This window comes from Pangasianodon hypophthalmus, chromosome 11 (assembly GCF_027358585.1).
Source record: "Pangasianodon hypophthalmus isolate fPanHyp1 chromosome 11, fPanHyp1.pri, whole genome shotgun sequence".
Taxonomy (NCBI): domain Eukaryota; kingdom Metazoa; phylum Chordata; class Actinopteri; order Siluriformes; family Pangasiidae; genus Pangasianodon; species Pangasianodon hypophthalmus.
The window spans coordinates 25,789,419-25,860,895 of record NC_069720.1 but is presented as its reverse complement, the minus strand read 5'-3'; the positions used below and the strand labels follow the sequence as shown (position 1 = coordinate 25,860,895).

General features: G+C 39.9%; 4 protein-coding genes across 11 annotated transcripts in view; 3 read left to right on the top strand and 1 right to left on the bottom strand.

The window, feature by feature from the left end:
- Window positions 1-8,536, top strand: part of katnb1 (katanin p80 (WD repeat containing) subunit B 1) — a 20,154-nt gene extending 11,618 nt beyond the window's left edge. For 4 of the 7 annotated variants that reach the window (XM_026947245.3, XM_026947243.3, XM_026947246.3 and 1 more), the window contains exons 9-20: window positions 451-519; window positions 643-793; window positions 2,030-2,211; window positions 2,425-2,570; window positions 2,710-2,760; window positions 2,866-2,924; window positions 3,015-3,194; window positions 3,292-3,441; window positions 3,537-3,613; window positions 6,282-6,356; window positions 7,638-7,754; window positions 7,883-8,536. In XM_026947245.3, the coding sequence (XP_026803046.1) occupies window positions 451-519; window positions 643-793; window positions 2,030-2,211; window positions 2,425-2,570; window positions 2,710-2,760; window positions 2,866-2,924; window positions 3,015-3,194; window positions 3,292-3,441; window positions 3,537-3,613; window positions 6,282-6,356; window positions 7,638-7,754; window positions 7,883-8,018 (1,393 nt within the window). In that variant the 3' untranslated portion in view covers window positions 8,019-8,536. Of the gene's footprint in view, window positions 1-450; window positions 520-642; window positions 794-2,029; window positions 2,212-2,424; window positions 2,571-2,709; window positions 2,761-2,865; window positions 2,925-3,014; window positions 3,195-3,291; window positions 3,442-3,536; window positions 3,614-4,560; window positions 4,632-4,803; window positions 5,907-6,171; window positions 6,210-6,281; window positions 6,357-7,637; window positions 7,755-7,882 lie in introns of those variants that run through there. The other 3 variants (XR_008302584.1, XM_053237864.1, XM_053237863.1) reach the window with 3 other exon arrangements.
- A 1,537-nt stretch (window positions 8,537-10,073) lies between these two features.
- On the bottom strand, window positions 10,074-34,476 carry LOC113547059 (egl nine homolog 1). 2 transcript variants are annotated; one of them, XM_026947251.3, is made up of 5 exons: window positions 33,070-34,140; window positions 21,535-21,654; window positions 15,682-15,818; window positions 15,093-15,160; window positions 10,074-14,905 (listed from the first exon to the last, which is right to left on the bottom strand). In XM_026947251.3, exons 1-5 carry the CDS (start codon window positions 33,832-33,834, stop codon window positions 14,850-14,852), a joined length of 1,146 nt encoding a protein of 381 aa, XP_026803052.1. In that variant the 5' UTR covers window positions 33,835-34,140; the 3' UTR covers window positions 10,074-14,849. The 2 variants fall into 2 exon arrangements, with proteins under 2 accessions (XP_026803052.1, XP_026803053.1); XM_026947252.3 differs by lacking the exon at window positions 21,535-21,654 and having other exon boundaries at window positions 33,070-34,476.
- Window positions 34,477-37,829: 3,353 nt separating this feature from the next.
- Window positions 37,830-46,021, top strand: rex1bd (required for excision 1-B domain containing). The gene is made up of 5 exons (XM_026947287.3): window positions 37,830-37,979; window positions 38,109-38,191; window positions 40,417-40,621; window positions 44,199-44,287; window positions 45,422-46,021. The coding sequence occupies exons 1-5, from the start codon at window positions 37,956-37,958 to the stop codon at window positions 45,492-45,494; spliced, it is 474 nt and encodes a 157-aa protein (XP_026803088.1). The 5' UTR covers window positions 37,830-37,955; the 3' UTR covers window positions 45,495-46,021.
- A 2,701-nt stretch (window positions 46,022-48,722) lies between these two features.
- shc2 (SHC (Src homology 2 domain containing) transforming protein 2) lies at window positions 48,723-70,483 on the top strand. Its single transcript, XM_026947288.3, has 12 exons — window positions 48,723-54,568; window positions 56,199-56,269; window positions 56,801-56,861; window positions 56,974-57,093; window positions 57,320-57,373; window positions 58,072-58,123; window positions 58,429-58,555; window positions 61,328-61,505; window positions 62,864-62,957; window positions 68,232-68,399; window positions 68,683-68,972; window positions 69,273-70,483. The coding sequence occupies exons 1-12, from the start codon at window positions 53,861-53,863 to the stop codon at window positions 69,399-69,401; spliced, it is 2,052 nt and encodes a 683-aa protein (XP_026803089.3). The 5' UTR covers window positions 48,723-53,860; the 3' UTR covers window positions 69,402-70,483.
- The last annotated feature ends 994 nt before the right edge of the window (window positions 70,484-71,477 follow it).

Genomic DNA, 71,477 nt, shown 5'->3' with positions numbered 1-71,477 from the left:
CAGTGTGAAAAGATACATATAGCCGCTGTTGGAAAGGGGTCAAATATGTAGTAGATGCTGGAAAAGCAAATAATGTGCAGAACCTGGAGGATTTTTCTGAAGAACAGCAGGCAGTTTAACTGCTCAGGACAAACAAGGGACTCATGAACGACTATCACAAAACATAAAAGCAGTCGTAGATCATCCAGGTAACACACACAGTATTACGTTTACCCAAAAATAATAAGTCTACAAACAGTATTAAGAATCAAGTATGTAAAATATGAACTGGTTCATCTGTGTAAATTCAGTTATTATTGTGTCTTGTGGACTAGATGCAAACATCTGCTGTGTGAAATAGCTTATTCAGGGCAGAACTACATAAAAAAACAAAATGCAATTTTTATGATCCCTCAACTTACAGGGCCTCTTTACATTTTAGGTTTATAACTGAAAGTTTGTTTTTGACAGGACCATAAAGTTATGGGATCTGGAGAAATTCAAGATGATTGGCTCATCAGAGGGTGAAACATCTGGAAGGTTATTATCTAGATCTCTAGTTGTCATGATTTTTATATTGCATTTGAAGTTTAAAAAAAAAATTTATATGCTATAACCTCCCCCCCTCACATTTCTCTCTCTCTCTCTCTCTCTCTCTGTAAGGTGTGTGTTGTTCAGTCCTGATGGCAGCTGTTTATACAGTGGCTCGGACGACACACTGCGTGTGTATGGCTGGGAGCCAGACTGCTGCTTTGATGTAGTACACGTAGGCTGGGGCAAAGTGGTTGACTTTGCAATCTGTAGCAGTCAAATGGTCAGTAACTCACTCCGATTTATTATTTTTCTGTATCTGTAAATATGTTTAAGAGAAAATTTATACACATGTATTTAGAAGTCCGTGGGATGATGGAGTCGGCATATTTGTGTGTTCAAAATATTTCATAAATATAAAAAAGTGGACAATTGGTATCTGCTTTAAGCTTATTGAAGATTGAAATTTTAAGGACTGATCTTTTAAAACTGTACAGTTGTCACTAGATCAGTATGTTTATGCCACACAAAGATGCACTTTGGCAGTTTTAATCGAATAAGCTTTTGCCTTTGTTGTTTTCAGTGAAATTTGGTGGACTTTTATCCCTAAAAGAATGAATGAAATTATAGATGTGTTTATAGGTGTTATAGGTAGACAAATTTATTAACATGGTATAAAAGTCACACTTTTTTCATTCAAGACCATAAAAACTTATTGCGGGGCATGACGTTTAACTCACAAAATAAGCTTCACGGTTTTAGACCAGTCACGTTTGAGATTAGAGGATGACTGGGAACCTGGAAACCTTTTGCTTTGGTAGGCAGGAACCTTTGTGCTTTGGTGGCCATAGCTGGCTTGCTAACTACCTTGGCTAATGTTAGTGATGACCAAAATCTTTATTATTATAATAACACATTTGGACAGATTTGGCTACTGTTAAAATCCCTAAAAATACAATCCAGACTCTTGTCTACCTGTGACAAAAACGAGTTTGCTAGATTGCTAGTAACCAGTTAACCAGTGAGCTTAGCTATGTTACTTAATGTTATTGATGAGCAAACTCTTTGGTATTATAGTATACTCTAACAGGTTGGCTACTGTTAAATATAGAATACAGAATATTACACTGTAAATTATGAGTCATATACTGAAACAGTTGGCGGGCAGTTATCTAGCAGGCTAGCTTAGCTAGTTAATGTTACTTATAAACATTTTGATTGTTACATTTGCCTAGATTTGGCTCTGCTAAATGGTCTGCTAAGTTGGTTAACGTTAATATTGGTTGTTATGGTAAATTTGACCAGCTACTCAGCTAGTGCTGAGTAAACAATATAAAAATGACAAGACTCGGATACTAAAATGCAACTTCTATCAACCTGTGACAAATGCAAATGGTTAGCTTGAAAGGGAAGTTCAGTATATTTTGAACTATAATGACTAGTTAATCATTAAAAGAGAGTGTTTAAATGTGCTAAAAAATGTATCCTTTCTAGCTCAATCAATCTTTGCCATTGTTAGATTGGAGTGTCGTGCAGCCAGACGAATGTGAGCTTGTATGTTGTGGATCTGGACCGAGTGAAGAAATCGGGAGCTGTCCAAGAACAAATTCAGGGTGGAAAGCCACTTGCCGCACCCATTCCTATAGGAGTAACACTAAGGCGGAACTATGAGCGTCCCACCACGTCGTGCAGCAGACAGAAGTTCGTCTCAATACTCTTTTGTGCCCAGACAAACATTGTCACATTAGAGTTAAGACATACACTCATTGTGGTTGTGTTAATGGATTTATATAAGTGATTCATGGCCTTATGTGAGGTGATTTAGCTCGTATATATACACACTTAGAAGACTTATTATTTTTGGGTAAACTAAACTTAAAATTGCGTTGACTGAAGCTAAGATTCTGTATGCAGAATGAAACAGAATGCAGATGGAGACAGATGTGTTGAGGGGGAGAGGCGTAGCCCTAGCAGCGAGGATGAGCGTGATGAGGAGAGCAAAGCAGAAATCACAAATCCAGATGACTATAAAGAGATCTTTCAGCCCCGCAATGCTATCTGTGAGACAACATGTGCATGCATTTTATTTACGCTGTTCTTCTGTGTTGTTTACCAATTTAGCTTACTCTATATCTCAGCCAGTCTCTCTATGACTGTCTCTCTGCCTCTCTTTCGCACTGTCTGGTATTTTCTGCCTAGCGCGAACACCTCCCAAAAGGAATGAACCCTTCCCTGCACCACTTGTGGATGGTGAGTCACTTTATACTTTATATTGAGGGCTGTTTGTGTGTTTGTGTGTTTATGATAGAGCTCCTGTTTTTCCTAACAGTTAAAAATGTTCTGTATCTATTTTAGAAAGTTTCCAGGTGAAGCCCCACTTAGCAGAAGAAATCATTACTGCACTGCCTGATCATGTATGTGCCTGAAGCATATCAAACTTGCATGTAAACATATTTTAATGGTCTGTGATGATGTTATGATTTCTTTTGTATTTGTCTGTACAGCTGAAGGCCCCCAATGCTTCCTCCACAGTAGTGACCACAGCTCCATCCCAGCCTGTTCCCGTGGTAACTACGTCAGTCTCAAGGCATGTTGTCACGACGTCCAAACCCAAACCCAGTTTAGGTGTTAGCCCCTCCACACTTATTGAGCCACTCAGCCTCATTTTTGGGGACATTTTACAAGTGAGTGCCACTTTCTGCTTTGTGTAACATTTCAAATTCTTACACATTTAACTTCTGCATTTTGTAAGTTAGTTGTATATGTCTTTGTGTATATGAGCCTGGACTAAGTGGAAAGACCAGCGTCACAGCAGATGAAGAGGCATTGGTTCAGATCAGAAAAGGGCATGGCACTATGTGTGTGATGTTGACTAGCAGACACAAAAACCTTGACACAGTACGGGCTCTCTGGGCTGGTGGCGACATCAAGGTAAGTGTTTAAACAAGTCTGATATACAGTATATACAAGAACAGAGAATTTGCACTGGTCTGGGATTTGCTCTCAAGCACTGCTTCACATTTCAGATATCACTTGATTCTGCTATGTCCATGAATGATCTGTCCATTGTGGTGGACATCCTCAATATAATCAACCTTAAACCGTAAGCATACACCTACAACCTCACACATGATTTCAAACCTGAACTTAATTTCGGAACATTAACATTCATTTTCATAGAGTCGATGTTACAATTAGCTTCAGAATTATTGGCACCCCTTAGTAAAGAATAAAAGGTTATAAAAATATAATGAATCATATATTCATTCATCTTTAGCAACCACTTTATCCTGGTGAGGGCGATGGTGAATCTGGAGGCCATCCAGGGCAATTCACCCCAAAATTCGCCCCAGGTGGGACACAAGTCCATCACAGGGCACCACTCACGCATGCATTCACACACTCACTCACACCTGTGGGCAGTTTAGTGTAGCTAATCCACCTACCTGCATGTTTTTGGGAGGTGGGAGAAAACCAGAGAACCCAGAGGAAATGAACGCAAACACGGGGTTCAAAGGATCAAAAAGTGAGGCTGCAATGCTACGCACCTTGCTACCATGCCACCCGTAGTTATCTTAATCTCACACTGAAAATATGTGAGTAATCTCACCTTTAACTGAAGTAAAAAAAATTACAGTAAGATAACAAAAACCAGGTTAGAGAAAATAATGGTACATAATAAGTTTGTTATGTAGAAAGGTGGATACAACATGCATCTATTGCACTTTAAGTTAAAAAATAATATTGCACAGAGAAAGATGGTGTGTGGAAAGCAGCTTTTCCTGTGTCTGGTGATTTTGACATTGATCTAAAGCATCTGCTTGCGTCCTGGCATTGGAGTAGAAGAGGCCCTTCAGAGAGGGCAGGTTTCTTCCTATGCCAAATCAAACTGTTATTGAGGTGGTGAGGACAGACCTAATGGTGGCTCTGTAGGCAAACCACTCCTATTGTAGTTTGAACTTTTTGAACTCTCACAGAGAGTTAAAAAACTTCAAAGAGACTTTGCTGGGCTATTTTGGCAATACAATCAATGCTGGCGTTCCACTTTAGGTCCCTAGAGGTTCCTAGAGGGTCCACAACCATCACAGTCTTATCCAGTATGGTAAAGGGAGGCAGTGCTGGTAAGCATGTTCTCCTCCAATGTTTTGAACTAGACACCTCTGCATTTACTAATTTGTGCAACCTCACTTTTCCAACATAACAGCACTGAGGCTTCTCCTATTTTGTATGATGAGATTGGAGAATGCAGAGCAAGGATTAATAGTAAATCTTTTTAATAATTAATCTTTTCAGATTCTCCTGGGCACTTCTTCTCTTGTGGACTTTCCATTTCAGTTCACCCCACAGATTTTCAATTTTCATGTCAACTGCTTGAGTCTCTGATTATAGAACCATTTTTGTGTACATTTATACATTTGGACCTGCTGGAAGGTCCAAACATGACCCAGGTGTAGCTTCTTGGCTGTCACACAGATTTTAATTTTAAATCTGCTCGTACTTCATGGAGTCCATTGTGCCATGATGTTTTTAAGAAAAAACAGCCCCACATGACAGCTTGTTCTGCATACTACTTTAGTGTATAACTGTTCTTCTTTTTATGCCAAACCGACCTTAAGTGTTTCTTTCCAAAAAGCTCATCTGACCACAGAATGCTTTTTCTAGTCAAAGTTACAGTAGCATCTAGCATTTTTCCAAACCGGTCTAGGGTCAGGCCATAACATAAAAAGAAGGAGAAAGATCAGAGCCCCTCTGGTTCCCAAAATTTCACTGAGAACCACAGAACAAAGCTGTTCCAGCATGACATTGTCCCTGAGCACAAAGTGAGGTCCATATGCCCACTGCTTGTGCAGTGGCTCTGGTTTTCCCTCTTTTCTCAGCTTCACAATGGCTTTTCTCCCATAGACAGCTCTCTGGGCTTCATGTTAATTTATCCTTTTTAACAACAAATGCAGTCATCACAGGTGAAACCCAGGGCTCAAACCAAGAGTAGACATTTGGAGCTATTAATTGTTTAAACAATCAAGCTAACAGGGCAGATTGATTGAGCTACAAGAAACACCTGTCAGTCACATGTTCCAATATTTTTGATCACTTGAAAAATAGGTGGGTTCAAACAAAAAGTGACATGTTAAGTTGTTTAACACATCTATACATATAAATATCAGGAAATTAAGGCTGAAATTCTGATCTATCTCATATTCAACTTTTGATCTCAAGCCCAAATGTATTCAGTGCACAGCAAAAATAAAATAAATATTTATATACACACACACATACATACACACAAACACACACACACACACACACTGTGTATAGTCCCCTCTGAAAGTGCTGGAGCGGCAAGACCAATTATTTTGTTTTTGCTGTGCACTGAATACGTTTGGGTTTGAGATCAAAAGATGAATATGAGAGATCAGAATTTCATATATTTTATATATATATATATATATATATATATAATGTATATATATATAATATGTATATATATATAATATGTATATAATTAGTTAAACGCAATAACTTTGACACATGAGAATTTGGTTTTTTTTTTTTATTTGCTTAGAATAAATTTACTTCAACTAAAGGTTAGATTTCTGCCATATTTCCTTTACCCTAATTAACCACACACTCTTTATTTTAAATGAAACTTTTACCCATCAGTGCCAATAATTCTGGACTATTAGTATTACTATATCTACTACTACTGCTACTAATAGTAATGAGAAGAAGCAGAAGAGTAAATTGGACACATGGAATCTGAATACCTTTAGGTCACTTTGGAAACTAGACACCTGCATGTGCATCTTGCCCCAGCTTGAGGAGCTGCTACAGAGTAAATATGAAAGGTGAGTGTCAGCTTGTACACACTAAAATATGCAAATATAGGGCTTGTGATGTGTGCACAAGTATTTACATGTAACTCTTGCTGGCTTTTTTGTAAACTGCTACTTTACTGGATAATCTCTGTCTATTTTTTCTCTTGTTCTCTTTTGCTTTTAACAAAAAACTGCCAGTTGAGCTTCCACTGGTGAAGGCTCATTTTGTTACACTAATGTTAAACTTATCTCTACAAAACAGAAGTGTTTCTTTCTTTAACCAGAGCCAAAGAGAAATCAAGCCACTTTCTTCTAATTTTAGCTGTATTAGGCTATTGTCTTTGCATCAAGGAGGCTGTTAGATGGGAATGATTATTAAACATCTCTCACAGTCCCATCCACTACTATCTCCACAATCTCGTCTGTAAAGTCTTTAGCTTAATGTGAATTAACAGGGATTTTTTTTCTTATCTTATTTGTCTTAAGGAGCTGTATTACTTGAGGAATGACAGAAAATAAGGGTGCTGTCTTTTTTAATTTCTATTACAGTGGAAGTTTTTTTTTTTTTTTTTTAACATTTGCAAATATACTCACGGTCCACTTTATTAGGAACACCTGTACACTTACTTGTTCATGCAGTTATCTAATCAGCCAATCATGTGGCAGCACAACTCAAAAAATCGTGCAGATACAGGTCAAGAGTTTCAGTTAATGTTCACGTCAGACAGAATGAAGAAAAAATGTGATCTATGTGACTTTGATTGTGACATGGATGTTGGTGCCAGATGGGCTGGTTTGAGTATTTCAGAAACTGCTGATCTCCTGGGATCACAACAGTCCCTAGAGTTTAAACAGAATGGTGTGAAAAAACAAAAAACATTGAGTGAGTGACAGTTCTGTGGGTGGAAACTATTCTGTGTAAACTCTAAATTCTGAAATGCTCAAACTAGCCCATCTGGCACCAACAAGTATGCCATGGTTAAAGTCACAGAGATCACTTTTTCCCCCATTCTGATGTTTGATCTGAGCATTAACTGAAGCTGGTGGCCTGTATTGTGCTGCTGCCACATGATTGGATGACTGCATAAATGAGCAGGTGTACAAGTGTTCCTAACAACACACTTAGGAAGGGATTTTTCTACTGCTGCAAGCAATTACAGCTTGGTACAAAAACAGGACTGGAGTTTTTGCATAACAGATTGGTGATTTGTAATGCAATAACTTTTGCACATTTTCTTGAAGGGAATTAATAATAATTCTGTAGTTCGCTATTTCATGATCTCTCTCCTTCCCCTTCTCTCTGCTCCCTAGTTATGTGCAAACAGGATGCATGTCTTTGAAGTTAATTTTGAAGCGCTTTTGGCCATTAATCTCAGACACACTGACTGCTCCCCCATCTGTTGGAGTGGATATTACCCGAGAGGAGAGGTTTGTGTAACATTCCTAACATTTGAACAGTCCAGTGGTACAATTTGTCACTTATGTAAATGTTCATGGTCTAGTGTACAATGTACAATAGTCATGTGAACGTGTGTATACTTGTTCCCTGACTTCAGGCATCAGAAATGTAAGATGTGCTATAAGCAGCTGAAGAACCTCAGTAATGTAGTGAAGAACCGTGCGGAGCAAGTTGGTCGACATGGCAGTACTTTCAAAGAACTGCAGCTACTTATGGCCCCACTGGACTACTAAAACACAATCACTCTCCTTACTGCTTAATATCACACACAAAGATTGGTCTCAGTAAGCTCTTACTTGGCAAAGCACTCACCATGACATGATTGATGAGGAAGTCCCATGTATGGTCTGGTAAGCTGTATGAATAGACTATTAATAAATAGTCTATATAATGAATTATGTCATTAGGAAATATTAATTTACTGTGTATATTTACAAAACTGCTTTTGTTTGGTAGATGAATCTTTCTGTAATTCCTTTTATATAAAGAACAAGTATGTATTTTTTTTTTCAAATAAAATACATCAATCCTTATTTTCTAATCTGTAAATAAATGTTTCAGGTGTTTAAAATTCTTTAGTTTTTCATTTATATTTTTTTGTTTTCAGGACCTGTTAGTGTGGTATTACAAACTTTACGTATAAAAAAGTAAGAGTCACTTTTTTATTAAGAACATTTTCTGGAACATACTGTATATATACAAAACATACTGTATGTATACAAAATGGTATCAGAATCTTTTACACATATGAGCATAAGAAATATAATTACAAACATATAAACATTTTAGGATGCAAGGATTCCAAGGTTTAATTTGTCACATATGCTGTTGTACAGCGCCTAGTGAAATTCTGAGCAGTTGACATCGAGACTGTGCAAGTAAGCAAATATTAAAAAAGAATAATAGTGCTAAATAAATAAATAACACAAGAACAGTAAAGAAGGAAAATGCATTACGAATGTAATAAAATAAACATTGTCTCAAATTGTCATCGTCACACGGTTTCATCACAATGAATTCACTCAATGTTTTTTGCACAATTCTGTGTAAACTCCCAGGAGATCAGCAGTTTCTGAAATACTCAAACCATCCCTTCTGGTACCATACCATGATCAAAGTCACATGATGATGATGATAATAATAATAATAATAATAATAAATTTTATACAGTGCCTTTAAAAAGGCCTCTCAAGGTGCTTTACACAGGAAAAGATAACATTTTTCTTCATTCTGCTGTTTGATGTGAACATTTACTGAAACCTGAATCTGCATGATTTTTGCACTGCGCTGCTGCTGTATGTTTGGCTGATTAGATAAGATGTACCAATCATGTACTAAAGATCTGCAGATGTACTGGTGTTCCTAAAAAAGTGGACTGTGAGTCTTTGACACTGAACCTTTGTCTCATGTCTCATTAATATGTCATGTCCAATATATCAACTATTCTATACCGTACCCTGACCCTAGAGCTGGCATTAACACTGCAATCACACAACGTATGACTTACTGTATTGTACAATTGGTATGAATGTGGAGGTTTAAAAATTAACTTCCCTTTGTAGTAGATTTTCTTGAAATCTACAAAGAAATGATTAGAATCTGCTCACCTCTCCAAGATCTTCATAGCTTTGTAGAATGTCAGTAGTAGGGTTGCACGATGCAAAACTTTGGTAATTTTTCAATTCTTAAACATAAAAAATGGTTTGATTCCAGAAGTGTCAATACTTTCAATTCTATATTTCAGTACAGTGATGCCATTTTCCCTTGGCAAATCACATTCCACATTACAAACCATACACACAGTAAAAGGTAATGAAAGCATGGCTGAGATGAATCCATTCTGGTATCACCACAACCCTAGTCGGTACTAATAGATTAATGCTTAATTTTTACCTCAGCACATCCTGCCTGTGACAGTGACCTCTGTTTGGCAAGGTGAGGCCCCTTTTCAGCAATTGCTAGCCCCAAATTTGCCATACATATTTGAGTCTAGTGAAGAGAGAGGCCACAGTATCCTCAATGCCTGTGTAAAGTTCTAGAGTTAAAGCACATCCTGCACACGTCCGTAAAAAGCTGTTTGTCATATGTATTTTCTATATTTCACAGTGAAATATTTTGTGTTCAGTATTTACCATTTTTTATGCTGAAATATAAAACATGCTAACTTCTTTTCATTATTATTATTATTATTATTTGCTTTAACATCACTTTTGAGTTAATATTATTGCGTGAGTACTGGCAAAAGCAAAGGTGGTACTTAAAGTCACTGAAATCTGATTTCCATTGAGTCAATAGAAAAGTCAGATGAATTTTTAATGACTTAGGAAATTTCACAATTTATTGCATATATTTCAATATTCAGTCATATGAATGCATGTTTAAATTAAATACAGGTCATTATGAATCACAAATCAAATTTCATCTGATAACCATCCAAATACATTTCAAACATGATTAAGACCTGCCTGGAGTGAAAGCACTTACAGAATTAAGTTGGCCAGCTCAGACCTACAACCTCACCGTTCACTTTAGGCTTAAACAAAACAAAACAAAACAAAACAAAACAAAACAAACAAACAAACAAAAAAACTTTTGCACAGTATTGTATATATAATGAATTACTGTAACTCAGTTTTGAAAAGCAACATCAAAGATTACCGTAAGGCTCTACAAACTGTATATGTGACATATGAAAATATTTTTTATCTTTTTTTTTCAGCAGTGTAAATAATTATCACTGGACACTGTAGATGTAAAGAAATAAAACAAAGTCTTTACAGACTAAGGTATTTTTTTTCTAGCAATTAAAGGACATCTAAGTACATCACATGAATGTTTTGGCAAAAATCTCAGAGAAAGAATTATATTAAAAATACCATTTTGTTGAATACGCAGTTCTCTAATCAAATCAAAACACTATATGGTAAAAATTAATATATTTTATTATAGAAAATTTAAATACATGGGTGAGTCAAATTAAAACCCTAAAAGTGCAACATAAATTAGAGAAAGAGACTGTACACAGCTGTAATTTATGTGAGTCTTCAATAATCATTCACAGGCGGCAGCACAGATAGAGAAATATGATGTACATTTTGTGACACCTATGTGCAATAAACAATGCAAAATAAAAAAAAGGTTTCATTTGACTCACCTTCATTTAAAAAAATAAAAACAGACAGGTACTGTATTGGTAGGAGAGGGCTATGACAATGGCCAGTCATTATAAATATACACTAACCGTCCACTTTATTAGGAACACCTGTACACTTGCACATTCATGTAATTATCCAATCAGCCAATCATGTGGCAGCAGCACAATGCATAAAATCTTGCAGATACAGGTCAAGAGCTTCAGTTAATGTTCACATCAAACATCAGAATGGGGAAGAAGTGTGATCTCTGACTTTGATTGTGGCATAGTTGTTGGTACCAGATGGGCTGGTTTGAGTATTTCAGAAACTGCTGATCTCCTGGGAATTTCACACACAACAGTCTCTAGAGTTTACACAGAATGGTGTGAGAAACAAAAAACATCCTGTGAGCAGAGGATCTGCAGGCAGAAACACCTACTTGATGAGAGAGATCAGAGGAGAATGACCAGACTGGTCTGAGCTGACAGGAAGCCTGTAGTAACTCAAATACTCACTCTTTACAACTGTACTGAGCAGAAAAGCATCTCAGAATACACAACACATCAAACACTGAGGTGGATGAGCTACAACAGCAGAAGACCACATCAGGTTCCACTCCTGTAAGCCAAGAACAGGAATCTGAGGCTCTCATGAGCACAGACTCACCCACACTGCTGAGATACTCATCTGCTCACCAAGATTGTAAAGAGTGTTTATTAGAGTTATTATATCCTTCCTGGCCAGTTTCCTCTGATCTCTCTTACTAACAAGGCTTTTCCACCCACAGAACTGTCGTTCACTCAGTGTTTTTTGTATTTTGCACCATTCTGTGTAAACTGTGGAGACTGCTGTGCATGAAAATCCCAGATCAGCAGTTTATGAAATGCTCAAACCAGCCCATCTGGCACCAGCAAGCCATGGTTAAAGTCACAGAGATGTGAACATTAACTGAAGCTCTTGTCCTGTATATGCATGACTTTATGCATTGTGCTGCTGCCACATTAGTGAATGATTGGATAACTGCATAAATGAGCAGGTGTACAGGTGTTCCTATTAAAGTGGATATACATTCATTTGGCATGGGTGATGCTAATACATGCTTTTCTTACAAACATAAAGGCAGCCACTGTATCTTTTCAAACTGCTGCTCATGCAGTGTCAGGGCATCTGAAAGCACTTGGAAGAGAGCAATACCCTTTACATACTTTTCTGTAACTTATACACGAGCTCACCAATACCTGTGATTGGTTAGTTTTCTGATTTGTCGGGAGAGCAGAATGCCACCCTCCTCCTTCCACCCTCTTTCATACACACATACACATTTCAAGATTTATTTCTGTTTGTGATTCATTTGGGACAGAGATTAGCCAGACTAAACAGTAGTAATTTTTGAATGGGTTATTTTTCAGAGATTGCTCTAACTGCTTATACGGTCAGGGGTGCCGTGGATCCGGAGCCAGAAACACTGGGCGTGAGGCAGGGATACACCCTGTCGATCACAGTCCATCACAGGGTACCATGCACACACACACACTCACACAACCATTCACACCTAGGGGCAATTTATCTTAGCCAATCCACCCACCTGCATGTTTTTGGGAGGTGGAAGGAAACCCGGAGGAAACCCGTGTAGACAGAGGGGGAACATGCACTGAAATTCCGCACAGACAGTAACCCAAGCTCAGGATCGAACCGGGGACCCCTGGAGCTGTGAGGCAGCAAAAATCAATTTCTGGACGTGTACCAACGGGGCATTACAGCAGCACTTGCAAAACAGGGACTACTACTTTCATATTGTACCCTAATGGTTTTAGTTGCCAGCATGTACTTCAGAATTAGGTCAAACATTAAAAGTTAGTAATGAGAACATATCAATGTTATCATTAATATCTCCTTTTCATGATTCTTTATAACTACATCATTATATGCATGTGAAATTTCAGACTGCCATGTACAGTGGCTTTTTCTGATGAAATCTCAAAAACGACCTGACTCTCCCTTTGTGCAACACGATGCGTTCTGAAATACTGAACCTCTTGTTCCAGAGGTTTTTGCTCAGTGCTCACCTTTTACCCCATAATCTTTTTTATTTTCTATAGCCTTAACAGCTCGTCCTGATTGGTGGTTTTTCATACCCTATGAGGCTGCTGTATAAGGTCACATTCCCTTCGGTGCTCGTTTGAAGAGCCCTCCCTTCTCTTTACACGCTCATGAAGACAATGAAGAGTGTAAGCTTAGATCATCCCAGGATGTACTTTTTCATGATATAAATCTAAAACAGACAGCTAATGGTGGTAATTTATAAACTGCATTATGATTTATAATTTGTAAAGGACCTTTAGGTTTTACAAATGAAGTAATAAACCTAAAAATTCTATTAATGTAATTAATATAATTTAAATCATTTTGTTCACATTTGTTAAAAGCAGCTACATTATTTCTTTTACACTGCTCCAATCTAGTCGACAGATTTTATTACAAGCAAAAATCACCAATTAACAGCATTAGAATTAATAAAGAAAAATTGGTGATTATTATAATAATGTAATAAAAAAAACTAGATATGTTTGGTAGGTTTTGGGTTAAAAAAAAAACCTGTAGAAATTGCTGCAGACACCCTTAATGCTGTTAGATAACTGCCTCAATTTGTTTCATGTATTAATCAAGTCTATTAAGTTGTCCCGCTACAGAAAACATTCCTTCAGGACAATTTACACTGTAATAATAAACACAAACAAAAACGGCTTTTTTGAAAATGTCTGGTTTTACAGTTCTCAGAATTAATATGAATTAGACAAATTTAGTCATTTATCTCAATGTATTTGAAGGCCCAAGTGACTTCTTTCATTTAAGCTATGAATGACCAGTGTGCACTGTGTAGATCTTCTGCAGATATTAAGACCTGAATAAGTAAAAGATGTGAAATGATCTAAAGCTGACTGCTGTACTAACCCCAGCTTTCTTCTATTCTTGTTTTTTTACTAGGGGCCCCTTTTTACGCAATACAGTTTTAGTGAAGGGCAATCTCTGCGTATTAAATTATGCTATATTGCTATATATGCCACACTACTAAATGATGCTAAATGCAATATGTGAATATGTGTTGTATTGCAAGGACATGCCTGATCTGAGCTGCAGGGAGATCTCTGTTTTCCCTCTGCATTATTATTAAATTATTGAGCTGAATGTTTTAGCTTGTATTAACCTATTGTCTATAAACCATGAGATATTCACATTTTCAGTATGTCTGAGGAGGTCCTGTACAAATGAAAGAATTTTGGTATGTCAGTATTTCACGCTGCTAATGTCTGATAATTGTGGCATCACCGTCAACAAAAAAGGGTGTTTTTTAAATTTAAATTCAGAGCTGTAAACTAAGATGGAGGAATCGATCACAAACAGAAGACATCATGTCTGTGATAACAGACATTCATATTGTTCAACATTGGCAAAGACATTACAAATATGCTATCACCAGACAATGGGTGCAAAAAGAATTCCATATAACCTGGATTGGACAAGCGTAGGTTGTATCCATCAAAAAAACAGACCGGAATAAATAATGCAATTGTAATTGTTGTATACTCATGTATACTTTGGATGTTAAGTACACTGTATCATGTTTCTTCTGGGCTGTCTGAGAATTTATTATATTTACAAATGACTTCTTGTTTCCTGATTGCAGCACAGACACACTTACTTAATTTAAACACTTTGTATATGTTCCTACACATGCAGTGGTGGGTTATTGCATGCCTGCTCATTTAGCACAGCACTAGCACAATTAAGATGGAGCACAGTCATTTTTGTCCTTCCTTTGTACGGTATTCATGTCTTCAAGCAGCAGGTAAAAAACATTCTGAAGGTTAACACCTATTCCATTTCATTCTTTTCCTCATCCTTTCAGCAGGTTTGTTCAACTCTTGTTCATTAGCATGGCTCAGTCGACCGGTTCAGCTCCACTTTTCCCCCTTTTTCTACTGCACCTTAAAGAGTCAGATTCATTGTAATTAACCTTTTTTCTCTGTCTAAATAAAAGCTATTTTAATGGGAGAAAAGTGAAGTGTCAGACCAGGAGAAAGAACACTGTTTTAGAAATATATATCATGAACAGATCAACCATTAGTCCTGAGTCATATTTTTAATGTCTGTGTGAGAGTGCATGAGTCTCACCAGTTAGGTATTTCTCTTTAGCCCGAGCTCGCTCATCAGCATCAAAATACCACACAGTAATAGCATACCTGCACAGAATTTTAACCACATCAGCATATTCATGTAGCACAAAATTGCAAAATTGAATTGTTTGCTACAGTGTTTCTCAACCAGAGGTCCATAGATCCCTTGTGGTCTGTTGCGTAATTACAGGGGGTCTGTGGGATTGTTTCTGAAAATATTTAAAATATGTATAAGTGGTATTTTTCTTAAATATTTCAAAAATATATTTTGAATAAATTTTTTTAGGCCCATTAAATTTCAGAAAATCCATTCAGAGTGATCATCATATTAAGTATAATATTAGCAATAAAATATGGGAACATTTTACTGCTTACCCCAGATTTAAAAATGTCTATAAATATTATATATATATATTTGAAATATATAACACTGATGTTTAACATTGATGGGATCAGTCAGAATATGTTAGGGGTCCACGGGTGAAAAAAGGTTGAGAACCACTGGTTTACTACATATAATTTTAAGATATTAAGATTAAGATGTTTAATGTACAGTAAGTGCCATAGCAGTTGCCATGGTAACTGACCGAGTGGCGTATGCAGGCTGGACCTCATGTGGGTTCCGTCTGTCTGACCAAAAAAACAGCAGTCTGTCAAATAGGGGCTCAATGTCAGCAAACTGGGCTTTGCCATCTGGAAAGATCCGTAAGATACCACCATGTTCCTGGGAGGAAAGATGATTTAAAGGGAATTATGAGCAAATGGCATTTGAAATGCAAGAAAATGCATTATGCTGAAATCCAAACTTAGCAAGTGAATAACACTAGTGGTCAGCAGATAAATAATTTTTAACACAAAGCTAAAAAATTCAACTGATAATAAATACTGCACTGCATGTGGTTAAAAAGATCACTGTTACTTGAAATCAATATAAACATGCATTTGTCTCTCTCACACACTCAAACATTATACATACATATATATATATATATATAAGGAGAACACAAGGAGGGTGGTTGGTGGAGGGAGACCCAAAATCAATGCTTTCTAACAGTCAGTCAGATCTGTGAAATGTCCTGATACACATGGAACCTAGCCTGGAGCTTCCTGAAGCTGCCAATAAAGCACTCAAAGTCAGTTCCCCAGCCAATTAAAAACAGGAGGATCAAACAGCTTCATCAACTTGACCGTAAAAAATAAAAGCAGAAATCAACATAAATTTACTTTGTCAAGTTTCAGTAAATATGTAAAGGACAAGATATGCAAGTACCCAACCCTAGAATATGGCCTTCAGCAGCTCTGACTGATCAAGTACACTGGTTACAAGGTTAAAAACAACCTCCCAGAACAATCCTTGTATTGAATTAAAACATTAATTGGCAGTTTATTTTAATGATGTGCAAAAAACAGTCTATAATGTCAGCACTGACTAAAGATTTACAGTTTTTAAATATTGTCAAATAAAAAGAAAATGCTTGACTGGATTAATAGTCATCCTCTTTGCTGTGAAACCCCCAAGTAAGCTCTGTGCAAAGAATTTCCTTAAGCGGTCACACAATTTGTTAATAGAAGGCCACTTACATGCAATTAAAGTGTCATGTGATCTCAAAATAATTAGACTTGTTTCTGCAAGGCCCAGAGAGTGCTAGAGAACATCTTAACAAACAGTATCATGAAGATGGAGAGGCACCATTTAGGGTTGGGTTCTTAAAAAAAAATAAATAAATAAATCTAAAATTTTTGAGAATCCCCATTAGATCTATTATTTAACAATGGAAATAATATGGTACAACCGTGATGCTACCTAGAAGAGGCCAACCACCGAAACCATGTAATGAGGGCATTAGTCAGAGAAGTAACCAAAAGGCCAATGGGAACAGATTCACAGCAAGGATGGGAGAAAATGTCCATGAGACAGCTATATCCTGGACACTCAGCAAAGCTTTATGAAAGAGTTGTAAAAAGAAAGCTATTATATTATAAGAAATATATTATATTATAATAAAGCTTTTATACCAGTGAGTGCCTACCAAGAGTGGTCCAAGGAAGGACAACCAGTGAACCGGCGACAGGGTCATGGGCACCCAAAGCTCACTGGTGCGCGTGGGGAGCGAAGACTAGCCTGTCTGGTCTGATCCCACAGAAGAGCTACTGTAGCATGAAAAAGTTAATGCTGGCTGTGACAGAAAGGTGTCAGAAAACACAGTGCATCGCAGCTTGCTGCATATGGGGCTGTGTAGCCGCAGACCAGTCAGAGAGTCCATGCTGACTGCTGTCCACTCCCGAAAGCACCTACAATAGGCACGTGAGCATCAGAACTGGACCATGGAGCAATGGAAGAAGATGGTCTGGTCTGATAAATCATGTTTTATTTTACATAATGTGGATGGCCGGGTGCGTGTGCGTCGAGGCAGTGTGATGCTCTGGGCAATATTCTGCTGGGAAACCTCGGGTCCTGGCATTCATGTGGATGCTTCTTTGACACGTACCACCTACCTAAACATAGTTGCAGACCAGGTACACCCCTTCATGGCAACGGTGTTCCCTAATGGCAGTGGCCTCTTTCAGCAGGATAATGCTGCCAGCCACACTGCAAAAATTGTTCAGGAATGGTTTGAGGAACATGACAAAGAGTTCAAGGTCTCCAAATTGCCCAGACCTGAATCCAATCAAGCATCTGTGGGATGTGCTGGACAAACTAGTCTGATCCATGGAGGCCCCAACTCGCAACATACAGGACTTACCTGTCAGTGGTTTTAATGTTATGGCTGATCAGTATGTGTGTGTATAAATATAAAAACACAAATATACAGTGGCTTGCAAAATAATTTTTTCTTCTGAATAATAAATGATCAATACACAGCTGTTGAGGAAAGCCACAGTTTTTTCAACTCAAGAATAAAACCTTATATGTACAGTCAGGTCCATAAGTATTTGGACAGTGACAATTTTGGTAATTTTGCCTCTGTACACCACAATGGATTTGAAATGAAGCAATCAAGATGTGACTGAAGTGAAGACTTTCAGCTTTAATTCAAGGGGTTTAACAAAAATATTGCATTAACTGTTTAGGAATTACAGCCATTTTTTTAATTACAGCCACAGAGTCCCTCCAATTTCACAGGCTCAAAAGTATTTGGACAAATTAACAATTATAAATATTAGGATTATTTTATTACTTAGATGCAAATCCTTTGCAGTCAACGACTGCCTGAAGTCTGGAACCTATGGACATCACCAAATGCTGAGTTTCCTCACCTGAGATGTTTTGCCAGACCTTTACTGCAGCCGCCTTCAGTTTCTGCTTGTTTGTGGGTCTTTCTGCCTTCAGTTTTGTCTTCAGTAAGTGAAAAGCAGCTCAATTGGGTTGAGGTCAGGGGACTGACTTTAAGGACCATTTATGGCCATTTAAGAACATTTAATTTCTTTGCCTTAAGAAGCTCTTTGGTTATAATCAACAGTGAAACAGTTCCAGTGGCAGCCATACATGCCCATGCCATAACACTGCCACCACATGTTTAACGGATGATGTGGTATGCTTTGGACTGTGAGCCCTTCCTTTCTTTCTCCATACTCTTTTCTTCCCATCATTCTGGTACAAGTTAATCTTGCATCAGAACTGGTCAGGCTTTTTTAGAGGTTCTTTAGCAAAGTCTAATCTAGCCTTTCTGTTCTTGAGTGTTACCGGTGGTTTGCATCTTAAGGTAAACTCTCTGTATTTACATTCATGAAGGCGTCTCTTGATTGTAAACATTGATGCCTACCTCCTCGAGAATGTTCTTGACTTGGCTAGATGTTGTGAAGGGGTTTTTCTTCACCAAGGAAAGAATTCTGTAATCATCCACTTTAGTTGTCTTCTGTGGTCTTCCAGGCTTTTTGGTGTTGCTGAGCTCACCTGTGCATTCCTTCTTTTTAAGAATGTACTAAATTGTTGATTTGGCCACTCCTAAAGTTTCTGCTATCTCTCTGACAGGTCTGTTTTGTTTTTTCATCCTAATGATGGCCTCCTTCACCTGCATGGACACTTCTTTGGATCGCATATTAAGTTTCCCATGAGGAATAAGGAAACAGGCCACAAAATTACAAAAATTACATGGTGTCACTGTCCAAATTCTTATGGACCTGAGTGTGTATACACACACACACTCAATTCTTGCAAAAGAATTTTTTCTTCTAAATAATAGATAATCAATACACATCTGGTGAGGAAAGCCACAGTGAGGCCAACAGTCACTCTGAAGGAGTTACAGTGCACAGTGGCTGAGAGTGGAGTGAAAGCGCACCAGACAGCCATTTCAAGAGTTCTGCATAATTCAGGACTGTATGGGAGGGTGGCTAGAAATAAACCATTAATCAAGAAGAGCCATATGAAAGCACGAGAGTGACCCAGTAAAGATGTTTATTTTTTGTTGTTGTTATAAGACCAAGATTGAGATACTGCATCATGTTCTGGGGAAGATTTTCATCCTCAAAACCTGGACTTCTTATCAAAATTGAAGGGAGAATGAATGGGACAAAATACAGTTCTTACAAGAGAACCTTCTTCAGTCTACTTAAAAAAAAAAACTAAAGCTTGGAAGAAACTTCACCTTTTCAGTATGGTCAAAAACAAGGCTAAAGCAATGCAGGAGTGGTTAAAAACAAAAAGTTAAATGTTCTACAGGGACCAAGTGTCAATGTCCAGATCTGAATCCCATTGAGAGTCTGTGGCATTGTTTGAAATTGCAGTCAACAAAGAACATTCAACCAACCTGAAGAACCTGCAGCAAGTATGCCTGGAAGAATGGGTGAAAATCTCTCCTAAACAGTGTGCAAAGCTGGTAGGAACTTACCCCAACAAATTTAAAACTGTTATTGCAGCAAAACGTGGTTCTACCAAGTACTGAAGGGGTTGAATGCAAGCAACATTTTTCAGTTTTTAATTTTTTTAAGATACGTTGACAAATAATAAAATTTGACTTATTTGACTAATTTAAACTTTACTTTAAGAGCACAGAGGGGATTGAATACTTTTGCAAGGCACTGTACATATATGTATGTGTGTACTCTTTTAGGTGTAATCTTTAAGTGGATTTGTGGAGAGTGCTATTCATGTCTTCTTACATAAAAAAGCACATCTATTGTAAAATAAGGTTTACAGTTAAAAAAAAATTCTCCTGATTCTTTAACTTAGGCCATGAACATTTGCTTTTTGCAGCCTTTAAAATCTATGATAATTTGCACGGTTTACTTAAAGTGCTGTAACTCAGAACTGTTGTAATGTATTTGCACAAAAATTAAAAATGTTCTCAATTCAGAAAAAATTTAGGCATGGTGGCCCAGGATCTCAGGAATGCTGGATTAAATTTTTCCCTCTTATTATTATTATTATTATTATTATTAGGGATTTAAGAATAAAGTGACAGTACCCTACTGGTTATGTTCTGGTTCTTCTTCTTCTTTTTCTTCTTCTTATTATGTGTCCAAACACAAAGTGCTTCTAACCTCTATTGTAATTGTTAGGATTTATAGGGGCCAAGCATCAGGTGGAGCCCTATTGTTTTCGTTAAGAATTTTCTTCTTATTTTTCTCCACTAAAACACACATAGAACACACATACTAGAGGGATACACAAGAAATTGAAAGGCTTGAGTCACTTCAGAGCCCATGTGGGATTCTAAGCAGAAATCAGTTTCTCAAAAGACTGTATTTTTACGAGTTCACTTCAGCAAAAAAGAAAAGGAGAACTGCATGCCTTGGTGATAAGCTTGTTGTGCATGCACTGTCATATCACCCAATTTTGGTAAACTAAAACCAACTGACATCACCTTTCCATGAATGTGAATCTGAAGAGCATTCTTTGTCATGCTCAGTATGCTCTGTACAGTAAACCCGACAGTGACTTGTGCCACTCACAGCATCTACGTTGCTCCTAAAAATATCGAGGTGATATTCACTGTACCTGAGGGATTAGGAGGGGTGAAATAGTGATGTAACTGCAGTTCTATGAACACTGTGTAACCTCCAGGTCATTCAGAACCAGCACTGATCAGGCAGGAAGGTTACAGGTAACAACAGAACAACATGTATGACAACAGAATTTATAGCAAATATGTCGTATGTCATATGATCATTTCATGGCTTTGTTGCACGGTCTTGCCTTGCATGTGTACATGCGCAAGTATGTAGTTATTCAGGTGATATTCACCATTCCTGGCACTTATGTGGTGTTCATAGAATATCATGTATATTAAGAGCGTTCTGTATATGCTAAATAATATTTAATTACCACAATCTTCTTGTGCAATTTCAAAACAGAGAAATGCAGAAAAATGTTACCTCCAATCTATCATATTATGCCCAACGTACATTTGACACCATGTAGACCTAAACTATGTGAAACACTATATCTTAATGCCATTATTAATTTGGGATTTGCCTTGTCTAGTGATTTTACATACCTTGGCATTCCAGTCTTTATTTAAGTAATAAATGCATGTAACACATCTCCCGTCACCATTAGGGTTGTCCACATGCCGCACATATCCAGTGCCCTTGCCAGGGTAACAAGCTACCATTGCCTGAAAGGAAAGACAAAGAGCTGCCTTAGAAAAGTCAGCATGCATATCATCTACAGTATTACAAAAGGTATTTTTTTCTTCAAATTATCTGCAAGCTAAATTTAAATAATAAGAAAGTAAGCTATTAAAATATATATAATTCTGGGACTCTAGCAAACTCCAAATGGAAAAAACTTGGTGAATCTTCCCAGAAGTGATCAACCTACCAAAACTCCTCCAAGAGTTCATCAACAACTTATCCAGGAAGTCATAAAAAGAACATCAAGACTCACAGAAGCCTCCCTGCCCTTTATTTATGGGGACACTGTTTAGAGCCCACCCAACACGTCAAATGGGGGCACAGTGCCTGCGAGGAGCCTGTGGGTGTGTCTCATACTGCCTCAGGCTTGCACGAGTTTGACTGAGCCCTTGTGAGTGTTGGAATGCAGGTCACAGTGCTGCATCTGAGAACTGCACTCTCCTCTCTCAGCTGCCCCACAGAGTCGTCATTGTTTCCAGACCTTAGTGACTGTTTAAATGCTAACAACAAAATGGCTGGCAATTTCTCACTGGAACATCATTGGTGTGTCTGCATTCAGTGCTTGGGCAGCACAGGTGAGACCACCAGCAACGCTACACAGGCATTAAGAATAGGCATGTGAATGCTGTTGCTACAGGCACTGTACAGTGCATTAGGTGCTATGTTTTGCACATTACTATTCACTATCTCTGTGACCGCACCTGTGCGAGTTTGTAAACCTTGCAATGCCAAAATCTAAACCAATAAAAACAAGCCAAATATGACCAATATACAACTAAACAAATCAAAGCACCTTCTTCAACAGAGTATCTGAACTTGGACAAGCCAGCAGCAATATTTCTTTGAAAATACTCTGATTGCTGGAGTGAAATCCCAAATATTTATTTTTAGTTTTTGATTAAATTGGTGGCCCCATGTGGAAGCGGGGGTGTTGTTGAGCGCCAGTTTGTGAATGGAGGGCACAGCTGGAGAAAGTGAGTGGTAAGGATCACACACCTATGCAGAATTTGGTTAACAAGTGTTCTGTGTTTCAGTGAGTGGCAGCAAGGATAAAGAGGGGAGAGATGAGAGCCATGAGGGAGAGCTGAGCAGCACAGAGCCATTTGTGCGTGCAGGTGTGCTATAAAACCGCTGAAAAGCAGAAATAAAGCAAAGAGCGAAATAAAGATGCTATTTGAGTTTTCCCAAGCATGCCTCCCGTGTCCTCATTCCCGTCCCAACCCAGAAAAGTGTTGCACTGGTGCTGAAACCTGGGATTTTGAGGAATATTTGCCGTCATGGAGTCCTCGCCACTCACTGAGATTGTCAAGACCCTCGCCGGCATCTTCCAGATGCAACTCCAGGCCCTCCTCGAGCTGGAGCAGCGCTTTCAGGCCCTGCTCCAAGTTCAGGCAGAGGACTGGCAGGTGCTATGGAGCCTGGTCCAACCTGCGGGTACTCCAGGAGCAGCCCCGGGGCCGCCGTGGCCATGCCCCATGTCACGCTCTCGAAATTGGGACTGCAGGATGATCTGGAGGCATTCATTGAGCTCTTCAAGTGTGTCACAGAAGACCAGCTTGCAGCCCAACAGCTTCTGGTCACAAATTTGCTGGAGTACCTGGACCTAAAGCAGGCCATTTTGGAAGGGGTCAGCCGCACACCCGAACAGCACCATCAGCGCTTCCACTCGCTGCCCAGTGTGCTTGGCCACCCATTCGCATTTGCCGAACAGCTCCAAGACACCTGTCAAAGGTGGCTGCTGGACGGGGGCAGGCAAGCCCCTCTCTTCTCCCTCCTGCGCTCTCTCTCACTTGTGTTCTTCCCCCTTTTCTCACCACCCTGCCCCTGCACCACGGAAACAAGGGCAGATTCCCCCAAAACCAGTTCCCCGGTCCCGGAGCTTCCCTATCCCGCTCTTCCGTCTCTCTCTTCCACCCCCTCCAGGTAGGTTGGTGACTCTGGGCCCAAAGGTGTGGGAGTAAGGCCTGGGCCGGTGTGCTGGTGGTGCAGGGAGCCCGGGAATTTCCAGGACCAATCCCAGGTGATGGAGTTAGTCTGGGTCCCCAACATACCATATACCTGGGAGTATACAAGGGGGTACATACCACAGCATTGGTGTGCAATCCAATTCTTGGGACAAAAACATACTATAGAGGCGGTGGTTAGTTCCCACCTCACCCGTCCACTGAATTTGGAAACAAATGGACCAGCTTTTCAGACACTGTTGAGGGGAATGTGTGTGGATGGGTTCTGCAGCAGTGTAGCATGGTGTGGGAGGCTTGAGCCCCTGTTATTTGCAGTTCGAGAGGTCCCGCAAGCCTCCATGGAGTTTTCCCCATTTGAATTATTGTACAGGCACAAGCCTCATGGTGTCTTAGACGTCATTAGGAAAAAATTGGAGAAGGGAACTTCTAATAGCAAAAGTGAAATTCAATACATTCTGGACCTGAGGGAAAAACTCCACACCTTGAGTCACCTAACACAGGAGAATTTGCGTTAGGCCCAAGAACGACAGTCCTGACTGTATGACAGGGGTAAATCAACTACAGCAATTTTCACAGGGAGATAGAGTGCACAGGTACATTGACTGTGAGGTAAGGCGAATAGATAGAGGCATGGTGTGGCAAATTTAACACCTCAATATCCATAAACCATGGAGAGAGGTGGTCCCTGTGGCTTTGGCAACGGTCGTTACAGAGAGGGAGGAGCTAGGACCGGATGTAATTCTAAAGATGGCTGCTCAATCCACCCTGGTCCCTTGTGGAGACCACCTCTCACTGTCCCAAATTATGAAGGTTGCCAAGTTGCAGGCGGAATTTTCCAGTGTTCTCGCCCCTACCTGGTTGCACTAATCTCACAGAGTACCACACTGAGACGTCCCCGGGTGGTGGTATGCAGCTGTCCCTATCGTTTGCCTGAGCACAAAAAAACAGGTGGTTCGGGAGGAGCTCACAGCTATGTTTGATATGGGGGTAACTGAGGAGTCCCACAGTGACTGGTCCAGTCTGGTGGTCTTGGCTCATAAGGCTGATGGTTTGATCCAGTTTTGTGTGGACTTTTCTAAACTCAACGCGGTGTCTAAATTTGATGCATACCCAATGCCACGCATTTGCAAACTGCTCAATTGGTAAGGTGCGGCTCGCTTTTATTCGACAGTGGATTTGACAAAGGGATACTGGCAGATCCCCTTGACTCCAATATCTCATGAGAAAATGGCCTTTTCCACTCCATTAGCATTACACCAGTTCATGACTCTTCCTTTTGGGCTGTTCGGAGCCCCAGTGATATTCCAGCGACTCATGGACAGAATCCATGATGGCACATGCAGCATCTGAGGGCTGTCTTGACATTGTTGAGACAGACAGGACTCAAAGCAAACCCAAAGAAGTGTGTGACTGGATGGGTGGAAGTATAGTATCTGGGCTTCCCCTTGGGCCATGGGCAGGTGTGTCCCCAAACTGATAAGACAGCAGCAATTGTGACCAAAAAGGAGGTGAGACAGTTTCTGGGGCTGGCTATTATTGTAGGTTTGTGCCTAATTATTCAGATGTCACCGGCCCACTGACTGATCTTACTAAAAAGGTGAGCTGGAGATGTGCCAACAGGCTTTTATTCAGTTAAAAGCTGCACTCTGTGGCCGACCACTCTGACATTCTCCTGACTTCTCTCTCCCTTTTTGTTTTGCAGATGGACACGACGGACAGAGGGTTGGGGGCCGTGTTGTCCTAGGTGGTGGAGAGAGAGGAGCACCCCGTGCTGTACATCAGCAGCTCAGTGCAAGAGAGTAAGTATAGCATGATTGAGAAGGAGTGTCTAGCCATCAAATGGGTGGTCCTCACCCTCCGAAATTATCTGCTGGGATGAGCCTTCACCCTCTGTTTGGACCACGCCCCGCTCCAGTAGCTCCACCGCATGAAGGATGCCAACGCACAGATAACTCGTAGGTATCTGGCACTTCAGCCGTTTAAATTCAAGGTGGTCCACAGGCCGGGGGCACAGATGGCTGTGGTGGATTACTTCTCTCAGCAGGGGGAGTCGGGCGATGGAGGTATGTGAAAGCGGGGGCATGGTTGAGTGCCAGTTTGTGAATGGAGGGCGAGCCAGAGGAAATGCAGAATGTGCGGAATTTGGCTAACGAGTGTTCTGTTTCAGTGAGCAGCAGCAAGGATAAAGAGAGGAGAGATGAGAGCCACGAGGGAGAGCTGAGTAGCACAGAGCTGTGTGTACGCATGTGTGCTATAAAACTGCTGAAAAGCAAAAGTAATGCAAAGATGCTATTTGAGTTCTTTCAAGCCTGCCTCCCATCTTCTCATTCCCGTCTCAACCCAGGAAAATATTACAATCTCTTTCTGCCAGGGCCCGGGCTACAGCCCAGGTTAGTCTGTGTATAAATTGGACCCTATGCAAATGCATTATAATGTTAAATAATGTGCATTTTATGTTATTTTCAACAACCAGAAAATCCTTTTTTTAAAAAATCCCAGGCAAATGCTGAGTAACTTTACTGCGATCGTAAACTCTGATTCTTGATGTCTGTTCAATAATCACATTTAGATGATTTTTTGCTGAGGCATAAATAATTTAATAGTAGTTAAAAAAAAACAAACAAACAAGAAGCATGATTTAAAAGCTGCACTGACTAGACTCACGTGGTCCATGCTGTAATGGTAAAGTACACACTTTTACCAGATTGTTTACAGAGTGACAGCTGTTCTGAGATTGCTCCAGCTCTATTAAACACTTATTAAAATAAGTATAGTATTAAAAATAACCAAATAACAGAATAGCTTTGAAAATACTTTTACAATAACATTCATAATTTGATCAAGTAACAATGTTAACTACAGCTAAGGAGACAGACATAGCCTCAAACTAACCAAGTTCTATCATTATAAAAATATTACTGTTCACAGTCACAAATCCAACTGTTAAATCAACAATACACAAGTCACACATACTACCAAATAGTAGTGGGTGGTATGGATAAAATTTTATATCAAGAAAAGCTTGAAATGATCATGGTATTAATGCAATTCATGGTAAGATATGAGGTCCATTTAACTTCAAAAAGACCATATTTATTGACAGAATAATAAAAATATAATATTTGATATTGAATATATATAATAAAATAAAATATTTGTATTGTACGGAAAAATATATACACAATGCACACTAAAAAAATTTGACTGACTAAACTTATACAAGCATTTTTCTCAATTCTTATTCAAGAAAATCTGGAAAGAAAAAATAAGTAAGCGCTTTATTCAGGTCAGGGTCACAGAAGATCCAGAGACTACTAAAGGAACACTAGGTGTGAGGTAGGAACCCTGGAAGGGAAACTATTCAATTGCAGAACACCATGAACACACACATTCGCACCCACGGGTAATGTTTCACGGGAGGTGGAAAGAAACTGGAGGAAACCCACAGTAACCCAAAAAATAAAACACAACAGGTTTAGCATTGTTTCTGAAATGCACTCGCTGCTTATTTATGAAATTATTAAATGGTGCTGAGCATCTTTAAAAGTGATTATAGCTATGAACAAATCATTAGCTATCGAAATGCTTACTCTTTAAAAATGATGATTGAAAATGATGGCTGAAGCCCATCCACCTCAAGGTTCAATGTTTTATGCATACTGAGACGCTTTTCCGCTCATCACGTTTGTAAAGAGTGATTATTGGAGTTACTATAGCCTTCCTTGCAAACAATCTGGCCAGTTTCCTCTGACCTCTTTTATCAACAAGGGTTTCTACCCACAGAACTTTCACTCACTCAGTGTTTTTTGTTTTTCGCTCCATTCTGTGTAAACTCTAGAGACTGTTGTGTGTGAAAATCCCAGGAGACAAGCAGTGTCTGAAATACTCAAACCTGCCCATCAGAGATCACACTTTTTCTTCATTCTGTTTGACGTGAACATTAACTGAAGCTTTTGACCTGTATCTGTATAATTTTATGCACTCTGCTGCTTCCACATGATTGGCTGATTGGATAACTGCATAAATGAGCAGATGTACACGTGTTCCTATTAAAGTGCCTCTGTGTAAACTGTAGAGACTGATGTGTGTGAAAATCCCAGGAGATCAGCAGTTTCTGAAATACCAACCCAGCCCTTCTAGTAATATCCATGCCACGGTTAAAGTCAGAGAGATCACACTTTTTCCCCATTCTGATGTTTGATGTGAATATTAACTGAAGCTCTTGACCTGTATAGCTGCATGATTTTTGCATTGTGCTGCTGCCACGTGATTGGCTGATTGGATAACTGTATAAATGAGCAGGTGTACAGATATTCCTATTAAAGTGGATGGTGAGTGTATCTCCCACAAAGTAAATGCTGATTAGCAATGCGTTACACTTTTATACAGTTTACCTCGTTTTATTAAATCTGTTACTAAGGTAAATTCTGTTACCAGAATCAGCAATTCTGTTTTAAAGTTTTTACATCAAACTGATAACAATGATTAATAATTTTATGATATAATTTCTTTTTCTTCTTCTATATCTGCATGATAGTAAGCATTTTGCTGCTGCCACATGATGGACAGATTGGCAAATTGCATGAGTTTATAAACAGGTGTTCCTAAGGTGTTGTGTGCCATATACACATTATACGTACACACGTACAACCATATGAAGTCAATATGAAGAGCTGTCACTCCAAGAGAAGCAAGCCATTATTAGTCTGAAAAAAATTAAAAGAAACCCATCAGAGCAATAGCAAAAACAATAGGTGTGGCCAAGTAGTCACATCACGTGACAAAAGCAGCAGGATGAATTCTGAAGTGTTTAGCACTATATTATCTGCTCACATTCAGCCAAATGCTTCACAACCCATTAGACAGTGCTTCACAGTACAGATGAATAATGGCCCAAAGCAAACTTCAAAAGTAACCCAAGGCATTTTTAAGGCAAAAAAGTGGAATGTTCTGCAATGGCCAAGTCATTCACCTGATTTTAATTCAATTGAGCATGCATTTAAGCCTTTTAAGCAATTTAAGCATATTAAGCCTATTGTGTCTACTGTACAGTGTTAGATATTCTCTCTCATTATTAATATTTGTAAATTATATTATTATATGTCTTGCCATCTTATTGGTATGTGTGTTCTGGAAGCTTCATATCAAGTCAAATTCCTTGTTTGTGTGTGAGTACACCTGGCAATAAAAGCTTAGTCTGATTCTGATTTCACTTGCTGAAGGCAAAACTAAAAGCAAAACGCCCCAAGACCAAGCAGGAACTGCAGACAGCTGCAGTAAAGGCTTGGAAGAGCATCGCCAGGGAAGAAACCCAGAGTCTAATGAGGTCTGTGAGTTCCAGACTTTGGGGAGTCACTGACTGCATAGGACCAAACAAGTAAAATGAAAATTTAAAAATGAAAATTTAATTCATGATTATGTTAGTTTGTCCAATTACTTTTGGTCCCTTGAAAAGGGGAAGCACATATAAAAAGTTCTGGAATTCTACACTGTTCACATCTACACTGTTCCGATTTGGACGTAAATACCCACAAAGTAAATATGAAATCTGATATTAATGATTTAATTTCATCTCCAATGTACTGTGGTAGAGAGCTAAAATAACAGTACCTTTGTCAATGTCCAAATATTTATGGACCTCACTGTTTATAAATACACAGTCCCCACCAAAAGTACTGGAACGGCAAGGCCAATAATCTTGTTTTTGTTATACACTGAATACATTTGGTTTTGAGATCAAAAAATGAATATGAGATAGATCAGAATTTCAACTTTCATTTCCTGACATCTAGATGTGTTAAACAACTTAGGACCTGGCACCTTTCTCCCTTCAGTCTCCTCTTCAGGAGGTGAACTACATGCTCAGTTGGGTTAAGGTCTGGTGATTGACTTGGCCAGACTAAAACCTTCCACTTTTTTCCCCTGATGAAGTCCTTTGTTACGTTGGCAGTGTGTTTTGGCTTGTTGTCTTGCTGCATGATGTCGTTCCACCCAATTATATTGGATGCAAACAAAGTTTCTGTAGACTTCTGAATTCATTCTGCTGCTACTATCTTGAGTTACATCAACAATAAAGATTAGTGAGCCAGTTCCAGCAGCAGCCATGCAAGCTCAAGCCATAACACTACCTCCACTGTGCTTGACCGAAGAGTTTGTATATTTTGGATCATAAGCAGATCCTTTCTCCACATTTTGGCCTTTCCATCACTTTGGAGGAGGTTAATTCTGGTTCCTGGAGCCACTCTTGTGGTTCATCTCTGTATTACTTTTTGTGAATTCCAATCTGGCCTTCTGATTCTTACTGCTGATGAGTAGTTTGCATTTTGTGGTATAAACACTATATTTCTGCTGGCAAAGTCTTCTTCAAATGGCGGATTGTGATACCTTCAACCATGCCCTGTGGAGGTTGTTGGTCATGTCTGACTGTTGTTTTTAGGGGTTTTTCTTCACAGCTCTCACAATGTTTCTGTGATCAACTGCTGTTGTTTTCCTTGGCCGACCTGTTCCATGTCTGGTTGTTAGAAACCACTGATGTACTTTCTTTTTCAGGGCATTACAAAATGTTCTATTGGCTATGTGCAATGGCTTTGATCAATTCTTCAAATTGGCTAGCTTTTCTCCCATAGACAGCTCTCTGGTGTTCATGTTGGTTTATCCTTTTGAACAACAGTTGCAGTCTTCACAGGTGAAACCCAGTGCTAAAATCAAAAGTAGACATCCAGAGCTATTAATTGTTTAAACAATCAATCTAATCGGGGTCACCTGAGCAACAAGAAACACCTGTCAATCACATGTTCCAATATTTTCATTACTTGAAAAATGGGCAGGTTTAAACAAAAGATGTCATGTTCTAAGTTGTTTAACACATCTAGATGTAAATATCCAGCAATGAAAGCTGTATTTCTGATCCATCATCTCATATTCATGTTCTGATCTCAAACCCAAATGTCTTCAATGTATAGCAAAAAGAATTGGCTTTGCCATTCCAATACTTTCGAAGGGGCCCGTATACACACACACACACACACACACACTATATGGCCAAAAGTATGTGGACACTCCTCCTAATTACTGAGATCAGGTCTTTTAGCCACATACATTGCTAACAGCTGCAAAAAAGAATCAAGCAATCCATACAATCTCCATAGACAAACAGTAGCAGAAGAATGGGTCATTTTGAAGAGCTCTGTGACTTTAAATGTGGCACTCTCCTAAAATGCCACCTAGACCCAATGCCAAGCATCGACTGGAGTGATGTAAAACATTAAAAAATTCCACTGGACAGTGGAAATGTGTTCTCTGGAATAATGAATCATGCTTCACTATCTGGCAGTCTGATGGATGAATCTGGGTTTGGTGAATGCCATAAGAATACTACCTACTGGAACACACAGTGCCAGCAGTACAGTTTGGTGGAGGAGGGATAATGGTCTGGGGCTGTTTTGCAGGGTTTGGACTTAGACCCAGTGTAGGGTAATGTTAAAGACATTTAAGACAACTGCATGCTCCCAACTATGTGCCAGCAGTCTTTACAAGGCCCTTTCCTGTTCCAGCACGACTGTACCCCGTGCACAAAGCGAGGTCCGTAAGACATGGTATGCACAGAGCCCTGACCTCAAACCCACAGAACACCTTTGGGATGTAACGTTGATTGCAAGTCAGGCCTTCTTATCCAACATCAGTGCCAATTCTCTTTTGACTGAACGGGCACAAATTCCCACGGACACATGCAAAAACCTAGTAGAAAGCCTTCCCAAAATGGCTGCTATTTGCTTTTGTATCAATTATTTTCAGTAATGCCATAGCAGCCCTACTGTTGTAGTGGACTATTTTATCATTGTTACGTAGTGACAACTGTGTAAAGGCAGATAGGTCAATCAAGGCAATCAAGCGATAGGCTACTGTGTAGAAAGGAAGGTCTTCAGTATGATTTTCTGGTTGCTGACTTTTTTCAGTTAGAAGAGAACGCTGCTATGTAGGCTCAACAGTCCGTACATGATGCTATCACCAATGTTCCTTTATATAGATAGTTTCAGTTCTAAAATATAACTGGCTAAACTGTGTTCAAAGCCATTGTATAATCCTCAATATACACACATTAGTGATCGTATCACATTAATTGAATTCTTTATTAAAGTGGCAGGATTTAATCCAATAAAACTGTTGCACTTAAGCTAGTCATAGAATACCCTAGTGTTAGCCTGTTATGTTGCTTAGGAACCAAAGCTCAATGTTAGTCATCTACATTACACGGCTTAAGAATTGTTTAGTATATTACACTGTACACTGTAACTGTTTAGTATATAGTACACTGGATTTTATAATATCTGTTGTCATTTTATAAAGCAAATAAGCCGCTCGAGGCTTACAGGATTTGATCTTGGGCATGGGTGAAACGAACGAGGGCCCCACATTCACTAAATCTGCCTCTGTGTGTAAAGCATCAGTCAGTTTTTAAGTGCAGCCATTACTTCATTCATTCATTTCATAGATTTTGCTGTTGTCTGTTTAGTAATTGGAATTAAATATTTAGTACACAATATTCAATATCTGTATAAGTAAATTTGTTCCTTCTCACTACAACACACATTATAGCACACATTTCGGTCACTATATCATTTACTCACAGCTTAGCTTTTCGAAAATGTTTTTTTATTCCCTTATTCTTCCGTAGACTCACCATGCTCTGTGTGTGTGCATGAGGTCATGTGTAATATCATCCAAAGACATTGCTCACAGTAAATAGGGGGGAGTAGGTGTGCACAGTTTTCTGCAATGGTTTCCCATGTGCAAATGCTGCAGAATCGATGCTGTTTGAGGGTGTTTTCACACTTAGTCTGTTTCAGTGCTCCATGTGGTACCAGATCCATGACTCAGCATTTTTGTGCATATACGACCACAACGAATGAACTCATAACCCTCTAAAGTGACTCACAAGCAAACCGTACTCAGCCCACCTTCAGAGGTGATCTGACTACGATTCATTTATGGTTCATTTTGTGGTCCACCTGATTTGTGCATTGTGAAAACAAAGTGATTTCAGAAAAACAACTCTATGTGACATGATTTTAATACGATTTTTGTGTGCAGCCCTATTAGAGACTGAGTTTTGTTAAAGTTGGCCAACTATTTTGCAAAATTAATTTCAGTAGTTAAAAGATATTGAACAGTAGGAAACTATCTCGAACTATTTTGGCAGAGTTTGTGCAATAGCTGTCTGCAAGTTCCAGTGTTCTTTGGCGTTAATATAAAGTTTAAAGATAAGCTTCTTGATCCCAGACTGCTGTGTCATACTGTCTTAGAGGAATTTAGCAGACCTAAAACCTTATATTTTGTAGTAAACATTCATCGACATGCCTTAAAACTGTAAAAACATCGCTCTAAGTGGTATAATATTAATGTAATGCAGAGAAACTTATGTCTGTTACTCACTTTTGTCCTTCCATTTATCCTGTAGTTTCCCAGTTTTCCATTGCAGTGTCGGACAACATCGTCCATGCGGCTCATTAGGACAGCTATCTTCTCACATCCAGGTTCCTTTCCCTCGATCCAAGTGATCTTATCTCCCCTTATGTCCTTAGTTGAGTCACTTCTCTGACTGACCAATTGTCCATCTGTAAATTCTCCAGAGATGTAGAGAGCACGAACCTCTTCTAACACACTGAGTCCAAGTTCTTCACCAAGGAAGTTGTTCACAACACAGATGCCATGCTTGTTCATACATGGGCCTATATATTCTGTGGCCAGTTTTTGCTGAGGAGACATAGTCTGCCCGTTGGAAGTATCATCACCAGTCTGTTGAGGGTCACATGCGCTCACGGTTCCTGACACAGGCTTGAGCAGTGGGGCACTTCTTCCAGTGTCCACATGTGGTTTGGAAGACCCAGTTGACTTTTCTGAGACCGTACAGCTCTTCTGCTGTTTCTGCAGCGGTTCCGGCTCCTTATTGACGTTATCTCGGCAAAGTTGAGCTGAGTGTGTGTGTGGTGTGTGTGGTGTGTGGCCGGGGTTGGTTTCGGCCTGCTTGCAGACCTGCTTGTGCTTCTTCCAGTCCTGTTTCTGGTGATCCTTGCTGCAGTAGAAAGAGCTGCGACAGCGACCACACTTCATAAGGTTCTCCATTTTACCACAGAGCTCACAATACTGCCGATCTTGGTCTGTATCTGGCCCTGCACCTTCCCGTGTGCGTCCTTCCATGACTCCACACCAGCTGTTGTTTTACTTCTGGATCGGTGGCTGTTTCCTCTTCGCTCCAACTGTAGCGGCCAACTTACAAACTCAAACCCGCTACATCGCGTCGCTCCGCCGGACTCGCGCTGCTGAGCTCCCGGTAAATAAAACAGCAGAAAATCAGGCGCTTCTCTTCAGCTTTTTAACCTTTCCCCGAGTCCCGCGGTACACACACACATGGCGCCGGTGGCTGTTCCTCTATTTTCATAGCTACACGTCCGCCTAAAGCCTGCCTCGTGACGTAGCGCACTGAGGGCAGGACGGCGAGTCAGGCAGCCGAGCGGCTTTAATAAAGGCTGTAATAAAGGCTGTAACACAGTGATTATGGGCCTAACTGGCGACCCTGCGCTGGTCCTGCAGCTTGGGGTACTTTCAGGCCAGGCTCTGTATCGATACTTGTGTTGTTTTCCTGTAATGAAACCCTGAAATGGTGCAGACAGATGTTTGTAAGCCGGTAAAGAAAGTAGCATATTATATCACAGACTATTCTTCAGATAAGAAAATGAATGCTTATATATAGTATGTGGACAGACCTCCTAATTATTAACTTCAGGTGTTTTAGCCACACACAATACAACAGGTTCATAAATCACATGTCCATGCAATCTCCAGAGACAAACTCAGACTGGGTCGTACTGAAGAGCTCGGTGACGTTACTGAAGAGTTCGGTGATGTTACTGAAGAGCTCGGTGACTTTACTGAAGAGTTCGGTGATGTTACTGAAGAGCTCGGTGACTTTACTGAAGAGTTCGGTGATGTTACTGAAGAGTTCGGTGATGTTACTGAAGAGTTCGGTGATGTTACTGAAGAGCTCGGTGACGTTACTGAAGAGCTCGGTGACTTTACTGAAGAGTTCGGTGATGTTACTGAAGAGCTCGGTGACTTTACTGAAGAGTTCGGTGATGTTACTGAAGAGTTCGGTGATGTTACTGAAGAGCTCGGTGACTTTACTGAAGAGCTCGGTGACTTTACTGAAGAGCTCGGTGACTTTACTGAAGAGTTCGGTGACGTCACTGAAGAGCTCGGTGACTTTACTGAAGAGTTCGGTGACGTCACTGAAGAGCTCGGTGACGTCACTGAAGAGCTCGGTGACGTCACTGAAGAGCTCGGTGACGTTACCGAAGAGCTCGGTGACTTTACCGAAGAGTTCGGTGACGTCACCGAGGAGCTCGGTGACTTTACTGAAGAGTTCGGTGACTTTACTGAAGAGTTCGGTGACGTTACTGAAGAGCTCGGTGACGTTACTGAGGAGCTCGGTGACGTTACTGAGGAGCTCGGTGACTTTACTGAGGAGTTCGGTGACGTTACTGAGGAGCTCGGTGACGTTACTGAGGAGCTCTGTGACTTTACTGAGGAGTTCGGTGACGTTACTGAGGAGCTCGGTGACGTTACTGAGGAGCTCGGTGACGTTACTGAGGAGCTCGGTGACTTTACTGAGGAGTTCGGTGACGTTACTGAGGAGCTCTGTGACGTTACTGAGGAGCTCGGTGACGTTACTGAGGAGCTCGGTGACGTTACTGAGGAGCTCGGTGACTTTACTGAGGAGCTCGGTGACGTCACTGAAGAATTCATGGCGTTACTGAAGAGCTCGGTGACTTTACTGAGGAGCTCGGTGGCGTTACTGAAGAGCTCGTGACGTTACTGAAGAGCTCGTGACTTTACTGAAGAGCTCTGTGATGTTACTGAAGAGCTCGGTGACTTTACTGAGGAGCTCGGTGATGTTACTGAAGAGCTCGTGACGTTACTGAAGAGCTCGTGACTTTACTGAGGAGCTCGGTGGCGTTACTGAAGAGCTCGTGACGTTACTGAAGAGCTCGTGACTTTACTGAAGAGCTCAGTGATGTTACTGAAGAGCTCGGTGACTTTACTGAGGAGCTCGGTGGCGTTACTGAAGAGCTCGTGACGTTTCTGAAGAGCTCGTGACTTTACTGAAGAGCTCGGTGATGTTACTGAAGAGCTCGGTGACGTTACTGAGGAGCTCGGTGATGTTACTGAAGAGCTCGGTGACTTTACTGAGGAGCTCGGTAGCGTTACTGAAGAGCTCGGTGACTTTACTGAGGAGCTCGGTGATGTTACTGAAGAGCTCGGTGGCGTTACTGAAGAGCTCGGTGGCGTTACTGAAGAGCTCGGTGACGTTACTGAAGAGCTCGGTGGCGTTACTGAGGAGCTCGGTGGCGTTACTGAGGAGCTCGGTGACTTTACTGAGGAGCTCGGTGACTTTACTGAAGAGCTCAATGACGTTACTGAGGAGCTCGGTGACGTTACTGAAGAGCTCGTGACTTTACTGAGGAGCTCGGTGACTTTACTGAGGAGCTCGGTGACGTTATTGAGGAGCTCGGTGACGTTATTGAGGAGCTCGGTGACGTTACTGAAGAGCTCGGTGACTTTACTGAAGAGCTCGGTGACGTTACTGAGGAGCTCGGTGACGTTACTGAGGAGCTCGGTGACGTTACTGAGGAGCTCAATGACGTTACTGAAGAGCTGGGTGATGTTACTGAAGAGCTCGGTGACGTTACTGAAGAGCTCGGTGACTTTAGTGAGGAGCTCGGTGACGTTACTGAGGAGCTCAATGACGTTACTGAAGAGCTCGGTGACTTTAAAAGTGGCTCGGTGCCACAGGTCAGTGTCGCAGGTTAGTTATGAACATTTCTGCCCTGTTCAACTGTATGCAATCGTACAGAGCAGGGCTGCTGAGTGCTGAAGCGTGTAGCATGTAAACCTCACCTATCCTCTGCATCACTCATGACAGAGTTCCAAAGTGCCTCTGGAAGCAACATCAGCACAAGAAACGGATGTCAAGAGCTTCATGAAATGGCTTTCCATGACAGAGCAGCTGCACACAAGCCTGAGATCCCTATGAGCAACGCTAAGCATTGACTGGTGTAAAGTGGTGTAATGTGGTGTAAAGTGGTGTAAAGTGGTGTAATGTGGTGTAATGTGGTGTAAAGTGGTGTAAAGTGGTGTAATGTGGTGTAAAGTGGTGTAAAGTGGTGTAAAGCTCACTGCCACTGGACTCTGGAGCAGTGGAAATGTGGATGAATCTGGGGTTGGTGGATGGCAGGAGAACGCTACCTACCAGAATGCACAGTGCCAGCAGTGAAGTTTGGGGGAGGAGGGATAATGTTCTGGGGCTGTTTTTCAGGGTTTGGGCCCCTTAGTTCCAGTGAAGGATGAAGTTAATGCTACAGCATACAAATTGTATGCTTCCAACAGTTTTAGGGAAAGAAGGACAATTTGGGAAAGAAGGACCTTTACTGTTCCAGCACGATATGTGCCCCTGTGCACAAAGCGAGATCCATAAAGACATGATTTGATGGGTTTGGTGTGGAGGAACTCCAGTGGCCTCAAACCCACTGAACACCTTCACTGTGTGTACTAGTGTGTGCTTTGGATCAAATCTATAGCATTGATGATAGAGCAGTTCGCTCTCTGAGGAGGGAAATACAGTACATCACTCATATCATCTAAAATTAGCGGGCTAGATTGGGTCTAACAGAAGACAAACATAGAGGTGTCAGTGTTCTTCCCACTTCCGAGTTAAAATCGCAGCATAACGCTAAGTGGGAGCAGAAGTTAAGATGAACTGCTCTCCAGCTCCTAATTCCGACTCGGAGTTTATCCAGAGCTCCGACTTATCCGGGCTGTGACGTCACTTCAACATGGCGGCGCCCATAGTGAAACTTAAGAGCAAGAAATAACATGTTAATTTAAGGATTTTAAGTCGTCTTTTGAGTTTCTGTTTATATTTGGTACTGGGTGATGCTTTGATAAACAAAATATTAATAAGCTTTCTGCAAGACTTCTGATCAAACTGCTCTTTCATGTAATTTTCAGTGCTAATAACCATGAATTATCACATCCACTTTAAAAATAAATTAAGCACCAACCACACAACTCTTTAATTTCATTTTTTTAGACAGCGACGGAAGACAGAAGTTTAGTTCCTGTGAACGCTCTAATGTGGGAAATTCCGAGTTTCCAAATGTCGTGAACGGAGCGTTGGCGAGGGTTGACTTTTATTTTGACAATATCCTACTGACATTCCCCGGAAGTAAAATAAATGAATTCGCTGGCTGGTGAGAGGAGAGATGAGCACCGCTGGTGCAGCGATGGTACGTTAAAGAGCTCTTTATTATGATGAATATTAGCCTTTAATGTAGGCCAGTCCAGTGGTTTATGCTTAGTTTTTTTTTAACTTAACCCTTATTCATGGTTTCATAATTTGACGATGTTTTTTAAAGGTTCCCTCAGATTTCAAATGTTTGGTCCGACGTTTTTACGCACTTCAGACTGAGCGCATGGAGGCGTATAAACTATTTGAAGAGTAAGTGTGTGTGTGTGTGTGTGTGTGTTGGGGTGGTGGTGGTGGTGGTGTGTTTGTGTTTGTGTGTGTGTGTGTGTGTGTGTGTGTGTGTGTTGGGGTGGTGGTGGTGGTTAATGTGTGTGTGTGTGTGTGTGTGTGTGTGCGCGCGCGCGCACTCACTGAGCAGTTTATTAGGAACACTTGTACTCCTACTCTTTCATGCAGTTATCTAATACCATCATGCAGATACAGGCCAGCAGCTTCAGGTAATGTTCTCATCAACCATCAACCACAATCCCATCCTGGGATTTTCACACACAACAGAATGGTGCAATAAAGTAAAAACATCCAGTGAGCAGCAGGTCTGCAGACGGAAACGTCTTGTTGATGAGAGAGGTCAAAGGAGAATGGCCAGGCTGGTTCGAGCTGACAGAAAGGCTACAGTAACTCAGATAACCACACTCTACAATTGTGGTGAGCAGAAAAGCATCTCACAGAAGACACATCATCAACAGAAGACCACGTCAGGTTCCACTTCTGTCAGCCAAGAACAGAAAGCTGAGGCTGCAGTGGGCACAGGCTCACCAAAACTGGACAGCTGAAGACTGGAAAAACGTAGCCTGGTCTGATGAAGCTTGATTTCTGCTGAGGCACTCAGATGGTAGGGTCAGATTTGGGTGCAAACAGCATGAATCCATGGACCAGCCTGCCTTCTGTCAACAGTCCAGGCTGGTGGAGGTGGTGTAGTGGTGTGGGGAATGATCTTGTCACACTTTGGCCCGTTAATACCAATCAATCATCACTTGAATGCCACAGCCTATTTGAGTATTGCTGCTGACCGTGTGCATCCCTTCATGGCCACAATTTACCATCTTCTAATGGCTTCTTCCAGCATGATAATGCAACACGTCACAAAGCAAAAGTCATCTCAAACTGGTTTTATGACCATGACAATAAGTTCAGTGTTCTTCAGTGGCTTTCCCATTCACTGGATCTGAATCCAGTTGAACACCTTTGGGATGTGATAGAACGAGAGATTCACCACATGAAAGTGCACCTGAAAAATCTGCAGGAATTGTGTGAATCAATCATATCAATATGTCTCAAAGGAATGTTTGCAACATCTTGTGGAATCCATACCATGAAGAATGTTCCTAGTAAAGTGCTCTGTGAGTGTATATGTTTGTATGTATCTGTGTGTGTTGGGGGGGGGTAATACCATGTGTATGCATGTGTCAGTCTGTCTGTCTGGGTGTGTGTGTGTCAGTGGTTCCCAGACTTTTTTGGGCAAACAACTCCAAATGGATATTATGAATTTCCTGTGACCCCAAGCCTACTTTTTTTTAATTCCACATTTATAATATAGGACTACTGAAACATTTGAACATTTTATTATGTTAGTAACATTTTGTGTGTGTAATGGAAGTGACAAAAAACCAAAGGAATATATCCCCTGTGCTGCTTTACCAGTCTAGTGGGAAGCGTTGTGTTGTTATAGGAAATAATCCACGTTGAGGTGGTGTGAAACAGTATTATATACACACACTCAATACGTATCTTATGTACATATAAAAGTGACATCTTCTAGACGGCACGTCAGAGCCAAAATTTCCCAGTCCAGCAGGTTTCCAGGTCAAAGTGTCAGACGTTTAATTTCACAGTGACGTTAAATACGCTGACGAGCTCTGTCTCTCTTTAAACCTTTCCACTGGTGTCAAGGACTCCATCTCAAAATCGACAATGGTGACTATATTTACTAATTAAATTATTTATTAATCTAGAAAATACAGATGTAGAATGCAGAAACGTAGGTTTGAAGGCAACATGAGAGGTTTATAAAATACAAACACTAATAAGAAAACCAGTTAGTGTCAGTACTCAATAATGGTCTAGCATAATATATAACGTATATGATTTGAGACAGCACTAGTTTATTTAGCAGAGGTAGACGGATAGGGAGATTTGTCCATTTTTGTAAAAAAGACTGTAATAGTCATGGCTTGTCTGAATGTGACATTTCAAATTAGCACACAAAATCCGTCTTTGATATTTCTAGTAATAATCTGTAAAGTAATTGACTGAAACAGAAGAGGAGATTGTGAGTTTCTCTCAAGACTCTATTTGTAAATCAAGCCACTCCACATGGGATCACGACCCCTAGTTTGGGAACCCCTGGTGTGGGGTGTGTGTGTGTGTGTGTGTGTGTGTTTTATTTAGTTAATGTGGTTGCTTTATGTTTATTGCAGAGGTCATGAGGCGTACCTGAGGACAGGGCCAGATTATGACTTTGAGCATTACAGACAGCTGGTTCACGAGATCACCAAAGCATTCTGTGGCATCTCCAAAGAGGTGCTGGAGATTAAAGACCGCCTTCATCAAGATTTCAACCGACCAGATCTCTCTGAACATATCGAGAAGCTGCAAATCAAAGAGAAACAGAAACTAGAGTTGGTGTGTATTTGGAATAAATTGTTTGTTACTTGAGTTGAATGATGCTCAAGTAATATTTCAGTGATTTTTTTTTTTTAATAGCAGACATTTATTTTGTAATTAATATTTAAACATGACATGACAACTTTGGAATTTAAAGCAGAGAGTAGGGGAGAGCCGGCACACTTGTAACAAACCTAAATGCACGCTGCAACTGTGACTTCATTACATGTACTGATCAGCCATAACATTAAAACCACCTGCCTAATATTGTGTAGGTCCCCCTCGTGCCACCAGAACAGCTCTGACCCGTCGAGGCATGGACTCCACAAGACCTCTGAAGGTGTGCTGTGGTATCTGGCTCCAAGACGGTAGCAGCAGATCCTTTAAGTCGTGTAAGTTGCGAGGTAGTGCTTCCATGGATCGGACTTGTTTGTCCCACAGATCCCACATCCCACATCCCGCTCGATCAGATTGAGATCTACTGAAATTGGAGGCCAAGTCAACACCTTGAAATCTCTCTCATGTTCCTCAAACCATTCCTGAAGAATTTTTGCAGTGTGTCAGGGAGCATTATCCTGCTGAAAGAGGCCACTGCCATTAGGGAATACTGTTGCCATGAAGGAGTGTAACTTGGTCTGCAGCAATGTTTAGGTAGGTGGTACGTGTCAAAGTAACATCCACATGAACATCAGGACCCAAGGTTTCCCAGCAGAACATTGCCCAGAGCATCACACTGCCTCCGCCGGCTTGCCTTCTTCCCATAGTGTATCGTGGTGTCATCTCTTTCCCAGGTAAGCAGCGCACACACACCCAGCTGTCCACATGATGCCCACGTGGGATTGGACCAGACAGGCTAGCCTTCGCTCCCCACGTGCATCAGTGAGCCTTGGGCGCCCATTTCACCGGTTGTCCTTCTTTGGACCACTCTTGGTAGGTACTAACCACTGCATACCTGGAACACCTCACAAGACCTGCTGTTTTGGAGATGCTCTGATCCTTCCACTTGCCCATTTTTCCTGCTTCCAACACCTCAACTTCAAGAAGTGGTTTAATGTTATGGCTGATTGGTTTATGTATACAAGTGCGTCACTTCTCCCTGTCTGTCTGAAAAAAGCAGCAGGATTGATCCACTCATGGTGGAGATATTTGTGAAAAACCCAAACCCATGCTCCTTCTGTTTGCAAGATTATTAGAAATTATGGGTGCAACTTGTGATCTAATTGTAACATCTGTTAAAATTATACAGAACACTGCTTCAGAGGCTGTCAGACTTATAAGAGCAGTGGAAAGGGGCAGCGCTGTGATGGAAAAGATGCACACACTAATATCCATCAATTGATGAAGATTACAATACATCTTTAAATCGGTGCTTCTCCACATGTGCGTAATGGACAGACAGTGATCTTTTTAAATTACTCAGTAGTTTTCGAGCCACCCTCAAAGGCATATCACACAGAGTTGGGAATGCGTGACGGTTAAAAAGATTTCCTGATGTAAGTTTACAGTGTTTTTTGACCCACACAATGTTACATGCTGTTCCACTCTGCTGTTCCACTCTGGTTTCAGTTAAATTGATAATATGAGGAAAGTTGCACATGAAAGATGTAAACATGTGCAAGATGTTATGTGGGAAGTATTAAGTCTGTAATTTAAACCATTGTTGAATAATTTAACTGGAACCAAAGAAATTTTACAGTTGTGCCGGCTCTAAACCAGAAATACATAAACACGATTTTGTCAGCTTTAGTAGCCATTAATTTAAAAAAAAAATCAATGTATGAATAATATTCTGTATGGATAAATTCAGTCATGCCAAGCAGTATGCCAACCAGCCCAATTCCCACTCAAAGTATTATTTTTCCAAACCAATCCAACATCATGATTATCATTGTCAAATGTACTGTAATTTAAGTAACATTCTATCTGAGTGTCAGTCACAAGTTTGCAAGAAACAAAAAAGGTAGCAGGTAAGTATTTTTATAAATGTATTATTAAAGACAATAGGTAAGCTGAAGTTACTCACTCATTAGGCAGCCATGAAGAAAATATGTTGAAACCACTGACTGTGCCATGATTGGCTCACCTTTGGTTTTTATCCTAATTGAAAAACAGAACAGATTCTGATATGATAATAGCCATTCAGCCTAATCCAAGTGGTCACTGGAGACATATTCTTTAAGCATGAAAATGCCAAGTGTTAAGAGCTCTCCTTATTGCTGGCCGCTTGTGGTTGGATCACCTGAGACGGATGTAAATGCCAAGTACATATGGTGCCATAAAGTTTTTTAATACATTCACCAAATCTCAAAGGTCCCACACAGACCTAGTGTAGGGCTTGAGAATAGATGTCACATCACTCTACATTAGGGGGTCATTCTGCCATTTTAGTAGGGTTATATGCTACAGACACATTCACCCCACTGCGAAAGCTTACAGAGATTGCTGTTTTATTCTGATTTTTCAGCCTTGCTGCTGTAGGAGTTTATACGATCTTCCCATCATAATGACACAAATGCTAGCTCAGCTTACTAGATGACTGACTTCCCCTGCCAAAATAGCAGACACACCACCCAGCAACACTGTTGTATCTGATACATGGATTGATTTGTTTATTAATACTATACATGAAAACATGCATATTTAAGCCTCAGGACCATCGCTCACTGACTTCAGCCCTGTTCATACTCGCTATCAACACCTGTCTCACATGATCCAGTCCCAAGTGGACAGCCAAGGCAGATTCTCATATGACCCAAGTGTGTCTCCACTGACCATTTGTGGTTGCATCTTGGCATCTTGGCATCTTGATTGCTAAATTGACAGAAGCAACCTGGTCACTTTTAACACCTGGTCACAGCATTAAATGTGTCCGAATCATGTGTGAGTAATTACAATATACAATAGCAGTTAGTAGGTTTTCTGCCACACAGAAGTCTTTGGGACAGAGGAATTTACAGATATAAAAAGTCTACATACCCCTGTTACAACGGCAGGTTTTTGTGAGGTAAAAAAATTAAACCAAGATAAATCATGATCCTCCTTTTAATGTGATATAGCAACCAACAAAAATCAAGTGAAAAACAGGTTTTAGGGAAGAAAAAGAAAAAACTTTTCCAAAGATTTACAAAAACCTGGTTTTCAGATTTACAGTAAATTGTAAATCCATATTCACTTGTTTTGGCGTATTTTTGTGTTTGTAAAATACTTTGTAAAATAAATGAATAAAACAACAGAGGAGATGAAGTGTTTCTCTCATGACCCCATTTGTAATTCAAGTGAAGCCACATGGGGTCATGACCCCTAATTTGACCCTGGACTAATGTCTTGAGTTTGATATTCAACAGATGTAGTTGTTATAATAGCATATGTAGCTACACTATAGTTTCAATACTTGAGGACATTAAAAATCTTTTTGTGATAATATCTTTATTGTGATATATGATCTAAGTCATTGTGCATTTTGCTCAAGTTTGTTAGAGCTGTGTGGCTGAAGGAAGTTTTCTTTCTTAAAGTTATGCACTTGCATTCGCTAGGCTAGTAAATTCATTCAGAACAGAGTGGTAAGAATTTTGACTATTAAAAATCTTTCTTACAGACAGCAAAATTACAACTAGCGAAGCAGAGTGCACAAGATCATCCAGAAGATCAGAGCTATCAGGAGAAGGTCCAGGAGATCAAACAGGAGTAAGAGTGGCACTATCTCATTATTCATTATTAATATACAGCCACCTTTACAATACCATTGTTAAAATCCAGCCTGTAATCCAGTGTGGGGAAGTAAGTACTCAGACACTTTTATTTTTTTTATTGAAAATACTTCCACTGCATTAATCCACTTCAAATTTACACGTAATGACTTTTGACTTTGTGCTTGTAAATATGAACAAAAAAAGTATGTATTTATAACCAAACAAATACATACATAAAACTGATAGGGGAAAAGTGTTCAGACACCACAAATGACCAACATTAGTACTTTGTTGCAAAACTGCTGTTGGCCGTTACAACTTTGAGACTTCTGCGGTAAGATGTAAGCTTTTTTGTAGCATTGTGGTTCAATTTTTGGAGGGTTATAAGGATCCCTCATGGGATTCAAGTCAGGAGGCTGGCTAGGCCATGCCAGGCCTTCTTGAGTTATTTTGGCTGGATGTTTTGGGTTGTTATCTTGTTGAATCATCCACCTTCTCCCCAGGTTCAGGTACTAGGCCAGTGAGATTAAATTCTCCTGTAATACAGTCCCCTCCGAAAGTATTAGAACAGCAAAGCCAGTTCTTTTGTTTTTGCTATACACTGAAGACATTTGGGTTTAAGATCAAAAGATGAGTATGAGACAATAAGTCAGAACTGTAGATTTCATTTCCTGATATTGTTCCTGATACAGAATATATTGTTCTAAAAGTGTAGTGATTTGCTGTGTAGGAGCAGACATGATTGCAGTGCAGTTCACTGCTTATTGTTTTCTGTATAACTAGGTCCTCCTGCAACTCTTTACAAGTGACTGCTGGCTTCTCTCTTACCTACCTGAGAGTCTGAGAGTGTGTTGTGAAATCTTGCAGAGCGCACCAGTCCGAGGACTGTTAGTTGCGGTTCCATGAACTTTCCACCTGCATATTATCAAACCAATTGTACCGACTGTCTGGATACTTTTTTTCCTATCAATTTCATACAAAGTCAAAAGATGTGTGTAAACTTTAAGTGGATATATGCACTGGAATTATATTAAATAACAAAAACAAAAGTGCTCAAATACTTATTGTCCCTCACTGTATACCTACTTCAGTGAAATGCCTCACTGTTTTCTCATTCTGCATTTTTCAGTATCATAAAAAACAAGGAGTCTTTGAGTGAAATTATGCAGGATTTCAAGTATGACTCAGAAGATGCAGAATGAAACAAGGACACTGCATGCCAGGATGGATATGGATGGAGTTTGCACCCATGACACGTCCTTTTATAAGAGCAACGGCCAAAGATGATGTTATGTGTGTGCAGTGTGAATGTACCATGTGTAGGTGTTGCTGATGTTTTGTTTCTTTGCAAGAAGTAGTTTATAAGCAGTTGTGTTCAGAGATTTGGAGGAGTCACTTTTATTACAGTTGCAATTAGACCAAGAAAAAAATCACACCAGTGACAGGTGATTTTATCTATCTTTGTGGAACTTTTAGATAAGTCTACACTAAGAAAAAAAGGTTATATATCTCATAACAATAACAGAACCATTTTAATAGGTTGTTTAAAGAACAATTTACAACAGATTGCATGTGACACCTTAAGGATGCGTCTTCTGAATCAGTGGTTCTTTTTTTAATTTGAATATCTCATTCATGAGGATTTGTATCATATGTTTAGATTCGTTCATAAACCAATTGTTCAACATGCTACCCAGATGACGATATAAAATGTTGCTGTTACACATTATGTGTGTACATCTGTATATGTGCATTTGCACGGAGATGAAGCATGGAATCAATTCTGGAAGGAAAGAATGATATTACAACACATTCATTGTTCAGTAGATATGTGTATTCCCTGTTCCTGCTTTTCTGTCCCACAGCAGCATTGCTGTTGTTTGCATGCTGCATAATGAGTAACAACATGACAGTTTATTCTTGTTAGTGCAATGCTTTCAAATTTTCTCTTTTTATTTTCTTTTTTTTTTTTTTTTTTTTTTTACCCATTTTTCTCCACAATTTGTTCATCTGCCCATTCCTACCAACCAGCCAGCTTTCCCCTATCTAATGACAGCCATCAACGAGGGTGAAGGCTAACACGTGCGTCCTTTAAAGACATGTGAAGCCAGTCAGCAGCTGCCCATGCTGTGTCACAGGGCAGCGTAACACACTTGGAGGAAAGCGCTGTCTGCCTTCTTCCTCACTGTTGCTCACAACTGGCTCGTGTCACTGTGATTGACAGGGAAGAGAGAGCATGTCATCCCTCCCAGGGCCAATTTTTGAGAACTTGGCCAGTTTTGTTCCCGTAGCTCATTGGGATTCAAACTCTTGATCTCCCAAGGATAGGGCAAATTCTTTCAAATAAGTAGTTGTTTAATATCCGCAACTCATATCATGGCTTAATTGTTTTTGACTCAAAAACAGTAATAAGGTTGACGACAACTCAGACAAGTTGTAATAAGCAGACAGTACTCAAAAAACAACTCTAAGCCCCTGCTATGTTGCAATCATTTTTTTGCCCATTCTTGTGTTATCAAGCAGTTGAGGGAATCGAATCAGGATGTATAATACTTTAATCCGTGATTTTTGGAAATCTTGTTAAAATCTGCACCTGAGTGGGTTGAGGCGCACTAAGTTATATCTTGTGTGAATTGTTTCCCAACCTTTTGTGTATTTCAGGGCAGAATGGCGAGTTTTATTTTGGCAAACCTTGATGCCACCTGCAGCTGGCACTTATAGAGCCCTGCCCTAACTGCATTATAATGCTATTAGTGATATGTGTCTTGCTTCACAGGCCATGAAAATACTACTGCCTATTAATCACCTTCCTCTGGCCCTGTGCAGCCACAGTGACGAGTGAAGCAGCAACAGATACAGCTGCAGAACCTGACAGGAAATGGAAGGTAAACTCCTTTGCAGTCTGAAGAAGGCAGGAACAAAGGTGGGCAGAAGACTCTGCCCAGCAAGTCCAGTAGATGAAGAGAGATCGCCTTTACTGTGTGGGAACAGATTTTAGGAGCAAATATGGGAGCATTGGCCAAGTGCGGGTGCACAGAAGTATAGCCACCTCACATACAGATACCACCACAACAGCAGAGCTCCACAGGATATGGCAGGGACCACACTGGTGCTCCTATGCGGCTCAGAAAACAATGGCATTTTCATGCCAAAACAGGATGTGACTAAATACAATTTACAGAAGCTGCCATTGGTTCTGAAATCACACAACCAACAATGCAATGGTTCTGCCCTCTACAACCAAAGCACTGGCGCTTGATAACAGACCAGTGGCTACTGAACACACTGTCTGCAGTTTATCATTTACAGTTTCATTATTGGTCACTGCCAACCACACGGCTCCACCCTACAGACTTAAGCTAATTGGCTATACTGACTGTGGACCTGTAGTCAATACTATAAAAACAGGCGATAAAAATGTTTAAAAATACAAAAGATCTGCTGCATTTTATAACTGAGAGACTTAGAGGTCTTCTTAAAATCACTGTGGTTCTGTATGAGATGTGAACAAACACAATTGTTTCATAACCATAGATCCGAAGCATTCATATTGCCACATATCAATTGTTGTGGAGCACAGATGGTTCCTCTAAATATCAGTTCAGGGTCCTAACCTTTGGGTTAGCTTTACCACCTATGGCAGGGGTGTCAAGCTCAAAGTCTGGGTCATTATGCTATGGGTCTGCTGTTGATTTTAGATTTTAGTAATAGGTGCTATGAAACGAGTTTGCATGGGCTGAGTGAAATGAGGCAGCAGGCCATATTTGGTGTGAAGGCCTTGAGTTTGACCCCTGACCTTGGGTATTCACAAAATTTGAGGCTTGCCTCAGGGTCTGCGCATAGACCTTTATCTGTAGAATTGCCTGCTGGATGGACCAACTCAACAGGATGTATTCAACCAATTTCCTGATCACGCATGTAGAAGCGCTAGTAATAAAATCATGAAGTCACTGAACTCCTCTCCAGACAGTTCAATGACATGAGACTCAACTTGTGTGCCATACGAGCCATCTTAATAAAACAAAGCCATCTCATTTATGGTTGCAATCTTGAAAGTGTGAGTGCCCACACTGCCCATAAGCAGACTGTCTATGTATATTTACTCCAAAACTGGGTATGTTGCTGTGCATACTCTTTTAATTTAATATTAATTTAAACATTTAAATTTGCATTAAAAAATTATGCAAATTGTGAAATGCTTTTAACTTCTTATTTTATTATAAACAATATAATTGTTTTTTTTTTTAACATTCTCTTTATTCTAATATTTGGTACAAAGAATGATTTTAAATTAAATACATGTATATTAGTAACATATCTGCTCTGATTTCTATTTAACGCATATTTACCTTTTTATTGTCTTAAAAATAAAATAAACTGTGTAAAATAAATTATAGAGAAAAAAAGCTCAAGCCGAAAAGGAGGATTGCCTTGGTACGAATACACTTACAACACTTTTGTATACAGCAAACTAATTCTGAAGTGGAATCAATGCAGTATCATTAGAATAATCAGTGAAAGGTTCCCACGTGGCATAAAATCTGTGAACCTTCCGTTTCAGTAAAAACGTAATTCTTTCCAGCTGAAGGTATTGCATAACATCCATCAAGAGAGCAGAAAGAGTGGGTGGTTTTTTCCTTTCCAATTACATGTAAGTAAAATCAGTCTTTGTGCTAGGAGTGTGACAAATGCAATCATATATTGATTATCTGACAGCACTACATTATCATTCTTAATACTTCAGATAGCTAGGAACGGGTCTGGGTCCAGACAATGATTTATTTATTTATTTTTTACATCAACCACCAAGAGAGCACAAAATCACTTGCAATTTTGAGGTTGGGCATGCTAGCTCTGCACCACATCTGACAGACTATGTAACCATAGATCTGCCTGTTATTACTAATTAATATTACTGATGGGCTCACCATACCCATCATATCAGACCTGAGGTCCCCACTGTGGCAGAGTACAACTTGAAATTATCGGTCTGGTCCTTGGGCAGGACCTGGCCTATGCACAAACAGTCAGCCACTCTTGTGAATGCATGTGCAACATCTACGTGCTGGTTCTGAGCTGACTATTTGAAATCACCAGACATAAACCCCTTATTTTTGCACAGCGAATGGTGTTTTTAAGCTTTTGCAGAGTCAATTAGAAGTGGCTCATCCTGGGTCGACCCTAAATATAGTGAGGGCTCTCAAGCATTATATGGAACTGATGGCCAGCTGGCCAGTCACTGACTAAATGTTTGTGTGCTTTTAGGAGCACCATACAGGGACTTGTTGTCTAAAGATAATTTAGGCTATTGGGTAAAATGATTACCCAGGATTGTGCTAAGATTCTTGCAAGCAGGTCAAGAAGTGCCTTCTTAAAGGACATTAAAGGCCATTTGATGCAAGGCATGGATACCTCCTGGGCCGCATTAAAAGGAGTGTCATTTGTGCACATTTGTGATGCAGTGACATGGAGTTCACGGTCCCTCTTTGCCAGATTTTGCAGAGTGATGGTTACTTTTCTCAACCATGTGCTGTTTGGTGATTTCGAGTGATCCTTACCCTCAAAAGACTACAGTATTAAGACTCTGAAGGTTTCTTATCCCTAATAAAGGTACAATATCAGCCCATTGAATAATTTTCACCCTCAACAAAGAGCAGTATCAGACTGTTGAGGGATAGTAGAGGTATGTGAGGTCGTGGTCATGGTCAGGAGGTGATACTAGTACTTGACAAGGAAATGAGAAAACTCCACTAGCTCTGCAGCAAACCTCCCTGGTGGCCCTCCACAGTTGCATATTGTTATAGTCTGTTTCTAAAATAGAAAGAAAACATTTTGATGTGAAAACGGTTTAAGGATGTTTCTGTATTATACTAAGAATGGAATACTAAGCTAGCAGTAATCTAACTGTATGCCCTTATTATTCCTATACAAACTACTTTTTAAACAAGCTTTTTAAAAATTTCACAAAGCAGCTTTATAGAAATATGTAGACTCAGGATATAAATTTAAAATTTCTAAATTTATCCCTAATAAGTAGGCCAGAGGTGACAGTGGCAAGGAAAAACTCCCTGAGATGACATGACCTGAAACCTTGAGAGGAACCAGACTCGAAAGGGATCCCATCCTCATCTGGGTGACAACAAATAGTGCTATTATAAATAATTCCCTTCTATAACTGAAAATGTGCAACTGTGTAGCCAGGAAATTCATTATAGTTTTCACATGAAGTCTCTTTTGTTGAGTTTATCAAACTGTTCACTGATGAAGACTTGAGTGCAGAACTGTTCGTGGGAATTGCAGTCCTAAAGCTACCATAACAATTGTAGTCTTAAGCCATCTTAGCAAAACTGTTTGTATCAATTACAGTCCAAAGCCAATTTTATTATTATTTCATATTATAACTTAATAAGTTATATATATCATATAATTTCAGGTCAACATTAAAACATTAATTCATTTATCTTCAGTAAGTGCTTTATCCAGGGCTGTAGTGGATCTGGAGCCAATCTTGGTAACACTGGGTGAAAGGTGGGAGAATTCACACACTTTCACACCAAGAGGCAATTTAGCGTGGCCAATCCACCTACCTGCATGTTTTTGGGAGATGGGAGGAAACTGGAGAACCTGGAGTAAACCCATACGAACATGTGGAGAACATCCACACTGACTGTAACCCAAAAAGTGAATCCTGACGATGTCACAGCCATTTGTGGCCTGGAGTCTAGAGAGCAAAATTGGCAGTGCTCTCTGGGTAGGAGGCGCATACTCTCCCTTTCAATCAGTTACATACTAACCAACAGTGAGCGTCTGTGACTTCAAGTATGCAGGAGGGCCCTCAAAACTCCAAATAATTATGGAAGCAATTACCCATACCCTATTGTCAAGACAGAGGAAGGAGAGAAAAAAAATGATTCTAAACAATAACCTTTTAGGTAAAATGCTTTTTTTTTCTATAAATAAAAAAATTATCAGCCAAGAGAACAAAATTATTTCAGGCTTGAAATTAGCAAAAAAAGAAAAGGTCTCAAAATAAAAAGCAGCCCAGAATGGCAATGTTTGCTTCCTACTTGGAGGGACAGTCATGTCAGGTGACATGGAGGGGATGTACATCTGCTCCATCCAGACTTTCCACTAGGGTCCCACAAGGCGGAGTGCTGGGCCCTCTTCTGTTTCTCAGTGAGGTTATATCCTTACATGACTTTTCATACAACGGCTTTGCTGTAGTTATGCAGTCATTTATCACCATGTTCCATGGTACTATGTTCCCTTCAAGCAACAAGAGCATGTACTGGCACCCAGGTGGTTACATGAACTTCTTTTGGTGAGACTTCTCTCCCACATTCTTGCACTCCTAACAGGATTTTAGTCTTATGGTATTCTTAGACCATGGTCTGTTTGTACTATTGTGAATATATGTTTTTCGATAGAGAGTTCAATGAACTTCTCTATTTTGCTCTGGATGAGAGCATCTGGAAAATTCTATGTAATATTACTATACATCAACTAGCATCATTAACTAATTCTAATATATTTTCTTCTTTAATTCTACTTTTATTGTTTTGTTTATAATGTTAGGTACCATTAAATGCATTTTATACTGATGAATAATGAATAATATAATACTTAATGAATAAATTGAGACTTAACATGAAAAGTTTGTAAATCTGCCTTGCAGACGTCAATTAACTGTCGTGCAGTGCTTAGTTCTTATTACACTCATTGCTAATTAACATTAATACATAAAATCTGCTTAATAATACAGAAATAGAACAATAGCTCTCAGCAACAGCTTGGCCAAACAAAATAAATTTTGCATATTGAAAAATTAAATAATATTTGCATCTACATGCTTCTCTTTAAGTAGATTTTAGGGATTATCAATAACTCAAAAACAAACAAACAAACAAACAAACAGCCATTTGAAAGACTTGTCATTATCCGATTGGCAAAACTTGGTAGACATTTAGCAGCCTCGGCAAGAAGGTCCCTGCCACTGGGTGTGTGCCACTTAAGCCCTCTTGTACTACCAACAGACCAAATCAGAGCTTAATATTCACTTATATCTTCTGATCCAAATGCTTTGACTACAATTCTTTCTTTTGAATCTGTGGTATATGCAAAGTTCAAAGCATTTTTCTCATTAATAATTGATTGTCCATTGCTTGTAGTTAGAACAAGTTTGTACAATATTTTAAATGGGCTATGAGCTTGAATGCATTATCCAATTTTGAGTACTCTTGATATAGCATTCACTTAGGGGTGTTTCACATCTAAATCCACTCAGATATTTGACTGTGGAAGTCGAATTTTGGGAAGTCTTCTTCCAGGGCATGTCCTTACATTTCCTTTTTCCATGTCCTTATACACACTAAAAGAATAGTTTAAGCAACAGTCAACATTCAGTCACTAATGGCCATACTAAGGGTGTGGGAGTATGCACATGCAAATATATCATTTGGAAAGCCAATGTTAGTAGAACATGTATTAGCAAGGCATAATGGTTATAATAATGGCCATGTAATACAGTTTTACATGCTTTGTAGACGTATTTAAATGGTTATTTATATTTATTGAAAATAGTATTTTTTAGTAAAGGCAGTTCTTTACTGCTGTATTTTTGCATTTAATCAAGTGTTCATTTTGCTTTTTAAAGGCTATAATGTATGATGTATCCTTGCCAGAAAAAACAATATGAAGATAATTTGGTAAAATTTTAATGCCATATGACAAACATGACAAACAATAAATACTGAGAACATAAGATAGTCACCCAATTAGAGTTAATTAAATGAATCCTTTATCACTGAAAAAGATATACTAATATTTACATGAACTTAATGGTAATGTTTCTACATAAAAGACATAAAAGAAGCAGGACACCCTCAACTCCTAAATCCCAATTTATCCCCTATGCATAATTTGTAGACATAGCTGAGAATTTGATTGATTGGCCAAACAAGCAAGAATTATAAACTGTCATATGCTTGTGAATGTGATAGTTACTTTGGGCTATACTTCCTTTTGAAACTTAAATGCTATGAATAAAAACATCCTGGGATATATGTTGGTGTGTATGAGGTAAACAGCATTCTTTGTATCTCTCTAGACAGTGCTCTGTTGTTGACTGCGAAGCTGTACAGTGTATTAGTGTGCGTGGTGTGATGTAATGTTGGGAGGGGGTTCTCAGGCTGTGTTAGCTAATGGGGGCTGAATGCATCTGGGCGGGGCTGATGGATGAACAATAACATCATGACCTCATAGAGAGAATACGCAAGCAGGGGAGTAACTGAGACACACTAAGGGAGAGGGCTGGCCTTCACAGAGGGGAGAGAGAGAGAGGGAGAGAGAGAGAGAGAGAGAGAGAGAGAGAGAGGGATAGCGTGTATGCAAAGAAGAGACTACAGCATTGCACCAACCCCAAAGGAGGCTCTCTTTACTGAGGATTTTGGAAGAATTGCCTTTCTCTTCCATTACATCTATCCATTTTTCCTTCCTTTTTCTACCATTACCCACTGGCAGCGATACCCACTCATCATTGCCCTCCCTGCACCAGGCTGTTCTTCCGGGCATGCTACTTAAGCCCAAGTATGGCCGCTTTCGCAACGACTCTGTGACCTCCTCAGACGACCTGATACAGAGCTTAGCCATGAGCGGGAAGGTGGTAGCCACAGCAGTGGCTCCTTCTTCAGTACCAAACTCACCAGTGCCACCCTTGGAGCCCACCATCCTCACCCCACCCTTAGTCCAGGCATTGGCTGAATCTCCTGGCCTTGATGGTGAGCAGGACAGTGCCACCACCTTCTGCATGCTCATCCCCAAGATGCCCCAGTGGAAGTTCTCCAACTCGCTGCTGAGCTGCAGCCCTTCTAGTTCCAGCTCCAGTAAGGATTCTAGCAAAACCTCCATGGCTAAGGCATCCCAAGCCACTTCAAGTATAGCTCCAACCTCTAGTGGTCCCATGACCAGCCTCGCTGCTGCACTTAACTCCTGTGACCCTGTCTGTATGGGTCCCTGTTCCCTGCAGGCTGTGAGCAGACAGAGAGTCGTGGTAGGCTCAGCTAGTCCCAGTGGCTTTGGAGGTACAGATACAGCAGAGGGGATTCCAGGCAGTTCTGGGAGCTACCGCACAGGCACAAACCGCAGGACCAGGGCGGAGGGCATATGGCTTGGTGGAGAAGACCTTAGCCACAAAGGCAATTTCATCCATAAGCCCTCGCAGGGCTGGCTGCACCCAGACAGCAAAATAAACAGCACAGGGGCCTCCTACATTGTCAAGGTGAGTTAATGAGTTATTAAACTAAAAATCTGTAAAATATGATTGAGGATGAGATATTGCTTTCTCCTTAATAGCATTTTGCAGATTTGTAGAATTGTGATGGTTTCTCATATATTCACATCTACTGCTTTATGTTACATTGTTCTAAGGAAGAGAAAAGACATGTAATTTTTGAAAATAATTTTACTTTAAATGTTACAGACAAATTGTCAGTCAGTGCAAGACAGGCACTTTTTGCCTCATGGAAATGTAGATGTGAAATCAGAGCAATGAGATTTCTCTTGGTATATAATGCCTGTGTCTGAGATGTTCCGTTGATGGCAAGAAGCAGCTACTGGGTGTGGGTAAATAAGCAAAACATTTTAAGGACCAGCCACAAGTATTGTTATATCTATGTTATAAATTGCGTATTATCACCACACAGAAGACATAAACCAACATTATCATAACGATTATGAAGTATTGCTAACATTTGCTATAGCCTGTGTGCGCCGTCATGCTTCATGAAAGGTTACTTGAGTTGGGAGACTTATTGACCTTAATTCCCCAATTCTGTTTACTGCCTCTTTCTTTAATTCTCTTTCCCCAAAGAGAGACAGAGAGAGTCCAGTCTGTGCATGCATAATTGCATTACTCAGGCACATTTCTCTATTCAATTATTTTTAATCAGAATAATTTGCATCACATGTTTTCCAGAGGGCCCATAATTATATTGACATCACAGTATAACTAGAGTGAGATAAGCCACAGCACAACATATGAAGGATTTTCCATTACAAGGATAAACACCTCTCTGTCTGAGCTGCCTATCTGCTTAACAGGTTACCACAGTGTTTCTGAATTTGGCAGTCTCAGGGTATGAATCTTGTTTTGCTCTGCCTTCAAGAATAACATCTAGATCCACATTGTATGTTATCTGTAGGATAGAGAGAGCTGGGTAGAATGGGAATATACCCACAGCCACATTCCAGAATCTAGTGGAAAGCCTTCTCAGAAGTGTGGAGGTTATTATAACAGAAAAGGGGGACTGATTTTGGAATGCGATATTCAACAAGCATACCTGATGGTCAGGTGTCCATAAACGACATAAAAATGAAAAAAAAAAAAATAATTAATTGATGACAGATGAATGAGAAGATTGCAGGGATAGAAATAGGAGTCTAATTGGAGTCTAGTATACTGCCAGTGTATTGCTACATGAATCACTGCAAATTTGATTTAATTGAACAAAATGGCTTCCACCCTTATTATTCAGCAGCTTGTAAACTAGCACTAGCACATCCTAATATTTTGCATTTGATTTTCTATATCGGGAGGAGATAGTTACTTACACACACAACAAAACTGAGGTCCTGAAATTGCAATGTGTGCAGGGGACATAAACAATTTTCTTCTACTATCAGTGCGATGTAGAACCTATCAGCATTACTTTGTTTGTTTGTTTGTGTGTGTGTGTGTGTGTGAGGGTGTGTCAGCTAGCTGATACATGCTTTGCAGTTATTTTGTTATTTTGTGACTGAAATTATGGAGCAAAGCCTTTGCCAGTTGGGTTGGTCTTCTCCCTTTTTTTAAATGTCAGTGGCAGTCACAAAACAAAAGATTTTTCCTCTGTTTCTTCATATCGTTACAGTATTTAGGCTGTATTGAAGTGCTTAAATCAATGCGTTCCCTGGACTTCACCACAAGAACACAGGTGACAAGGTAAGCTGCTTGGTTTGGACTTTTATTGGCATTAATAATTTGTGGTTTATACCATTATACTGAATTTACGTCAGTTACTTGTTTCAAGAGAAAACAAATAAAACTGTCAGATCTATGTTCAGTTTAGTGTAGCACAGCAACATTTTGCTGCTCGCAGAGCTGGTTTTCCTGTGGGAATGGTGCAGTCTTCTCCTTGCTCCTGGCTATTGATCAGCAGTAACCTAATCCCCAAAGCCCACACTGGCCTTAAGTGCTGCCAGAGCCAAGCAAATGCAGATAGACATGTATTATTGATGCTGCTGCTTAATGACTGAAGAGCTGCAGTGAGTTGGACCATGAAGAGCGTTGAAAACAAAGAAGGCTGGGGTGGAGTGGTGTTTTTGGAAGAGGAATGTGTTTGAGAGGGATAGAGCACTTATGGAGTGTTATAAAGTGGTGTACTAGGGGAGAGATGTAGTCTCTGATTGGAAGAATGTTATAGAATGATGCGTTTCGAGATAATATAACCTAAAAATCTAAGTGTGTCTTCAGGGAGGCTATCAACAGGCTGTGTGAAATAGTTCCAGGAGGGAAAGGTGTGTGGAAGAAGAAGGTGAGCACTGGAGAGCATACAAATTTTACCATAAAGTAGAAATTTATATTAAAAATACATAAATGAAGTTATGTAGCTTTAATATAAATGATTCTGATTCTGTGCATTGCAGGCTGCCAACAAGGCCCTTCATGCTGTCATGGGAAAGAGTAACTTGCATTTCGCTGGTATGCGGATTGCTATCAACATCTCAATAGACGGGCTGAACTTGCTTGACCCCACCACGCGACAGGTTAGAATCTTCCACAGCTTCCAACATCTTACAAAACACAGATGAGATGAGATGTGAAAATAGGAGTGAAAGACAATATTAGTATCAATAAATCATGGAAATCTTATGGCAATAGATCAGTCCAACCTTTAATGGAAATCAGCTTTGGCCGTTTATCATTATATTGATTTGGAGGTGCTTTGGCTGTCTGTCTGTCTGTCTGTCTCTCTCTCTCTCTCTCTCTCAGGTGATAGCACATCACCCTATGCAGTCCATCTCCTTTGCTTCTGGAGGAGACACGGTGAGGCCTCAAAACTCTCAGTCACAACAAGTAGTGCATCTTTTAGCAAAATGAGAGCTTCTTTTAACAGACTTCTTTAAATTCGATTAGTTTCTTCACAATATGAAACAGACAATTTTTGGAGTTTTTGGCTGACATCTAGCAGCTTCTGTGTAGCATATTGTTTATATCTTGGTGTTATGCTAGCAAATTGTGCTTCAATGCAAATTATGCAGTATGCCACAAATACTGTCTAACTCACTGTAGCAACGACTTTGAAGAAGAAAAAAGTAATGAATTTGTTTAGTTAATGGTCCATCAGAAACAATTTTGGATGTAATTCTTTAGCAGCACTTTCTTTCCTAAAAAATCACTATATCAATATTCACTCTTTTCTGGTAACACTGGTATTTTTTGCACAGATTAACATGAATTGCTTCAGAAAAAAAAACATGCATGCACAATTTCAATGGCTTGGCTGCAGCTTAGTACTTCTGGTCATATGATCTAAAGAGTTGCAACCACCATAGCAAGGTGACCTGTCATTCAGAAGTTAAAGTGGTTCTTTAACTTCTACCTATTAGAGCAAATTGCTTTTGTTTGATATGTCACCACAACTGTGATCAGGATAAAGTGGTTACTGAATTAGAATGAATGAGTGAATGAATGAATGATATGTTTGTGGTACTGAATATAACAAAACTCATTTTGTTTGTCAGGATACACCTGATTATGTTGCATATGTGGCCAAAGATCCTGTCAATCAAAGAGGTTAGTTGTTAATCTCAGAATGCTGCTACAGAGCAGGTTTTTAATTTATTTATGTACTTCTGCATTGCTAACTACTTTAATAATTATACCATGCCATACATCTGCTTATGTGACGTGTATCTATGGAGGACAATTTTCGTGTGACATGTTCATGTGGCAAGGTTATTTTTCCTTTAGTGAGTCTGTGATTGTGGCCTGTAACCACTCAAGACATTTCTCATCCAACAGTTATTAGTCATGTTTTTGAGTATACACAAGACCACTTTCTTTCCTACTTTAAACATGCTTGGTTCTTGTACTTGCAGCATGTCATATTCTGGAGTGCTGTGCAAACCTTGCACAGAGCATTATCAGTACGATCGGCCAAGCCTTCGAGCTGCAATTCAAACAGTACCTGCACAGCCCACCCAAAGCCACACCCAGCCTGGACAGGTGAAAGATATGTACTCTGGAGTACCCAGTTTTTTCATTACTTTTAATCATATTAAACTACCCTCCTGCCACCATACATTTTGCTTGTTATGTATAGCCTATAAATGTCTTATTCTCAGAAGATGTGTGGATTTGTTTTTAGCTTATTCTTATAGCACAGTGAACATCTTCCTCAAATATAAGTATTTCCCCCAGCCTGCACAGGTAAAATACAGTATCAGTATTGAGTCAGCTAACACTGATTTAAAACTTATACACTATGATGGTGTTCAAAGCAGTCAGAAGGATTCTAGTTATTATTTTATTTATTTATGATAATAATAAAAAATAATATTTTCCAGTCTTATGTATATCACTTCCCTGAATGTTTGGGTATAGCAATAAAGTTTAAACAATATAGTACACAAACATCTATCCTTTGGTGTCACAGCTCTGAGAGCACATTCTTTGGCTGTGGAAATGATGGAAACTGAATATACACTGCTCATATTTCCATCACCTCCTGTTTTGGTCTAAGAATGAATAAATGGCCTCTGTCATTGTCCTCTGGCCTTCAGGTAGTGCACTAACGCTACCTGCTGTGTCAATGATTAATATATGTGAAATGAGCAATACATGCAATACCATATTTTAGCTTAAACCTGTGAGGACGCAAAGTTTTAACTACTGCAGTTTCTGCAAAACACTGACTTAATTTTTTTTTGACACCTCTACAGTTAATAGTTGCTGACCCTTCAGCTGGAGAGAATAACAGTACAATGAGCTTCTTGCTGTAATGTCTAATGAGGTTCGAGAACACTTGTAGAGATGGCCCACAACCATTTCTGTGTTCATTTGAATGTACAGGGAAATTATCACACTGAAAGATCCAAGTCTTAACCTAGTGGCAGAGGCAGCCAGGTTTTCGGCTAAAATATCATAATACTTAACAGAATTGATAATGCCATTCAGAGTGTTGGAAATGTGGGTGCTAAAGGTACTATAGCATACTCACACATGCCATTTACATACATGCATGACTTTTGGTAACTATATAACTATAACTTTTGGGAGCAATATTCATATCGTCACCCCAGTGACAGTGGTACATGAATAGAGCAACTGTCTCATGTGAAGAAAGTCTGTTTTTTGGGTTCTATTTGCCATTCAAAATGTAATATTTGTTCAGTAAAATTATTGTGATAATATATAGGCTGATAGTGGTTTCTGAATTATGATTTCATCTCATATGATTATTCACGATCCTCTTATCCAATCATTCAAATAATCAAATAACAATCAAATTAAAAAGGATTTAAAGAATATGTCTTCCAATTAAAATTTTTTAACTGGAAGCCAAAAATTTGTTTTTCATGTTCACACTTAACAGGTGTTCAGGATCAAACTTGGGGTGAGAATGCTCCCCGCTGCACCATGTGCCATGCTGCAATGTTTATTTCATAATTTCATTGCCAATTGTCTTCATGGGTGCCAATAATTATAAATTTGACTTTGTTAAGCCTCAAACTATTATATACACTATATTGCCAAAAGTTTTGGGACGTCTGCCTTTACATGCACATGAATTTTAATGACATCCCATTCTTAATTCGTAGGGTTTAATATGGAGTTGGCCCACCCTTTGCAGCTATAACAACTCTTCTGGGAAGGCTTTCCTCAAGGTTTAGGAGTGTGTTTATGGGAATTTGTGACCATTCTTCTTGTGAGGTCACACACTGATGTTGGACGAGAAGGCCTGGCTCTCAGTCTCCGCTCTAATTCATCCCAAAGGTGTTCTATCAGGTTGAGGTCAGGACTCTGTGCAGGCCAGTCAAGTTCCTCCACACCAAACTCGCTCATCCATGTCTTTATGGACCTTGCTTTGTGCGCTGGTGCGCAGTCATGTTGGAACAGGAAGGGGCCCGCTCCAAACTGTTCCCACAAAGTTAGGAGCATGAAATTGTCCAAAATGTCTTGGTATGCTGAAGCATTAAGAGTTCCTTTCACTGGAACTAAGGGGCCAAGCCCAACCCCTGAAAAATAAACCCCACACAATAATCCCCCCTCCACCACACTTTACACTCGGCACAATGCAGTCCGAAATGTACCGTTCTCCTGGCAACCGCCAAACCCAGACTCGTCCATCGGATCGCCAGACAGAGAAGCATGATTCGTCACTCCAGAGAACACGTCTCCACTGCTCTAGAGTCCAGTGGCGGCGTGTTTTACACCACTGCATCCGACGCTTTGCATTGCACTTGGTGATGTGTGGCTTGGATGCAGCTGCTCGGCCATCGAAACCCTTTCCATGAAGCTCTCTACGCACTGTTGAGCTAATCTGAAGGCCACACGAAGTTTGGAGGTCTGTAGCTCTTGACTCTGCAGAAAGTTGGCGACTTCTGCGAGTTGCTGTTGTTCCCAATTGCTTCCACTTTGTTATAATACCACTAACAGGTGACCGTGGAATATTTAATAGTGAGGAAATTTCACGAATGAACTTATTGCACAGGTGGCAACCTATCACGGTACCACGCTTGAATTCAGTGAGCTCCTGAGAGAGACCCATTCTTTCACAAATGTCTGTAGAAGCAGTCCGCATGCCTAGGTGCTTGATTTTATACACCGGTGGCCATGGAAGTGATTGGATCACCTCAATTCAATGATTTGGAGGGGGTGTGCCAAAACCTTTGGCAAAATAGTGTATGTGCACAATATGAAGTTATTATTGCTGTTATTTTTAATGATATATTTTATTGTATTTATGCACAAACTGACATTTTATGATTATCTTAGGAATGTAAGGACAGAGGAGTCAGCATGGGATGATGATGACATGTTTTTGGAACATGATTACTACAACAGCATACCAGGAAAAGAACCTCCACTGGGAGGAGTAGTGGACTCCAGACTCAAGACGCCAGCAGCCTTGCTAGGCCACGTCCACTGCCTACCGCAGAGCAAAGCAGCACAGGTACTTGCTCTAGCTTTTCAGACTCAGTCTTTAGTTCACACTCCCCTGCACTGCTTCATATTTGCTCTGCTTCACACTGTTCCAAGTGGCTAAGCCAGTAGTTGGAGGGCTAAATCTTTTGTAACTGCAAAGAAAATTGTAAATTGTGCAAGGCAGTAGATAATCATATACAGGCAATTCCCTGGTATCTAACTCTTAAAATGGACTGAATTATGGAGCTCCTTTAATATATTGGCAAGAAAAAGTCATTTATTTTCTCCTCATTCTAAGCTTGCAAAAGCTTGAAACCAGTAGAAATCTCACCACTGAACCTAAAGAGGCTATTTTAAGTCTTGAGCAATGACTGTATATGTGGGTGGACATTGTAACCGTGGTGAAAAAGTGAAGCCAAACTGTCTCTCTACTGGCTGAGTGCAGTACAATTTTTAACAACATTAAAAATTATTTCATGTTAGTGAATGGAAATTGTTCATTATTTTATGGAATAATGTTGTCATTTTTTTACAAGTTCAATTGACTTTGATATCTTATTTTACATATTAATTAATAACACTGTACTTACCACTTTCTGATAGCATTTAATGCGCCATCTAAATTGGCACTTTAGGTAATGGCTCTCAACATGTGCACTACCAGCTTGAAGCAGGGGTGGGGGGGTATTCAAGAGGCGGACACACTGTCTGTCTGGCCATATATACTGTATATATACTATATACTGTGCAGGCTTTTGCTCCATGGTCTCTACTGAGCGGACTCTGACTCCAGTTTTAACCTATACCGCACAGTGGAAGTAAATGGCACCATGTTGTTCACTCATATATACAGTCATTGGTCTTGAGCCAGAGGCTTTCTTGCAGAGTCTGAATTCTGATGATGCAACAGCCATCCATGGCTGGGAGCCAAGGAAGGAAAACTGTCCATGCTCTCTCAGTGGGAGGGATGAAATACTCTCTCCCCTGTCAATCACAGTGACACTAGCCAATCACAAGCATATGCTCATGCACATGGAAAAGGGTAGATAGCACTGACTTCCAAGTGTGTTATACTGCAGAATGAGAATCAGCAGTTCCAAAAGATGTGGATGAATGGCTTCTCGTGTTTCGGAGGAAGCACTTGTTAGTCTTCACCCTCCCTGGTTGGCAGCTGTTGTTTGATAGGGGAGAGCTAGCTGGGAATTGGGAGATGACCAAATTGAGGAGAAAATGGGGGAAAATTACTGGACTCTTCTACTGTTGTTTGGTTTGCTGTTTCTTACCTGACAATTATAAGGCATTTATCTAGTATTAGCAAGTTACAATATATCTATTCCATTTGGAGTTACAGTTTCAAACTGATTCCAGTTCTATGTACATTTGTAGCCTGGATCTACAGCTAGGAGAGACATGCCCTCACTACCTGCAGCTCAGCTGTGTTATGAAGTGCATTGGGACATGGAGAACTGCAGTAGCTCAAGTGAGACACCCTTCATTTAGTGCTGAAAGTAAAATACTGCATGACATTGTTCTGGATGTATATGACAGTGAATTTGGTTTGGTAGTTTTAGAATAAGAGTATATTCATATTTATAATATAAGTATTATAATATTTATAATATATATATTTATATATATTTATATTCGGTATTAAGTACTACTAAACAATTAAGAGTTTTAATCATTAACTAATGACAGTAATGATAACATTATTTTCTGTATTATTAAGCAGTTTTAGTAATGAATAATTAACGTACTATGTTGCCTATTTTTAAGCTCTTTTAATCATTAATTGTGTCCTGCAATTATTAATTGCATTCATGTTAATTAAAATCTTAATTTATTCATCAGAAAATACCTTTATTAATGCTACCTAAGAATTTGAATAAGAAAATGAAATTAGAGAAGAAAATGTATTAGAATTAAAACAGAATTAAATATTGGAATTAAAATAATTAACTAGTCTAACATTAATTAATCTCATTTTGACATGCATCAATATGTTTATCTTAATGTTTTGAGTAATATTACTAAGCATTTGAAAAAGATGGCAGATGGCCACATAAATATACAGTCTTCAGCCATCATGGATTTGCTTGATTCCTTAATTCTAACATATTTTGAAAATACATACCATGAGGAACTATTAATTAAAAGGAGTTTTTTTTCTCCCATAACCAGTGTATAAATAACAAATGTAAAAAATTTTACTACAGGATGTCATATAATCTATGCCCTCTCAGAATTTTGCCCTCACTTGTATTGCAAGCTACTTGCACAAGAATATTTTGTAATGTTGTGTTCCAACATATTCAAGGCTGTGTACCAAACCACATGGCGCATAGAACGTAATACGCCTAAACAGTAAAGACACGCGTAAATGTTCAGTATCACAGAAATGTTACAAGAATAATTTACTGTATGTTCTGTTCTTTATTGAGGATGACATTGCTCAAAGTGCTGAGATTGCACTATTTTGAGTCTAAGAATTGCTCAAACCCACCAAAGGCATCATGAGGTGCAATGGGGATCAACTTTCAATCTGTAAAATCCAGTGATGTGAGGCAGTTCCATGGTGCCACAGGACAGGGCTAGCCAGGGCACATTCTCATCTGCAAGCATGTAACACAGTGCCAATAACTCTGAAAAGCAATGCACATATGGTGGTGGGGACCCTATAGGGCTTGAACCCTATAAATACACCATAACATGAATCTACAACTGCTCCAACAAGGAAAAAATAAAGGCTGCTATAACACAAAAAGACTCATATCATTATAACATGGTATTATGTTATAATGATATGTTTTAATGCTTTCCAGCTGAAGAGGCAGCTAATCAGTCAGTGTGAGCTGTAGTTGGTTAGACTGGCTTGCATTCCATAGATAATACGCAGCAAGACCCTACTGAAATCAGGTGGTCGGTAATGTCAAAGTTTTTACACTTATCTTTATTTTTTTTGCCACAGTGACAATTACTAACTTTTAAGTGACACAGAGAAAATCTACTAACTACTAAATTCTACTAACTAATTAACTTTTGACGTTACATTCAAAACATCTTAGTCTTACAATAGTTCAGCATGCCATTTGTGGGCTATTGATTAGTTATGCCCCAATGTCTGAACATGAAACTAACTTTACTGCAGTAAAAGAGACACAATGCCATTGCTTTAGCTGAATGAAACCTCTATGCAGCCCACACAATACACTCTACTATGGACTGTTGCAGTGTTTGGACACTTCTGTTCTTGTTATTTAATGTATTTCCATGCATATAACGTAAAATTTGCACACATAATGTGTTTTGACATTAGGCCATGGTGCTCTCAGTGCCGCGGCTCGGGTGTGATTCCCGGCCAGGGAACCAGCACCGCCACTGGGGTTGCACATGATAGTGCTCTCCCAGTCCCGGTCCCAAGCCCTGATAAACTTGGGAGTGCTGCATCAGGAAGGGCATCCGGCGTAAAAACTGTGCCAAATCAAATATGCGGACCAATGATCCGCTGTGGCGACCCCTAGCAGGAGCAGCTGAAAAAAGAAGAAGAACAACAGCAATGTCTTGAAAAAGTGTGTTCATATGCATATAGAAAGATATGTTTAAAAAAACAAAAAAGTTGTTGCTGCAGAGATGGGAGAACCTGCAGGAATGACAATGACCTCAAAAATACTCCATCACTTAGGCCTTTATGGTAGAGTGGCTAGCCAATCCAGAGTAAAAGGCATATGACAGGCAAGAGCAAACAGGTTCTCTGGTCTGATGTGACCCCCAAGTGCAACATCTGGCAAAAACCAGGTTCTGCTCATCAACTGGCTAATACCATCCCTATGGCGAAGTATGACGGTAGCAGCATTATGCTATGGCGGTGCTTCTCAGTAGTGGATGGGGAGACTGATCAGAATAGAGGGAAAGATGAATGCAGCCAAACACAAAAGGGTCTTGAAGAAACCCTGTTTTAGAGTGCACACAGCCTGTGACTAGAGCAAAGGTTCACCTTTCAGCACAACAAAAACCCAAAGCATACAACCAAGACAACACTGGAGTGGCTTCTGTACAAGTCTCTGAATCTCCTTGAGTGGCCCAGCCAAAGTGAACATCTGTGGAGTTACCTGAAGATTCAGATGACAGACGCTCCCCAATCAGTCTGATTAAGCTTGAGAGGATCTGGCAAGAAGAATGGGAGAAACTGTCCAAATCCAGGTGTGCAAAGCTTGTAGAAACTTACCCAAGAAGACTCGAGGCTATAATTGCTACCAAGGATGTGGCTACCAAGTACTGAATAAAGGGTCTGAAGACTTATCTCAATGAAAGATTTCAGTTTTTGCTTTGTCATTATGGATTATTGTGTAGCAGTACATTTAGTTTAGAAGCCCCAGTGTGTGTGTGTGTGTGTGTGTGTGTGTGTGTGTGTGTGTGTGTGTGTGTGTGTGCGTGTGTGTATGCTCTACATTAAAATAAGACAAAATTTTTAAAAATCCTATAAACCTGGATATTCTAGTAAAGGCCTAGTAATACCTACTGGTTTGCATGTACATTCATCAATCAACTAATCCTCAAAAGAGAATTAAAAGTTAGTATTTTGTGATTGAGTGTCAGCTGCGGACAGAGATGAGGCGGGATGAACCGGCAGTCTGTGTCTGACTCCTCAGTGTCAATTCCTAGTGCCAGTCTACTTACTTGTTTTTCTTTGTGCTTTCAGTGACTGCACTAATGAGAGAGTGGCATAGTTGGCAGAGCCTGCTACACATACACACACACACCTTGGAGCGTGACCTTGAACTGTAAACTGGACCGCGGTGAAAGCTTTGAGCTAGTGACGACCCCTTTTCCAGTTGGTTGTTTTTTTTTGGTTGAGTTGTTAAAGATATGCTGAAAAGCACTGTGCAAATAAACACCAGCCCTGAGCTGTGCTAAAATTCCACCTGTCTCCCGAGTCTTCCTCCGCACCCTTACACATCTGGGTTCTACAGAGGTGTCAAAACCTGGGATCTGGGAAGAGTCAGATGCCACCATGGAAGCCTCCCTGCTTGGCGAGATCATGAAGTCCCTCGCCATTCTCCACCCAACCCAACAACTAGCGCTCCTTGACCTGTGCAACGAGCAGCAGTGGCGCGTTGAAGCCCTCATGTAGGAGCAGGCAGAGAGCCAGCGTGCACTCCAGAAGCTGCTGTAGCCTACTACATCTCAAGCTGTGTCTCCTGCCACCAGACGCTCACCAAGTTGGTCTCTGTGGAGGATCCATAGGCCTTTTTGGAGCTTTTTGAGCATGCGGCAGCTGCATGGGAATGGCCGGAGGAGGAATAAGCTCTTTGACTTCTCCCATTGCTATCGGGTGAAGCCCAGCTTACTGCCCAGCAACTGCTGCCACAGACGCAGCTGGAGTATTCCAGTGTCACCGCTGATGCTTCTGGTCACTGCAGCTCACCGAGGTCGGCCGTCCTCTCCCCTACTTCCCCGGTCCCAGCTCCTTGGAACTGAGGTGTGGAGGCCCCATACTGGCCCCCGAACCTGGTTTCCTTCCCGCTTTTTCTCCCACCCTTTCTCCTTCACCTCTGATTCTTCACCCCAGCTCCCTCTCTCTCTACAGAAACTTCCATGCCCAGCAGGACCACAGAACCCAGTCTAGTGTCTAGATTTGATGCATACCCAAAGTCAAGCTTAGAACTTGAACTGTGAACTGGAATGGGGTGAAAGCCGTGAGCTAGTGATGGCCCCTTTTTCAGTTGGTTGATTTTTTTATTGAGTTTTTGTGCTGAAAAGCATGGTGTAAATAAATGCCAGCCTTGAGCTGTGCTAAAATTCCGCTTGTCTCCCAAGTCTCCCTCTGCACCCTTACACAACGGGGTTCTACATATTGTAACCCTGGTTCTCTAATAGCACAAGTGAGATGCCTCACTAGGTCACCCTTCTTGAAGATGTGAAGTGAAGAAGAGTTTTTAACTGTTAAGAAGGACTGAAAGATATATATACTTACAATATACTTACCTCTGTCAGCCAGCAGTAGACGTCGTCTGGACTAGTGATGTTTGAAGTGAAGTGATCCTGACCCTTTCTGCTCTCCAGACCTGCCTGATCCATCCTGATGCCCTACTTCTGGGAGTTCTCATTGGTTGAAGATCCCTCAACCTGAAGATCATTGGGATTGCCGGGGATGGTGTTGCTTGGGGGCTGTGAAGATGGCTTGGGGATCTCATATGGGGAGTTGTACTGTGATGGCTTGGGGCTGTAATGAATTTACTGTTTACACAATTGCACTATTTTTTGTCCATTTAGTACACAGTTATAGAAGGGATTTATTTATAATTGCACTGTCCATTATCACCCAGATGAGGATCCCTTTTGAGTCTGGTTCCTCTCAAGGTTTCTTCCTCATGTCGTCTCAGGGAGTTTTTCCTTGCCACCGTCGCCTCTGGCTTGCTCATTAGGGATAAATTCACACATTTACAATTTATTTTGATTTAACTATTTTGAATGTATTTATTTCTGTAAAGCTGCTTTGTGACAATGTCCATTGTTAAATTGCACTATACAAATAAAAATCGAATTAAATTGGATTGAAGCATATGTGGGAGGATGGCACTTACTACTTGAGTCTCAGCTGGAAAATATGAGGGTTAATGACAATCTGTTAAACTTATTCTTAATTAGCTATCTTGCATCTTTGTGTATATATATATATATATATATATATATATATATATAAAAGTATAAAATAATAGGCTGTGCACCACAATCTCATTCTTTTGACTTCCAGGTATGACATCTGATGGGTATTTGAGAGCAGATGGACATCCTACAAGTAGCCACGATTATGAGGAGCACCTGTATGTGAATACACTGAGTCTAAACAACACAAGACCATCATCAGATGCACAGGAAGAATGCAACCCTGAGAGCCCCAAAAAAGACATCTTTGACATGAGTATGTCAGGTCAAAAACCACAGTCTAATGTCAGGCCTCTAATATAAAACCACTCTAAATATGTAAATATTTTTATATATAGTAAATATAGTATATAATTCAACTAGCTGTTTTGTTTTGTATGTTTGAAAAAAGAAATGTGTCAATCTATTAAATGATAACAAAATTTAAAACCTCAGTCAAACAATTCACTATTTCAAAAAGCAGTGTACTCTTAGGTAGAGTTTATTACACAACTTACAAAAATAATTGACCAATCAGCCCCTATCCACTTTGCTCACAGGACCTTTTGAAGATGCTCTGCGTCTGCATGAGGCTGGTAGTGTGTGTTTACTGGAGGACAAGTGGCCAAGTCCCCCACATCGCAGAGCCCCTGTAGCCCCTACTGAGGAGCAGCTCTGTCAAGAAGCCTGGTATCATGGGCGAATGAGTCGCCGTGATGCAGAGAAGCTCCTGATCCATGATGGAGATTTCCTAGTGCGAGACAGTGCCACTAACCCAGGCCAGTACGTGCTGACAGGGATGCACTGTGGCCTGCCAAAACACTTGCTCCTGGTGGACCCAGAGGGAGTGGTGAGTTAGTGGGTTATAGCTTATTGGTCATGGGCTAGGGGTCATCCAATCTTGGCCATTTGCACTGAGAAAGGAGTGGTGAGCTCATAGGTCATAGCTCAGGCTATAAACACCCAGTTTACAGTTCTGAAGCAGTTCCTTTGCACAGGAGATCATTTTGTATTTTAAAGCTCATTGTGGTCAAGGAAGAGGGCACCTTGTACAAATTTTCACTGACAGAGATTATTGTACAATAAAATAGTAACTATTTTTAATGAGAAGAGATTGAGATTCTTATTTTGTTTTCATTGTAATTGTCAGGTACGCACTAAAGACATGCTGTTTGAGAGCATCAGTCACCTGATCAACTATCACCTGAGCAACAAGCTGCCCATTGTAGCAGCTGAGAGCGAACTTCATCTCCAGCAGGTGGTGTACAGAAAGCAGTGACCACCAATCAAACAAGTGTAAGTGTGTCAAGATTAAAAGACAACACTTGCACACACCTATCTTCACATAAGCAGTGGTACAATTAGATTGTATTGTATTAATAACAGACATTCCATCCTTTAATGAAACACTGTAAATTAGTAAAATTGCTCCCAGGTTTTATTGAGGGTGCGAACGAGTGTGCAGATGGTGCACTGTGATGGACTGGCGTCCCATCCAGGGTGTATTCCCACCTCATGCCTGGTGTTCCCGGGATAGGCTCCGGATCCACTGCAATCCTGACCAGGATATAGCGGTTACTGAAAGTGAGTGAGTGTAAATTAGTATGAATCCTGTTATTATTCTCAGGTAAATGAAGCTAGGCATCATTTTGTGCAGCCAACCCTGGGTCCCTACACCTTTGCCTTAAACTTAGATAGTAAACTTTTATTGGACATTATTATATGTGGGAGACACACAGTGTTGGTGTTAAATTATACCAAAAAGGCGCAAGTTTTTAGCTGTGTTAAAAAATGTTGGTGTAAGATTTTTTTCTCAGGATGCAGTGTTGCAGTGCTGATTTTTTAATGTTTATTTCTTTACAACAAATGGTTCCTTGAACTCATAGATTTAGAAATTAAAGAATGTTAAAGAAATTCTTAGAAGGGACTCAATTACCCATAAATATGTTCATATTAATAGTTTAAAGTATTTAAACTACGTGTTTGCCCTCTTCAAAATTTGTCATTTTTTTGAAAGGGCAATGATGTGAAATGAAATGAAGTGAAAAGAAATTAAATTACATATAAACAAAAATAATATTAAAGGCCCTAGATAACTTTCCTTTTCCATTTACCTACAGTGCATTGTTTATCACAAATAGTTACAACCTACGTTACGACCATCATAAGTGCAAGCTTTCAGTTTATTTTGCTCACTGTCCTTGGCATAGCTCTTGAAACCTTGAAGCAAAAGCAACAGAACAAACTTACAGTAAGAATAAGAAGCAATCTGTTACCTAAATTTGAAGGCAATCAGGAATGATTTTTTTTTTTTTTTGTGCTAAATATGTGTGTATGTTCAGGCTGACTTTGTTCTTTGCTCAGAATGATTGTTTGATATAGAACATATATATATATATATATATATATATATATATATATATATATATATATATATATATATAAAATGATGATATGTATATAATGATATAGCTAGCTAATGCTATAAAGCTAGCTTAAAAACTCAAAGCTGAAATAAAGACTGGATGACAAAATACACGTGTGGTTTCCCAGACGTGGCGTACCTGTTAAACACAACCCGGACACAGTGCCTAGTTTATTTTGGTGTGTGGTGCAGGTATGAATAGTTTGCATGGCCATCGAAAGGACTCTGAAAAGCCGGCCAATATGAGCTCAGCTACAGCTGTGCTTAACTTTCTGTTACAGTTTCTAATTCTGTTTGTTTATTTTGTCTCTTGAACAGGAGAGATGCAAAATATAAATATCAATTATTATTTGCTCAGATGTTATTATTTTATTAGATGTATGAAAGAAGGGTATTTTGGAGGTGGCATTGTGAGATGTATATCCAGTTGTGAAAGCCATGTTCTATTTTTTTTTTTTTTATTATTACTAAGATCAACCATTAAATGACAAGTTTGAAATCTTTTGGTATTCATTTAGTTTCACTCTCCACTGGTACCACTCTTTTCTCCAGGTTTACCTGCCATAGGAATCAATTTGGATGATAATTCTGGCAGAATAAGTGGCACTGCATGAGATTTAAATGCCAGTTTGTTGTGAATCCGTTCTGCAGCTCTCTAAGCATATTTATGTATCCTTTGAGGCCATTTAAATAAAAAATATTTTTTGTCTGATTTATTTGTCACATAGTTTCATTACTTCATTAATGGAAGTATTTTGAGTATCATTACTGAGGCATGTGTTTCAGTAAAGTATTGCTGAGCAGTTGAAGAATTATATACACTGCTAAGATGACAACCCTGATTCTTCTAAAAGCGACTGTTGATAATTTATTTAGCGCTGCTGAATGTGAATTATGCAAAGTCTGGATTTCACGCATTCAAGTAAGATT

Excerpts from the sequence above, each read along its gene's own strand:
- shc2 (XM_026947288.3), top strand. The coding sequence starts at position 53,861 with ATGCTACTTAAGCCCAAGTATGGCCGCTTTCGCAACGACTCTGTGACC. Across the intron at positions 56,270-56,800 it reads ACAAGAACACAGGTGACAAG|GGAGGCTATCAACAGGCTGT; the intron begins GTAAGCTGCTTG and ends GTGTGTCTTCAG. Across the intron at positions 68,973-69,272 it reads TGGTGGACCCAGAGGGAGTG|GTACGCACTAAAGACATGCT; the intron begins GTGAGTTAGTGG and ends TGTAATTGTCAG.
- rex1bd (XM_026947287.3), top strand. The coding sequence starts at position 37,956 with ATGAGCACCGCTGGTGCAGCGATG. Across the intron at positions 37,980-38,108 it reads GCACCGCTGGTGCAGCGATG|GTTCCCTCAGATTTCAAATG; the intron begins GTACGTTAAAGA and ends TGTTTTTTAAAG. Across the intron at positions 44,288-45,421 it reads GTCCAGGAGATCAAACAGGA|TATCATAAAAAACAAGGAGT; the intron begins GTAAGAGTGGCA and ends TGCATTTTTCAG.
- LOC113547059 (XM_026947251.3), bottom strand. The coding sequence starts at position 33,834 with ATGGAAGGACGCACACGGGAAGGTGCAGGGCCAGATACAGACCAAGAT. Across the intron at positions 15,161-15,681 it reads CAGCCTGCATACGCCACTCG|GTATGCTATTACTGTGTGGT; the intron begins GTCAGTTACCAT and ends AATTCTGTGCAG. Across the intron at positions 14,906-15,092 it reads TAAAGAGAAATACCTAACTG|GTGCAGTAGAAAAAGGGGGA; the intron begins GTGAGACTCATG and ends TGACTCTTTAAG.